This window comes from Zingiber officinale, chromosome 8B (assembly GCF_018446385.1).
Source record: "Zingiber officinale cultivar Zhangliang chromosome 8B, Zo_v1.1, whole genome shotgun sequence".
Taxonomy (NCBI): Eukaryota; Viridiplantae; Streptophyta; class Magnoliopsida; order Zingiberales; family Zingiberaceae; genus Zingiber; species Zingiber officinale.
The window spans coordinates 22,776,480-22,848,568 of NC_056001.1; the positions used below are offsets into that span (position 1 = coordinate 22,776,480).

General features: G+C 37.1%; 4 protein-coding genes and 1 long non-coding RNA gene across 9 annotated transcripts; 4 read left to right on the plus strand and 1 right to left on the minus strand.

Moving 5' to 3' along the window:
* Positions 1–24,961: 24,961 nt before the first annotated feature.
* On the plus strand, positions 24,962–25,947 carry LOC122017270 (major pollen allergen Ole e 10-like). The gene is made up of 4 exons (XM_042574835.1): positions 24,962–25,061; positions 25,149–25,487; positions 25,574–25,604; positions 25,694–25,947. The coding sequence occupies exons 1-4, from the start codon at positions 24,998–25,000 to the stop codon at positions 25,806–25,808; spliced, it is 549 nt and encodes a 182-aa protein (XP_042430769.1). The 5' UTR covers positions 24,962–24,997; the 3' UTR covers positions 25,809–25,947.
* An 11,761-nt stretch (positions 25,948–37,708) lies between these two features.
* On the plus strand, positions 37,709–40,218 carry LOC122015948 (tubulin alpha-2 chain). The gene is made up of 4 exons (XM_042573059.1): positions 37,709–37,931; positions 38,619–38,853; positions 38,955–39,325; positions 39,399–40,218. The coding sequence occupies exons 1-4, from the start codon at positions 37,839–37,841 to the stop codon at positions 40,050–40,052; spliced, it is 1,353 nt and encodes a 450-aa protein (XP_042428993.1). The 5' UTR covers positions 37,709–37,838; the 3' UTR covers positions 40,053–40,218.
* Positions 40,219–40,442: 224 nt separating this feature from the next.
* LOC122015949 lies at positions 40,443–41,152 on the minus strand. Its single transcript, XM_042573060.1, has 2 exons — positions 41,038–41,152; positions 40,443–40,965 (listed from the first exon to the last, which is right to left on the minus strand). The coding sequence occupies exon 2, from the start codon at positions 40,933–40,935 to the stop codon at positions 40,564–40,566; it is 372 nt and encodes a 123-aa protein (XP_042428994.1). The 5' UTR covers positions 40,936–40,965; positions 41,038–41,152; the 3' UTR covers positions 40,443–40,563.
* A 384-nt stretch (positions 41,153–41,536) lies between these two features.
* LOC122017728 lies at positions 41,537–46,378 on the plus strand. 3 transcript variants are annotated; one of them, XR_006121436.1, is made up of 5 exons: positions 41,537–41,802; positions 45,289–45,362; positions 45,601–45,770; positions 45,879–45,991; positions 46,166–46,378. It is a non-coding gene; the product is annotated as an uncharacterized LOC122017728 (long non-coding RNA). The 3 variants fall into 3 exon arrangements; XR_006121434.1 differs by having other exon boundaries at positions 45,601–46,378; XR_006121435.1 differs by lacking the exon at positions 41,537–41,802 and having other exon boundaries at positions 44,232–45,362; positions 45,601–45,991.
* A 19,531-nt stretch (positions 46,379–65,909) lies between these two features.
* LOC122016708 (target of rapamycin complex subunit LST8-like) lies at positions 65,910–71,361 on the plus strand. Of its 3 annotated transcripts, XM_042574094.1 has the most exons (12): positions 65,910–66,037; positions 66,135–66,295; positions 67,633–67,766; positions 67,983–68,084; positions 68,156–68,268; positions 68,605–68,674; positions 70,126–70,203; positions 70,343–70,459; positions 70,534–70,628; positions 70,785–70,864; positions 70,944–71,003; positions 71,092–71,361. In XM_042574094.1, the coding sequence occupies exons 3-12, from the start codon at positions 67,659–67,661 to the stop codon at positions 71,217–71,219; spliced, it is 951 nt and encodes a 316-aa protein (XP_042430028.1). In that variant the 5' UTR covers positions 65,910–66,037; positions 66,135–66,295; positions 67,633–67,658; the 3' UTR covers positions 71,220–71,361. The 3 variants fall into 3 exon arrangements, with proteins under 3 accessions (XP_042430028.1, XP_042430027.1, XP_042430029.1); XM_042574093.1 differs by having other exon boundaries at positions 65,952–66,295; XM_042574095.1 differs by having other exon boundaries at positions 65,962–66,295; positions 67,638–67,766.
* The last annotated feature ends 728 nt before the right edge of the window (positions 71,362–72,089 follow it).

The window sequence follows — 72,089 nt, forward strand, 5'->3', positions numbered from 1 at the left end:
TGTGGGCAACGATCTTCCAAGATGAGGGCCACCTAGCACCTTCTTCTTCTTCCTTCAAGTTTCGGCCAAGCACCAAAATCCAAGGATGAAGAACTTTTTCCACCAACTAAGCTCCAAGGGATACAAGCTTTCTCTCCTTCTTCTTCTTCTTCTCCAAGTAGTAACCGGCCACCACAAAAGCTCCAAGCAAGGAAGAGTTTTGGCCACCACAAAGAGGAAGAGAAGGAGAGAGGATGGCCGGCCACAACACCAAGGAAAAGAGGGAGAGAATAATAGAGGTTGTGTCTCATGAAGACACCCAAACCCCCTCTTTTATATTCCTTAGCTTTGGTAAATAAGGAAATTTAATTACAATAAAATTTCCGTAACTTTCCTTGATAACAATTAATTAAGAAAAATTAAATAAAATTTCCTAATCAATTTCATCATGGTCGGCCACCTCAATAGGAGCAAACAAGGCAATTTCAATCAACAATTAAAATTCCTTATTTGTCTTTGGAAATTTTAAAAAATAAAATTTCCCTTTAAAATCCCTTCATGACTGATAAAAAGAAATTTTTATAATTTTAATTTTTATACATGTGAATAATTTATAAAGAATAAAAATAAAATATCTTTCCAATCTACAAATAAGGAAAGAGATCTAATCTCTTTCTTTAATCTTTTGTAGATCCTTTTAAAAGAGATATTTTAATTTTTAATCTCTCCAATAAATTATATCTTTCACATAAGAAATATTTAAAATTAAAATTCCTTTTAATTTAATGGGGGCCGGCCACCTAAGCTTGGGTTCAAGCTAGGGCCGGCCACCCATGAACCAAGGCTTGGCCGGCCCTAGCTTGATCCACAAGCTAGCTTGGCCGACCCCTATATCATGGGTATAAAGGTGGGTATAGGTGGGTATAGTACTCTATAAATAAGAGGCTACGATAGGGACTGAGAGGAGGAATTGATTTTGGTCTCCCGATAAAATTAAGCACCCCGTGTTCGCCCCGAACACACAACTTAATTTTATCAATAATAATTCATTCCACTAGAGAACTATTATTGAACTACCGCACCAATCCCAAATTACATTTTTGGGCTCCTTCTTATTATGAGTGTGTTAGTCTTCCTGTGTTTAAGATGTCGAATGTTCACTAATTAAGTGAGTTACTGACAACTCATTTAATTAATATCTTAATCCAAGAATAGTACCACTCAACCTTATCGTCATGTCGGACTAAGTCCACCTGCAGGGTTTAACATGACAATCTTTATGAGCTCATCTTGGGGACATTATCAACCTAGATTACTAGGACACAGTTTCCTTCTATAATCAACAACACACACTATAAGTGATATCATTTCCCAACTTATCGGGCTTATTGATTTATCGAACTAAATTTCACCCATTGATAAATTAAAGAAATAAATATCAAATATATGTGCTTGTTATTATATTAGGATTAAGAGCACACACTTCCATAATAATTGAGGTCTTTGTTCCTTTATAAAGTCAGTATAAAAGAAAACGACCTCTAATGGTCCTACTCAATACACTCTAAGTGTACTAGTGTAATTATATAGTTAAGATGAACTAATTCCTAATTACACTACGACCTTACAATGGTTTGTTCCTTTCCATTTTGGTCATGAGCTGATGTTTATAATTTATAAGGTATTGATAACATCATCTTCTGTATGTGACACCACATACTATGTTATCTACAATATAAATTAATTGAACAACTACAAACAAATGTAGATAATTTGACTAAATGTGATTCTTTATTCAAAAAAATGTTTACAAAAGCTTAGGTTTTCAGTATACACTCTAACAAATAACGCTCATGACTTTTTTCAAGCTTTTTCAGAAAACATGATAGAATAAAACGTAGCGGAAGAGCAAGAATAAGCGGAAGAAAAAATAATGCTAACAATTTTGTTTTTACTTGGTTCGGAGCCTTTGACGACTCTTACTCTAAGGCCCATGGTCGTTGATCAGTGATCCTGTCCGAAATTTGAGTCAGACGGAGGTCGGCAAAGATGGCGTTGGTGTTGATGAAAAGGCAACTTTGACGCACCCGGTGTATGCACGTCCGAAAAGCAAACCCCCCACGTGGAACTCCTTGATCTCAGTATGAGGGCTGGTAGTACATGAACTCTACACATACTCAAACGAGCACTCAGAGTGTTAGAGACCAGAAACCAGGGAAAATTTCCGACACAGGCCCTCCGACGCTCAAGTCAGGTCCTTTTTCCCCAGAAGAATAGTGTATAATGAAAAAAAGAACTGTTGAAGATAAGTATGTATGTGCGCATATCTGGCTAAGGAAGAGGACCTCTCTTTTTATATGTCATTGCATTCCTTCAGAGCCTACCTGTTGTTAGAGAATATCAAGTGTTAGGGCCTGTCGGGTGAGAGAGGATATGCGGTGGCCTCTTATTGGTGGAAGGAATGCTCCATTCGCAGGTGATAGCAAATAATGGAAATATTCCCTAACGTATGACAGTTATTCTCTGATAGGGGGTTACTATTCCCTAACATTGTTATCGCTTAGCGCTTTCCGTCCCACCCGAGTTTAGCTACAGATAGCTCGGGATGACCATTCAGATGTACCATCTGGCTTGAGTCTTGATGAGGAGGATGAGCCGTGGCGACTCACTTGGGTTTTATCTGAGATTGTGGCGCAGGACCCATCTTTGACGCCTTGATCACTGAAGGGTTAGTCGAAAGTTGTCTTAGTAAAAGTACAAGGCATGGCTACACGGCTCGAGTTGGAGAAGTCCGATCAGTCGGGGCAGGCCAGGAACTAGTACAAGCTCCATCTTATGTCTCAAACCAGGGGGACTTGCCCTGGCTGTGACCATCCAGGAAATATGCGGCTGATGATGTGAGGCGGCCCAACTCCCTCTTTCTCCTGACTTTTGACTGTCACGTCCCCTTGACTTTTGACTATCACGTCCCCTTGATTTTTGATTGCCTGGCCTTATCAGGCCCCACCTTTATGAACCGTATCATAAGCCTCCCTTCCAAGTCTAGTTGAAGGAGGCTCAAGTCCGACTGACTAGACCTTAGCACGCTTGTGACTCCACCTACGTACAAGGGATTGGCATGTAATTTCTTATCTTTACAAAGACTAAAACCTGTATCCTTGTCACAGTGCTGCTATCGACCCTGTAAAGGTGGCGAGTCATAGTATTTCCCTTGGCTCGGCGATGTTGGAACAGATGAAGATGATCCAAACGCTTAGCTTGTTGACAAGTGTTCGCAAGAGTAGTGTTGGTTCATACCTTGCGTCGGGGTGGGAGTCAGTAGCCTGACCGAGAGGTCATTGACTGCGAGAGCATACTCACTTATAACTCATGCTGAGGCAAGAGTCTAGAAAGCCGACCGAGAGGTCGTTTGTCGTGAGAGCATGCTCACTTATAACTAGCATTGAGGTGAGAGTCTGGAATGCCGACCGAGAGGTCGTTGGTCGTGAGAGAATGCTCAATTATAACTCACGCTGAGGTGAAAGTCGGGAACACTGACCAAGAGGTCGTTGGTCGTGAGAGCATGCTCACTTATAACTTGCGCTGGGGCGAGAGTCTGGAACACTGATCGAGAGGTTATTGGTCGTGAAAGCATGCTCACTTATAACTCGCGCTAGGGTGAAAGTCTGGAATGCCGACTGAGAGGCCGTTGGTCGTGAGAGCATGCTCACTTATAACTCGAACTAAGGCGAGAGTTTAGAATGCCGACCGAGAGGTCATTAGTCGTGAGAGCATGCTCACTTATAACTCGAGCTGAGGTGAAAGTCGGGAACACCGACCGAGAGGTCGTTAGTCATGAGAGCATGCTCACTTATAACTCAAGCTGGGGCGAGAGTCTGGAATGCCGACCGAGAGGTCGTTGGTTGTGAGAGCATGCTCACTTATAACTCGTACTGGGATGAGAGTCTGGAAATCCAACCGAGAGTTCGTTGATCGTGAGAGCATACTCACTTATAACTCACGCTGGGGCGAGAGTCTGAAAAGCCGATCGAGAGGTCATTGGTCGTGAGAGTATGCTCACTTATAACTCACGCTAGGGCGAGAGTCTGGAACACTGACCGAGAGGTCGTTGGTCATAAGAGCATGCTCACTTATAACTCGCGCTGGGGGGAGAGTCTGGAGGTGTGAGAGCATGCTCACTTATAACTCGTGCTGGGGCGAGAGTTTGGAACACCGACCGAGAGGTCATTGGTCGTGAGAGCATACTCACTTATAACTCGCGCTAGGGCGAGAGTCTGGAACGCTGACCAAGAGGTTGTTGGTCGTGAGAGAATACTCACTTATAACTCACGTTGGGGCGAGAGTCTAGAAAGCCGACTGGTAGGTCGTTGGTCGTGAGAGTATGCTTACTTATAACTCGCGCTGGGGCGAGAGTTTGGAATGCCAACCGAGAGGTCGTTGGTCATGAGAGCATGTTCACTTATAACTCGTGCTCGGGTGAGAGTCTGGAAAGCCGATCGTGAGGTCATTGGTTGTGAGAGCATGCTCACTTATAACTCGCATTGAGGCGAGAGTCTGGAAATTCGACCCAGAGGTCGTTGGTCGTGCGAGTATGTTCACTTATAACTCACGCTGGGGCAAGAGTCTAGAACACCAGCCGAGAGACCATTGGTCGTGAGAGTATGCTCACTTACAACTTGCGCTGGGGCGAGAGTCTAGAAAGCCGATTGAGAGGTCGTTGGTCGTGAAAGCATGCTCACTTATAACTCGCGTTGGGGCGAGAGTCTGGAATGTCGACCGAGAGGCTGTTGGTCACCCGTGGACTTATCTTCTGTCACCCTTGGAGTGACCTATAGTCATAGCTCCCACTCGGTCATCAGGCTTGGCCAAATTTGAATTTTACTCTGATTTCGAGGTTGGGGCGAAACGCTAAATTCTTACAACGTTTCCCACCACCTTCTACTCCTATCCCAAGGTAACCGTATGGAATTCTTGGTCTTCGAGGCATGGCACCAGCTTCATGAAATTAACCTCATGATTTCCTTGTCTTTTCCATCATAAATGCCATTTTATTGGAAGATGACATGTGTCCAACTAATTTCCTTTGATACGATGGCTAACGCGCGCTTTCTGCACGGGACTCGATAGCGCCTCCCTTTTGGCGATCCAACGGCTATCCTTCATAGCGCTGTTTCGATTGTCCGGCTCGCATCCCTATGCCCCTTAGTGGTTTTAGTCTAAAAACCCTAAAGGCATCGAGCGGTTGTTCATCGATACTTCTTCTTCCCTGCTTGCTTGTCTTAATGTTCATGCATTTCTTTTGTAAGTGTTCCTTTTCCTTTTCTCTTACTTCTATGTTTTTCAGATTATAGCTAGAGAAATTTTAGTCCCCTGGTATGCCTTCTTCTACTCTGATTTTGATAGGAGTGATCTTAAGTCAGTGCAGTCTAACCTAAAACTTTCTGACGACTACACCTTCCATATTCCTGGGCATGATGATCATACATGTCATCCTCCTCCTGGTTGTATGATCTTCTTTAGGGATCAGCTTCTTGGTGGTCTACGTTTCCCTATCCCCTCTTTCTTTTCAAAGCTAAATTAGTATTTTGTATCCCCTTGTCCTAGTTTGCTCCCAATGCCTTCCGTGCCATGATCAAGATGGTAATTTTATGACGTCTATACGACATTCCTTTAACTCCTCAACTCTTTCATTATTTCTATTCTCTTAAACGATCGGAGCCGGATATTTTTATAGTGCAGTCTATGACTGGGTATAAATTCTTCCAGGGCATGTCTTCTTCCAATAAAGGCTAAAAATCATATTTCTTCTATATACAACTACCCGAGTCTGTGACTTGGCCCATTGAGTGGCGTTCAAGCCTTCCCCCTACTTCTGAGTTAAGTGACCACCAGCACGGGCCAGATTGTTTCATGGCTTCTGAGAAATTGGATGGGGTGCAACTCCAACTCCCTTCTCTGCTATGGGAAAGCATGCTATACACCTTCAGACTGAGCCCCATTTGGACGCCCCTGACCTCACCTTTCGGTAAGATCAAATGACGCTTCCTTCATATCTTCACTAACTAAGGTATTTTCTTTTACTTGCAGAAGTCATTATGTTCAGAGCTTTTGCACTCGATTCCTCCACGCTGCCTAGTTACATTTTGTGGAAGAGTGTCGTTATTCTGCCCACCAGCTTCTAGGCTTCTTTCAGATTTCGAGACGCTTGCATGTCTCAGAGTGCCTAAACCTTCTCCGGGTTGGCTTCAATCCCGCGCTCAATAATGAGGTATTCTAGGAATTTTCTTCCTCGATCTCCAAACAAGCGCTTCAAAGGATTTAACCTTAGCCGATACTGCCTCAGCGTGCCATAGGTCTCCTCTACATTGACAATCAAGTTTATTGCTATGGAAGACTTGATCAGTATGTCGTCTATATAGACTTCCACATTTCGCCTGATTTACTCTCGGAAGATCTTGTCCATCATTCTCTGATAAGTAGCTCATGCATTCTGTAGCTTGAACGACATGACTGTATAACAGAAAGTACCATTGACTGTGATGAAGCTAACTTTGTCTTGGTCTTCCCGGGCTAGAGGAATCAAGTGGTATCCTTGGTAAGTATCGAGCATGCAGATTCTTTCGTAGCCTGAGATTGAATCCATCATTTGATCGATCCTCGGTAGTGGGTAGCAGTCTTTGGGGCTAGCTCGGTTAAGGTCCCAAAAGTCGATCCCTCCACTTATTGTTGGGTTTAAACACTAGGACCACGTCAGAGAACCATGGTGGGAATTGTACTTCTCTAACATATCCTGCTTTCAAGAGTTCATCAAATTTAGCTCAGATGATTTTATTTTGCTCGACCGAGAAATTTCTCTTCTTCTGCTTGACCGATCGGGAATCAGGTAGGAGATGCAACTTATGCTCAGCTACTTCGGGCTTGACTCCTAGCAGCTCCTTAGGGGATCAGGTGAAGACGTCCCTATTGCGCACTAGACATTCAACCAGATACGTCTTAATTTCAATCGGCAGGTCACTTGATATGCGAGTGATGCTCTCTGAACGATCTAGATAAAGTTGGACCTCCTCTCAGGGAATGAGTTCCTCATCTATAGGTAAAGGCTCCTCTTGGATGATATGAATTCTTCCATCCTAAGTTCTTTGAGCTTTGCGGGCCTCGACCTTCACCATGTCGACATAACACCTGCGGGAGACCAGCTGCTCGCCTTTGACCTCCCCGACCTGGTCTCCCACATGAAATTTTATCTTCTGATGAAAGTGGAGACTGTCACTTGGAATTCGTGTAAGGTGGGTCTCCCTAAGATGACTTTGTAGGAGGATGGAGAATTCACTACGATAAAGGTACTTCTCCATGTCCTTACCAATGGTTCGTTACTCAGAGATATGGCTAGCTTAATTTAACCTATTGATCATTCTTCATTGCCTATGAACCCGTACAAGGAGATGGCTATGGGTTGGAGCTCACTGGTGTCGATCTGCATGCCCTCAAACGTATTTTTGAATAGCACGTTGACAGAGCTTCCAGTGTCAACGAAAACCCTGGCCACGTGGTTATTGGCGATGACAACTTTGATTATGAGGACATCATCATGAGGGAGCTCCATTCCCTCCAGATCTGGTGGTCCAAAGCTGATTATGGGCCCTACAGCTTGTTCCCGACTACACCCTACCGCATGTATCTCTAAACGACACTCATGGGATTTTTGGGCTTGGGTGGAGTCTCCATCAGTGAACCCTCCAGAGATCATGTTGATCTCTCGAATGACGATATTTCCACTATTCTCTTCCTCAAGGGATTCCATTGGCTCCTTGCCCCAGCTTGGCTGTTGAGTTCCTTGACCTCTACTATCGAGCAGGGATTTACTTGATTGCCCTTCTGCAGTAGACGGGCGGGTCAGCAACTTTTGAAGCTTGGGTGCGATCTTGGGCGGAACCAGGCCCAGTTCAGTTGTCCGCCAAGAATTTTGAATGAACTGGATGCAATCTCCTGTGAAATGGGTATGGGGCGTATGATAGGTGCAATAATGGGGCCCCCACTGATCGAATCTAGGGGCTTGGACAACTTCAACTCGCTACGCCACCCTGGATTCCTGACCGAGAGTAAATCCTGGTCGAGCATCCTTAGAGTGGGGAAAGGGTCAAGTGGGAGGTTGGGGCGGCCTTCTCTCCGACTTGTTGACAGGAGCAGGCGCTTTGTCTACTTTCCTCCAGGCCGCCTGGGCTTCTTCTACATTAATATATCTTGCTGCCTTCTCCAGCATCTCATCAAAATTCTTCATAGACTCTCGAATGAGAGCTCGGAAGAACTCCCCTTCCACTAGACCGTGGGAGAAGGTGCTCATCAAGATCTCTGAGGTAGTAGATGGGACATCCTGGGCTACCTGGTTGAAGCATTTTATGTAGGCCCTCAGGGGCTCTATAGACCCCTGCCTAAGAGCGAATAGGTAATGGTTAGTGTTATGATATTTCTTGCTACTAGTGAAATGGCGCAGGAAAGCGTTTTTGAAATCTTTAAAGTAGGTGATGGATCTGACAGACAATCCATCAAACCACTTTTGTGCCGAGCTAGACAGAGTGTTTAAAAACACCTGGCACTTAATAGCATCGCTGTACTAGTGCAACAGTGCAACGCTCTAAAATTTACGAAGGTGATCTTCTAGATCCTTTCTACCATCATATTCTACGATGGCTGGGGGCTTATACCCCTTTGGCAGTTTTTCCTCGAGCACTCTCTAAGAGAAGGGCACTTGCAACTTCTCAAGAAACTCTCTTGGCTCCTCCTTGACAACTATGGCCTTCCCCTTCTTCAAATCTCTAGGGAGGGAACTCTTGTCTGTGGATGCCTGGTACTGCTCTTTCTTGTTATAATAGTTCGGGCGGGGGTCGCAATAGAAGGCTCAAGGGATATCCTCGGGTTGTTTCCTCTTAGACCCCATGTCTGAAGCGTGGGTCTGGTCCTTTAAAATTGCAGACATCCTGTGTGGTTGTGAAGCGGTGGTGTACTTTTCGGAAGCTGCTCGCCTCTTGGTTTCCTTGAACAGTTCGTACTCTCTGACTGTCATGGTGACGTTGATCTTACGAGTGTCCTCCATCGTCACGTTCCAGAATAGGTGAAGGAGAAACCCACAGATAGTGTCAAATTGATCATGTTTGGAATTTGAGTCAGACGGAGGCCGGTGAAGATGGCGTTGGTGTTGACAAAGAGGCAACTTTAACTCACCCGGTGTATGCACATCCAAAAAGCAAACCCTCACGTAGAACTCCTTGATCTCAGTATAAGGGCTGGTAGTATCTAAACTCTGCACACACTCAAACGAGCACCTGGAGTGTTAAAGACCCGAAACTAGGGAAAAAGTCTCCGGCACAGGCCCTCCAATGCTTAAGTCAGGTCCTTTTTCCCCAGAAGAACAGTGTATAATGGAAAAAAGAACTGTTGAAGATGAGTGTGTATGTGTGTGTACCTGGCTAAGGAAGAGGACCTCCCTTTTTATATGTCGTTGCATTCCTTCAGAGCCTGCCTACTGTTAGAGAATGTCAAGTGTCAAGGTCTGTCGGGTGAGAGAGGATATACTACGACATCTTATTGGTGGAAGGAATGTTCCATTCGCAGGTGATAGCAGACCATGGAAATATTCCCTAACGTATGACAATTATTCTCTGATAGGAGATTATGATCCCCTAACATTATTATCGCTTAATGCTTTCTATCCCGCTCGGGTTTAGCTACAGAAAGCTCGGGATGACCGTTCAGATGTATCATCTAGCTTGAGTCTTGATGTGGAGGATGAGCCATGGTGACTCACCCAGGTTTTATCTGAGACTGTGGCGTGAGACCTATCTTTCACGCCTTGATCGCTGAAGGGCTAGTCGGGAGTTGTCTTAGTGAAAGTACCGGGCCTGGCTACACAGCCCGAGCTGGGGAAGTCCGATCAGTAGGGGGCAGGTCATGAACTAGTACGAGCTCCATCTTATGTCTCAAATCTGGGGGACCTGCCCTGGCTGTGACCGTCCAGGAAATATGCGGTTGATGACGTGAGGCGGCCCAACTTCCTCTTTCTCCTGACTTTTGACTATCACATCCGCTTGACTTTTGACTGTCACATTCCCTTGACTTTTAACGGCCACGTCCCCTTGATTTTTGACTGCTTGACCTTATCGGGCCACACCTTTATGCACCGTATCAATCGATTTCGTTGGACAATCCACTATCAATTCAAATATTACAAAAATATTGAAGTACAACTTGTTAGTGTAGGAAACATCCGACGATCGAACCTGTGTTTTGATTATGTCAAAAGGTCCAAAGTTAAGTTATCTTGTTATCTTACAAGATTTATTGAGCTTGCAGGAAAGTCTTAAGTTGTCTTATGCAAAAGTCCTAATGGATTCTAGGCAGGTGGAAAACCCTAGGGGGTGGTAACCCTAGGTCTTAGGAGGTGGTAACCCTAGGTGATGCAAAGTTCTAACTGAGGTTAGGCAGGTGGAAAAACCTAGGAGGTGGTAACCTTAGGTCTTAGGGGGCGGTAACCCTAGGCTGAGGAAAACCCTAGGGGGTGGTAACCCTAGGTCCTAACAGGTAGTAACCCTAGGCTAAGGAAAACCCTAGGGGGTGGTCACCCTAGGTCCTAGACCCTAGGGAGTGGTAACCCTAAGTCCTAGGGGGTGGTAACCCTAGGCAGAAAGTTCAGTCGGTCTGGAGGACTGAACTGGCAACAGGTAAACTTTCCTGCGAGAAGTAGGTGAGGACGCGTTCCCCGAAAAGGGAACAGTAGACGTCGATTCGACCTAGGATTTTCGGAGGTGAAATCCGAAGTTAGAACCGGACTGCCAGGAGATTATCAAAATAACTTTCTATTTATCTTATGTTATTGTACTAACCTTGTTTTGCAGGATATACTTTATTTGTAGACTAACATGCCTTGCAGGACGGAAATTGCACAAGAAAAGCTTCGGATGAACAGTCCCGAGGTGCCCTCCATGGAGCTTAGAGGCGCCTCGGGTAACTTGATCGACAACCTCGCAGCAAGGCGCGAGGGCGCCCTCCATAGAGCTTGGAGGCACCCTGGACGCTGTGTAACGACCCGCCTCCCACTGACTAGGCTGTGAGGCCGACCATCACATTATGTTGTGCTAACTATTCCATGACCATCATTAAATCTAAGTTGCGGAACTGTACTATTTAAAATTTTGCTAAACTATCATCATTTCTTGGTTCTACATGTGCTAAGGGGTGTAATCTAAACTATCCATGACATATATTACATCCCCCAATGGTCAAGGAACTTAACTAAGAGTTTCTTGCTGATGTCAGGCCTCCCAATCGATCCACGGATCGATTGGAATGGCCGGATCGATCCATTGATCGATCCAGATGGCTACTGTATGTGGGGCTTAGGTTGGATCGATCCATCACGCTACTGTGCTCGGGACGATATTCTGGATCGATCGGCTGATCGATCCAGACTGACCAATCGATCCAGTGATCGATCCCCGAACCTTCTGTTCGCGGAGCAATTTTCCCGATCGATCAGCTGATCGATTGGGACCCCCCCAATCGATCCACCGATCGATTGGGGTTTCTGATTTTGCAGTTAAGCTCTGATTTCAGCACTTGTTCGTGCCAAAATCTCACATTTCACTTATACAATCCATAGAATATATTCTAATGACATAAAGCTAGCATTCTAAACTGGATATAAAGCATGGTTTACTAGTTCGTAGCATTTAACAATTAAAAGTGCGTGAAAATAGAAATACTAAAAGTTTAATTGTTTAAGCTTGCTAGATCCCCTAAGGATCTTTTATTCCATGTTCCTGCCACACACACCATCTCGATCTGCATTGACCTCCAGCCTCCACTGCTAGTCCATTTTCCTTTTACCCGTATCTGCAGTATAAGGAAAATAGTATCTGTAAGCTAAAAAGCTTAGTAAGAAACCATCTACCTCACTAAAACATGCATACGATGCAAATATGATTTTAAATCATGCTGTTTGAAAGGATATGCTAAGTATACTGAATAAACTAAACATGGCATGGCATATAAGCATACAATCATGGCATATCTAAAGCTGAACATGATATCAATCACATGGTATCAATGAAGAACTAAGCTGATACTAAAAACTGAGCTACTGCTAGGACTGTACTGAATTCACGAACTAATTTGTGAAAAGTTGAAAACCATATACATATAGTAAGTGAAAATACTAAACATGCTGCTGATGGGCCCTGGCAACCGTACTTGCTGTGCGCGCATCCCTAACTAGACCCGGGATTGCAAGTTCCGAATCTAGTAGGGTTTACTAGGTTAGCTAAACCTAGGGACGACTATGGGAGCCCAACCCAATGGATATCTAATCCAGTACAGTGCCACTGAAAATTAAAATACTGAAATAGCTAATACTATTTTGCTGAATCTAGGTTATCTGAACCTAGAACTAGGTTGTCTGAACCTAGAGGCGACTATGGGAGCCCACCCATTTGGACATCTAGTCTTGTAAAAGCTGAAATAAAAACTGATCATGCTAACTAACATGTTCTATGGCATTTAACTAAATGCCCACTGTATCATAAGGCTGTGCTAGGCATTTTGTCGAGCATTTGGCGCTCTCTAACTCTCCTCTCGATCAGGGAGACCACCTCTAGGCACCCAGCAGCGTCTAAACCCCTATCTACAGAGGATACACGTGCTCGGCCCATCTAGAGATGCTCACTAATCCCTAAATCTGTGAGAAGAGTTAAAATACACCCTATATGCTGACAAAATTCAATAAACTAATCTAATGCATAAAAGAAAACACGCGAGAGCTACTTATACTGCAGGTGAGGGGTTTCTTACCTTGTGTGCTAGATTTCTTACAAATCTAATCGCTAGAAATTCCGGTGGAGACGACTTCTCGACGATTCGCTCACGTCCATGTGCTCTACTCGCGGAGGGGAACGTCCTCGTGCCGGAGTTATCGCCGGAAGATGTCCTTGGGGCCCTAGGGAGAGAACCCTAGGTCTCCTTGTGGTTTGTTTGGGCGCCGAGAGGAAGAGGGAGGAGAGAGGCGGCGTGAGGTCTCGGTGGAGAGGGTTTTTGCCGAACCAAAAATAAACCCAAACCAACTTATGTTTTCCTATTTATATTAAGTGGGTATTTTGGCCCAACTCAATTATAAATATGTTTGATTCTCCTTTCTCTCAGCACGGCCCTGCTGGGTTCACTGGTTACTAAGGCTAACTAAAGGTTTAGCGGACCCGAGAGGTCCCGGGTTCGATTCCCGCTTAAGCTATTTTACTTTTCTAATAATTTTTGCTACTTCCGCTACTCGGAAAATTCCGGAAAAATATTTAATAATTCTAGAAAAATTATAGAATATTCCTAAAATAGTTTTGAGAATTTTCGGGCGTTACACGCTGGATGGAGGGTGCCCTCCATGGAGCTTGGAGGCGCCCTCATGCGGATAAGCAGCGAGCGTTGCGGAGATTATCAACGCAGCTGACTCGGTGGGTTGGAGGCACCCTCCATGGAGGTTGGAGCACCCTCAGCAGGCTATTTAAGCCTGGTTCAAGCAGCAGCTTAGATAACACTTAAAATCGTGATCCTTGTTCCGTGTGCTGCTCAAAGAACGATCCAACAAAGTTGTTACTCGACTTCGACGACCAGAAGCTTCAAGTTTACTGATTTTAGTCATTGGTATATTTTACTGCATTTAATTAACTATACTTAAAGTTGTAATATTTTCGAATTGATAGTGATTGCCCAAAGTAAACACTCAACGAGTGTGGGCCTTGGAGTATGAGTCGCCACAGGCTCCGAACCAAGTAAAACTCTTGGTGTTCGAGTATTATTTTTATTTTTCCACTGTGTGTTTTACTCTAACGAACGAATTAGCCACGAGCACTATTCCTCCCCCTTCTAATGCTTTCGATCATACACAACTTTGCAACAAGTAAAGTATACCGACAACTTTTGGATCTGGAGAGTTGCACTTTTGGTTGTCAGAGTTGTGTCGCTCGATCGCCAGAGTTACGTTGCTCGGTCGTCGGATCCACATCTTGGAGTAGCAGGATTATTCTTGGAGCATCCCGTAGGAGAAAGATTACAAAAATCAAGTGTTACTAACCATCTGCTCGAGACCCTCTTTTATGGGTTGTTGAAGGAGCCTTCAACCCCATTGAAGGAGCCTCCAACTCGGATTTCTATCCCCAAATCTGTGGTGTCAATAAGCTTTGCTTTCTACGAACTTCATCCAATTCGAAGACGCCTTTAGGCTCCTGGAAGGCGCCTTCCATCCCTAGTCCAAGGCGCCTTCAAACGCTTGGAAGGTGCCTTTAGCTCCCTTCCGCGCGAAGCTTGGGCTAAGGCACCCGAGACACCTCCAATAGCCCCAGAGGCACCTCAGACACTGTTCATTCGAGTATTTCCTTAGCATCTCCCTTTTTGCAAAGCATATTAGTCCACACAAAAAATATACCCTGCAAAATAAAGTTAACACAATAAAATATGAATAATAAATTATTTCACAGCCTTTGTACTGTCAGGTTCTAACTTTCAGATTTCTCAGAAATCCTAGGTCGAACTGACACCTACTATTCCCTCAACGAGAAACATGTCCTCACCTATTCCTTTCAAGAGAAATTACCTTTTGTAAGGTCCTCACCTACTCCTTTTAGGAGAAATTATCTTTTGTCAGACCAGTCCTCCAGACCGACTGAACTTTTGCTCAGCGTCCGAGACTTCAGGTCTTCATGCTGAACGTCCACTCCACGATTCGTCCATACTTTCACCTGGTCCGCGACCACCAAGATTTTCACCTAGAGTCCCTGACTCTAGGATTTTGCCCAAAGTGCTCGATCCACCAAGACTTCGCCCAATCCCCCGGATCAGAACTTCGTGTCTAACCGCAGCTAGGAATTTCCACCTGCCTAGAGTCCACTAGAACTTTTACCTAAGACAACTTAGGACTTTTCTGCAAGCTCATTCACACTTGTTAAACAACAAGTAACTTTAACTTTGAACCCTTTGTCATAATCAAAACACAGGTTCGATCGTCTGGTGCTCCCTGCACCAACACTATCCAGGGTACTTCCAATCGACCAGGAGGCACCTTGAGCACTGTTCACCAAGGCTGAATTTGCTTTCTAACTCCTGCAAAAACATGTTAGTCCAAAAGTAAAGTGTAACCTATAAAACAGAGTTAACACAATAATAAAATAGTAGTATTAATTAGTTCTTGTCTTTCTAAGACCAAGAACTAGTCATGGTCTCAATTTAGATTTTTAAAATGGGTCTAAATTGAACCTACTCCTAAAGTCTCTAATTGGAACTCATTCTCACTGGGCACTCTTCTCCAGTGACTCACCTTATTTACCACACAGAATCACTTAACTTTACTTCAGTCTACCAGGTCTTCCGGTCAGTTGTCAAGTCCGCAGACTCAACTGGACTTTGGCCAGTTGTCAGGTCCTGCAGAAATAGCCAGACTTTCCACCAGATATTCTATCACTCCTTGACCTATCTGAACTTCTACACTAGCTATCAGGTCCTCCAGATCTAGTTGGATTTCAGTCTGGTGCCAGACCAGTCAAGTTATGCATACTTGGTAGAAAGGTTAGATCACAACACACCTAACTTTAATTCATTTGTCATTCACCAAAACTCAGTAGGGATGTAAACAAATCGAACCGAGCCGAACAGTATTAGGCTTGAGCTTGACTCGTTTAAGTTATATTCGGGCTAGAGCTCGGCTCAAGCTCGAATCGATCTTTTATCACAAGGCTCGAGCTCGGCTCGTTTTAGAATTATCAAGCTCGCGAACAGTTCGAGCTCGGCTCGTTATTAGCTCGATTATCAAAGTTAATGAGCCCAACTCATTAAGAGAGCTCGGGCTCGTTTTCGGGCTCGTTTAGAGTTCATTTTTGGCTCATTTTAGAGCTCATTTTTTTTGGCTTATTTTAAAGCTTATTTTAAGGCTCATTTTTTTTGCTCATTTTAGAGCTCATTTTTTGGCTCGGTTTAAGGCTCATTTTAAGGCTCATTTTTTTGGCTCGCGAGCCTATAAACGAACATGTTTGCGAGCTCATGAGCCGAATATCCTTAAGCTCGAGCTCGGCTCGATAAAACTGGCGAGTTCGAAATCGAGCTCAAGCTCGGCTCGATAAAATAAACGAACGAACTCGAACGAGCTTTTTACTGAATCGAGCTCCGAATAGCTCGCGAACCGTTTGGTTCATTTACATCCCTAAAATTCAGATTTGACCATTGGTACCAACTACACCAACAGATGTACTGTCACTGTCCGAGGAATCTTCTGTTACCCATATATACACCTCTTTTGTAACTTATGCCATTAATGAGACAGTTGAAGGAATATGCTGTAATAATATGTCGGTTGATGAAAAGTGTAAAGTCACTTTCGAAGAAGATTCTAGTGAATGCTCATATTACAATAGATGAATATTCTCTGACAAACAGTTGTTACTCTTACAGGTTGTTGTGATTCTCTGATCATATTATCTGTTGAGATATCTTGACTATATCTTTAAATCGGTTGACTGTATGGTTGTCCTTCCCTTAAGCTACTAGGTTATACACTAGGTGATACTGGAGATCTACTCTTGAAGTAGTATGAAGTTAAGTCCCCTAAGTCCGGTAGGTTCTATGATCGACTAGCCATATACTGGGATACTTACCTCTGATAAATGGAGAACTGAGTCCTGAGAGATCCGATCAGTACTTTAAGTTGATCGTCCATATGATCAAATACTTGCCTTTGAAGTCAAAACTTGAGATTTGGAAGTCCCACCGAGTTTATAGGGAGCATCGCTTTACACTTTTATCTTCTATATGTATAAGCGATGGGCATGCTGAGCTGTACAAATCTAACTGGAGTTATTATCGACCTACTATATGAAGGAGAACTAGCATGTGAGAAAACCCATAGGGTCTATCGGCAGTGGAATTGACCGCTCAAATGCTGAAAGACTTGTACTGAGAGTGGAAAACTGGATCCCCTTACTTTGGTCGGACGTATGATCGACTAGCTCTGGTATGTCAGACATCCCTTAAAATCGGCTGGCTATCAAATGATCGGATATATAATAGATATTTTAATACAAGAATGGAGCACTAGATCCCTTTTGTCAGACCGGCTCATGGGCCGGTCGTCTTCATACTGAAGACCTTAGTACTGGACAAAGAGCAAAGTTCTATGGATAGTGACATGCTGGCTGTCATCACTACAACAAAATCGCTCATAGACATCAGTGGAACAACAACGGTTTTAGGCTAAAACCGATGTCTTTGAGTATTTTACACCGGTTTTTCTAAAAATCGGTGTCTATGAGCGCAGATTTTAGCTCATAGACATCGGTTTTTTAGGCGATGTCTATGAGCGCCCTTTTTTTGGTTAATAGACACCGATTTTAACATCGGTTTTTAAAATCCGATGTTAATGAACCAAAATAAAATATTTTAATATTCCCACAGCCAAAATTTGCAACACTGTGAAGTTCCCTCCAAACCTAAATCTATATCGCGCCCCTTCCTCACGCGACCATCTCTCTCGTCTAAACCTAAACCTAAACCTAAACCTCCGACCATCTCTATCAACCTCATCTGCCTCTTCTCCTTCCTAGATCGACGCCCTTCTTCTCCGTCCGCGTTGTGAAACCTCGGCCACGTTGCTCGCAGTCTCGCTTGTTTTTTTTGTTGGTCCAGTCCGCGGAAGAAGAAAAAAAAAGCCGCGTCGCATCAAAAAAAAAGCACCGCCTGCGAGCGAGCTCCTCTCCGCGAGCCCTAGCCACCTTCCTCTCCGCGAGCCACCGCCCTCTCCACGAGCGAGCTCCTCTTCGCGACCAGCCACCTTCCTCGCCGCGAGCCACCGCACCTTCATCGCCGCGAGCATCCGCGAGCTGGAGCTCTCCGCGAACCCTATTCCTCTCCGCGAGCCACCTTCCTCTCCGCGAGTAGTCTCCTCACCACAAGCCCAAGCAGCAGCGGCCAGACACCTTCCTCGCCGCGAGCCACGACCCTCTCCGCGAGCCCTAGCAGAAGCGCCGTGGTCCAAATCCTGGTTGGGAAAAAATAGTACCACCATTACCATCCAGCAGCAAGCCATCCTGGTCTTGCGTTGAATCTTCATCGTCGCTCTGGTAATTTCCCCTCTTTTCTTTATTGGATTCTTGCCTAATTGTCTTCTGTTTCCTTAGGGAATCACTAATGGTTAGGTTTTGTTTGGATTCATGTGCTGGAACAAAGTTATTTGGTTGATTATTTTATTTTTATTTTTTTGGCAAGAAACAAAATGGCCAAATTAATCTGGGTAGATTTCTGGTTTGGCTGGTTCTTCGTGTTTGTGCCTCATATGGAATCAAAAAATTTGTTTCTTTTTAAACCCATGGATTAATTCTCTTTCATTCGTGGATAATTCTAAAAGGCGTGAACTTTCTTGCTGAATTGGTCTTGTAATCCTTCAGTTGAAGCTCATTTAATCTATTAGCATTATGGCTTCCTATACTTAGTCACACTTCCTTTTTTTAAATTTTTAATCCAAAGATTAGGGGTTTTTTATTGTTGTTTTTAGTACCTTCCTAGAAATGTGTTATGGACGACTATAAAGAAGTAATTAGTTCTAATTCATAAAGAGATAATGCTGATTTCTTGCTTGTAATCTGTATTTTACTTATTTGCCTGTGCATTCAATCTAGTTATAGCATCTTTGAAATGAAGAGTATTGAAACCTGTTTGATCCCACTTCTATCCAGTTTTTCTTGAAGGAACTCTCATTAAGTCTTCTTCGTAAGTTGTATAGTAAACCATGAAGAGTGTTTGTTACTCAGTTATGTGATTACACAAACCATGGAAGTGTTCAAGAGATTTGTTATATTAATTTAGTTTGATTTATTTGCATATTGTGCAACTACTAACTCGCCATTGAAAGAAGCTAACTTTATCCAGAGGATTGGAAGTGCAAGTATATCCATGGTTAACAAAAATATATTAGTGTATGCATAGATGTTATGTGACTGATAACTGGATTGAACCTTACTGATATGAGGTTAATCTATGATGTGAACCTTACTGATACATGGTAAAAAGTCAAACTCTTTGACTACCTCCTTAATGTCTCCTATTACTGATCTTTCAAGCCCCGTTGTGTCCATTACTATTACTATGAAGAAATTGAAAGGAAAGAACTACGCTTTGCGTGCTGCAATAGTTTGAGTTTGGTTTGTGGTTCATGATGTAATCGGCGATCTCTTCCAATTAAGATAAGACATTGGGATAGTTACTCACATTGGTTGACTTTAGATTTTTGAGTTGACTGTAGTATTTTATAAATCACTTCAATTGTCAAGGTCATTTAGAATAGTTCTGACAAGGTCTTCACTATTATGTGCCTTCATATTGTTTGCTCTGAGTTAAAGATAGTTCTGACAAGGTCAGATGTGTAGATGCGGAGGATGTTGGCATTTACCATAGTGGCACAAGTTGGTGTTGTCCTAGATCAAATAATTCGGGGGAACTATTGACTAACACCATCAAACATATTTAAATTGATTATAATTGAATTATAATATGCTTCATTTCTGTGTTACTAGTATGTTCCAATTTACCTCTAGAAGTTTGTGAACTTCATAGAAAAATTGATTTTACATATGACTAGATTCAGAATTTAGAAATTCTGTAGATTTTTTTTTAAAAAAAAATGGTTAGGTGTCACTTTTTTTTTTCCCTGAAACTGACTTATGTATTTCTCCATGTTGGATAATATAAACCTTAAGAGTTGCATATTATGTATATCTTTTAGTAGGCCTCAAGTGAGATGGAATGAAGACAACTTGTATGAAATTGAAGCCAATAAACCAGTGAGGCAGAAAATAACTGAACCTAAAACACCTTATCATCCTATGGTTGAGGATGATGGTAAGTCCGCAAATGTTGATTTATTCAAACAACTTGCACTTTGATCTAATATCTATTTAACAAGTTAAAGAGGGAATAAATAACTTTCAGATGCTTAAAACTCATTCATTGGTAATGCAGGTTGTTTATCGCCAAGAAGAACTTCGCAGGTCCAAATCATCCTCATCTTCTACTGCTTGCTGATTTTTTCCCCCTTTGATGAAGTGTCTTCTTTCTAATTACATGGCTCCAAAAGTTTTAAAACGGAATTATGGACCAGAAATTGATATATGGAGTGCTGGAGTTATACTCTATATCTTACTGTGTGGAGTTCCACCATTTTGGGCTGGTAAGCTTTCTATCAATAAATCCATTTTGCACACTTCATTATTTGTTCTACCACTTTCTACAAATAAGTTACTTATTATCTACTTGTGATAATGGAACCTATTATCTACTTTCTTGATAATGGAGTTCCACTTTCTTGATAATTTCCTATTTTAATCCATCTTACCTGTTTGTAAATGACATGTTAGTAACCCTGCAAAATATTAGTCTTCAAGATGCATTGCCTCTTCTCATTACATTTTAGTTCAAAATGCATGGTTTTTTTTTTTGCTTGATTTAAAGTTCAAGATGCACGGAACTTTTCTCCCCGAGAAAGCATAGTGAAATTTTCATTATATTGCTATGCTGAATTATTAGTTACCTGTGGTACATGTTTGATGGAAAAGGAGATGTAATGGAGACTTAAGTCACTAATCAACTGTAAGATTCTGGAGATCAGTATAGTAATGGCAACTTCTCAGTTGGCATGCTTTGGAAGTTAAAGAGCGGATCTGCCTTGGCACAGTGCTCTTGTGGAGCTCTTTTGCGCTAGTTAAAGTTAAAACTCTAGTATGGTTAATACTTAGAGATAAGCTGAACATAATGTCAAACTTGAGGAAGCATGGACTTTTTGGATTTTTCGTGTCCCTTATGTGCTGGAGGAGTGGAGGAAATAAGCAGATATTTTTTTGATTGTGTATTATCTGTGTGATTGGATGATAGCATCTATGCTTGGGTTCTTTATTGATTGGGATGGTAAATTTAAAAAGGAAAAATGGATGGATGCCTGCAGGACTCTCACAGGTAAAAAGCTTTGAATCTTCAATACAATCACTAAAAGCCTGGCTGTATCGAATCTGGCTTGTTTTCTACCTAGTTATTTTCTAAGATGTGCAGCCAAATCTTGAGTATTTGGTGTGCTCTTGGGAGACCTATTATGCATATGGAGGACTAGAGCACCAAGGTCTGCTTTACCTGCATTCATATTACTCTCAAGATAATGGAACCTATTATCTACTTGTTTATTTCTTCACTTTGATTATCATTTGTCATTGGACTGTTAATCTCTTTTTGATTTTGTGGATAACTTTGCTGCAAACTATGCTCTGAAGAGAGTTTATTATGTCAACTATGCATTGGGGATATCTGGACGCAGGAAACCTTGTTGGCATCTATTATGAACAAAGTCAACTTGACATGGCAATTCTGCATTACAAGCAAGCTATCAACTGTGATTCTACCTTTATTGAAGCTTACAATAATCTGGTAAGTTGATAATGGTCTAATATGTCAAAATGTGGTATCCTTCTTGATGGTGAGCCAGGTTAGTTAATGATCGACTTTCTTGCACATTAAAAGGGGAATGCTCTCAAAGACGCTGGACATTATAGGGTGACTTTTTAATTTGGATATTTTTATTCTCTTAAGTTTTTTTTCCTTGTTGAATAACTTCATTTTAATAATTTTTCCCAAGTCATCCTTTGCTTTACAACCTAACCATCCACAAGCATTGTCAAGCCTTGGCAACATATACATGGATTGGTAAGCTTTAGAAATGTTTGATGACAACTGTGCGGATACTTTATTTTTGTTTCTTAATGAAACTTCTCTTCATGCATGAAGTACATAGAATATCATTGATAAAGCTGCAGGTTGTCAAAAAAGACTATCGGTAATTAGGAAGCTAATTTCAAAATTTTCACATTTGCATACTTCACTGGTGAGCTGATCATATCAATATTTCCTAGTTGTCAAAGCAATATTCACAAATTACAATTACAATTGAAATTGCTAGGGTTGTAAATGAGCTACACCGATGTTCAAGCTTGTTTATTAGAAAACAAACTAGTGTATTGTCGAACCAACCCCAAGATGTTACTGAGAGCAACTAGAGAAAACATTTTACTTGATCCAATAACTGAGACTTGTATCAATTACTCAATTTTCACATTTTCTAGATAATTTAAACTTTAAAATAACAACATACACAAATACTATCAGAAATATATAAATGTATTATATTCTACATACATTTAAATAGCAAAACTAAAGAAAAGGGATCATAAACAAACCTTAGAGAAAGCCAGACTACTAGCTTTAAAGCATGCCCATTTATGTTATTGAACTTACAACAAATGTTCAAGCATTTAAGCTTGTTTATTTTATATATGTTTTTTTTTCATGCTGAATGAACACAAATGAACACTTGTCAGGCTGAGTATCTAGCTTGTTCACAAACATTCTGTTCATTTACAGCCTTGAAAATTGCTTTAACATGTGAATATATTTCCTTGAAGATATTAGCTAAGTTACTTGTTAGTGGACTGTGGACACTGTCAGTTAGCATTTCTTAGCAATATGGACATGTGATTACAGCCATGCTACATTCTGCTAAAAATACATATCACGTTACATGTTTTTTACACTACCACGGGGCCGAATTTCATTATAAAGTTGACTTAGTATAGATGATTCATTTAAGATGTAATCTAATGATTGATTTTATAGTAGATGAAAAGATAATCCACTATAAAGTTTATCTGTAAATATATTCTATGTAAACATAAAACAAAAGATATCCAATGATCTTCTTCTCTGCATCTCGAGAAGTTCTAACAATAGCAACTAGGGGGCTTAGAAATCACAATGAAGTTCTTCTGGTTGGTAGCAGAAATCACAGAAAATAAGGGGCTTAGTGCAAGATATTCAGGATACCAAGATGACATCAGAGGTAGTACAATAAATAGTAGATCTCTTCATCAGAGGTAGCTTTGTTCTTCTATGCTTCCTTCACTGGATTTGTTGTGTAGTCATATTTCTTTGTTCAACCATTATTATGTCTAGTAATTTGTTGTATGATGCTGTCGGTATTCTATTTTAAAAACTCAGTATTCTATTTTATTTGATACATGTACACATTTGTTTTAGTTATTTGACATATGGTGGATTTATGTGTTTTTACAGTTTACAAATCTCAAGTACTCCAGAGTTGAAATTGACGAAGTGCGGTTCGAGTGGGCTGAATGCATGCTAGATTACATTTGAAGTGCGGTTCTACCTTGATGTGTTAAAAGAATGTTCTACCTTGATTTTGATATATATTAGCTAGCTTTTGATGTAAAAAGAATGTTTGGGTATTTTATGGATATTGTTGTAAGAAGATTATTTATATAATTTGTGAATATTTGTGTATTTTATGGATATTATTGAATGAAGAATATTTGTACAATTTGTGAATATTTGTGTATTTTTTTTTTGTTATTGTCGGTTTTAAAATCAAATCTGTGCTGTTAAAAAATATACATATTACATCGGTTTTCCACCGATGTAAAACCGGTGTTATAAAGTAATATTACATCGGTCATTTACCGCTGCCAAAACTGGTGTTATTAACATACAATATTACATCGGTTTTACATCGTTGATGAAACGGTGTCGTTAAGTGATACTACACCGGTTAATAACCGATTCGAAAACCAGTGTCGTTAAGTGATACTACACCGGTTTTAACCCGATGTCTAAAATGGCAGACTTTTAATATCGGCTTCATAGACATCGGTCGAAAATCAAATAGACACCGGTGGAAAACCGATGTCTATGAAGATTTTTATTGTTGTGCATCTTAATTCCCTTGACTTTAATTATCATATCATCTTAACTTTAACTGCTATTTTATATCCAGGTCCATCCATAATATCTTGTATTAGGGGACTTCCTAACACGTATCAATGGATCAAATACCACATTTTAATTGACTAGACATATAATTAAGTTAGTTCATTGGATGTGCTCTAGTTAGTTCATTGGATGTAGCTCTCAGTCAACTACCTAGGAAACAAAAGTTTTTGTTCGAGCTCAATCAACTGAATTGTTTGGTCAATTGACTTAAATCGAATTTCTGTTTAGTCAAATCTAGTATAGTTTAAGGGCATTTTCTTATTACTATATTTAAAATTTAGGATAAATATCTTACTTTATTAAATTTAGATAATTATTTTTTACTACACGCTATATCAATTATCTTAAAAATTTTATTATCTTCTATTTTTTATTATTTTATTCTATTTCTTATTTTTTTTATTATTATATTTATGGAATGAGAGAGATTAAAAAAAATGAAGGGAAGAAGAGAGATTAAAAAGAAATATTATTTTACTTTTAAGATAGAAATTTTATTTTCTAAATTTAGAAAATTACTATTCATCAATTCTAAATTTAGGGAATAGACAAGTAACTGATGTAAAAAAATTTTAGCTATTCTATCTAAATTTTTTTTTTATTATTCTATTTAAAATTTAGGATAAAATATTTTGATAGGATAGCTAACTTAGATGTCGAAAAAATACACCAAATGAAGACCATGAATGAGCTCACAAGAGAACTGAGTGAAGATGGGAAAAAATGTATACTCTTCTTCAGTGATTGAGTGAGGAAGAAACAATGTATATTCTCCATTCACATCTACCGATCAGAACACGCCAGTTAATGCATTCATGCAGTAAACTTTATACTGAAAACTTACTGTGAAAGCGAAGTGTTCCTTTATAATTTCCAAAGAAATCGGCTACACAACGCAGAAACCAATGCTCTGATTAAGTGCTTCACCAGAACATCGAAACTAAAGAGATTATTCTACGATCCACTGCTTTCCAATAATTAAGATTTCTTCGTGTTCCTTCTTCTCCTTGACTCAACCTTTGTTCTTACCTTAATGCACAAGAAAAGATCTCTGTTTCCATCTCTTCAAAAGAGAGACAGAGAGAGCAGAGACTACTGCGGCTTTCTTCATCATGCGATCATGAAGAAGAACAGAAAGGAGTGGGCGATGATTTGTGGGCTTCTGATGGCGGAACTATTCATGGGTGATCGATTAATAATCGCTCTTCTTCGATCGCCGTGATTTTAAGCGTACGTGGAATTACTAACGTGGTAGTTAGTTATTGGTGCAGTGATGGGGGCGGCGGCCGGAGTGCAGGAGAAGGCAGAGGCGGTTGAGCCGATCCCGACCATGTCGCCGCCGGAGGGGAACACGACTTTCATAGAGGGGCGGACATGGTGCGTGGCTCGGCCGGGGGCGTCGCAGTTCGACCTGGAGAACGCCATCGCTTGGGCCTGCGGCCTTGGCGGCGCCGACTGCTCGGGTGTGCAACCCGGCGCCGCCTGCTACCGGCCCGACACGCTCCTCGCGCACGCATCCTTCGCCTTCAACAGCTACTACCAGCAGAACGGCAACTCCGACGTCGCCTGCTACTTCGGCGGCACCGCCGCCATCACCACCAGAGACCCAAGTAATTGATTCAACTGCTCGAATTCAAGTCTTTCTTCTACCTACTAATATCAACTTCATTGATTTGGTCTGGATTCCTCATGATAGGTTATGGATCTTGCAAGTATCTCGCTTCAGAGTGAGTGTTTTATTTAATCACCAATTAGCTTGCTGTGATTAAGCTGAATTATGCCAGTGGTTAAGCAAGTTCTTCGCTAATCCACGCAGGACATCTGCTGCCTCACGGCTGTTTGAGAGAGATTACCTCGTGAAGAAGCTGTTAGAAATTTTGGTTATTTTATGTTTGAATGTGAGATTAGGGAAATGCACGCGATTTGATTAGGGTGGCATACGTTCTTGCAATGCATTTCTCATTATCTAGTCGAATATACCATAGTCATTATCACAGTAGTTGATGCAGGCTTGCAGACAGATGTATTTGTATAAAATGTTTTGAGAAGGTAAAGTATAATTTTGTGTAAGCTATAACTTTTTATGATATTTTTTTAAATTTTTAATTATCCAAAATTCATGATCACCATTCATTTAAAAAATTCAACTGGTTGGATCTGTTTGTTCGAAACTTGCATGTCTCTTCTTATTCCTCCTTTACATTTGCTTTACTAATAACAAAAGTCTTTTTAAACAAAGTTTCTTTCATCTTACTCTCCAGACTCTCCTTAATGCTCACTTCAGTAGCTATGTTAAATGTCAGAGATAGTCATAAGGAACGCGATGATAAATGATAATTAACTAAATTTGAGAGAGGTTTATTGAGAAGAGATTAACATATGCTATTTTCAAAAATATACATAGAAATAAAATATTTTGAAATTTGTATTTCAAGGAATAGTTTATTTTGAGTTCAAAAGTCTTTATTTGACATGCTATAATATTTTGTCATTTTTTTCCCAAAATAATAAGTGTATTTGACATGATTATTTCTGATTAATCGCTTTTTTTATTTGTAGATATGAGATAATAAACTTGTTAGTTATTATTTAAAAATGACTATGTAAATTTTTTTTACTCAAGTTGTTGTGATATATATATAAATTAAATGTAAGTAGAGTCTATATATTATTATTATTATTATTATTATTATACTTTACACATCCATGCACTCTTGACATGATCATAAAATCTAAATTTTTTAATCTCTTTCTTACATCGCGCTGGCTTGTTTTTATTCTTCTCTTTCTTTGCTCGCCTCTCTTCCCTAAAACGAAAGTTCTAAATCCTCTTTGTCGCTCATCCGCTCCTCTCTTCCTCCACTTCCAACCATAGATACATGTCATCTTGTTCAACTCTTAGCTCACGACAAGTGAGTTAGGGTTTTCGTCTAAACTATACTGGTCATCTCTCTCTTCTCATTTTTCTACTCGTGTTTTAGAATAATGCAAGAAGGTAATGCAAAGGTATGTCAAGCGTTTGTCTTTTACCAATTGTAGTTTCTAAGAACCCACTATTTAAAAATCACTGTGAGGATACTTTGGTGCTTAATTTCGAAGTACATGATGATATTGATCAACATTAGTGTTGGTTTTCAAAAACTAGCACTAACGTTGGTGCTGGTGAAAATCATCACTAATGTTGTAATTTTTAAAAACCAACACCATCATGTTCTTCGAAGTTAAGCATCAAAGCATTGGTTTTGGTTTTTACAAACCAACACCAATGTTTGTGCTGGTTTTCAAAAACCAACACCAAAGTTTGTTCTGGTTTTTAAAAATCCGTTGATTATTACATGTTGGTGATGGTTTTTGCAAACTCATTGATTACTATATTGGTGCTGGTTTTTAAAAAAATACACATTGGTACTAGTTTTAGAAAACCACCACTAATGTGGTGCTAGTTTCTCAAAACCAGCATTATCCCATTTTAAAAAATAGAGAAGTCACATCAACATATTTTAGTATATGTCTGAAAAACCAACATCATAATATAAAAACTAGCGCCACTCCAACATATTTATAAAGACATAGAAGTTAGAAGGTATATTGTTATATCAATGTCAAAATCTTAGAACCATAATTTGTGCATAAATATATTTGTTTATTTATGTTAATAATATATATTTTGAATAATTTCAGTCATCAGTTGATGTTGGTCATAAATTCCAATGAACTAGTGTTTTAGGTCTTTAATGGGTTTTTTGGCTGTCCAACAATGAAAGGATAAGATTGTGGATCAGTTCATTTACATAATCGACATAAAGCGATTATTAAACAATCCCCTTTTACTGTATTTTTAGATATACAAGATATTTCGTAAATTCGTGTTTTACTGGTAAATATATTTCAAAGTTGGGATTTAACATCTCATACATTTATATTTTCAGGTACATTTTCTAGTTTTGAAAGATAGAAGCACATAATAAAAAATTAATCATTGTAAATTTGCAGGTGCCCTAGTTACTTTCATAGAAGAGATGTATCTCTATTACTTAGTATTTCATATAGAGGTGATTTTATTCCTATGAACTCAACTAATACATCAGGTGACCTCTTTCTTGCTCACTTATCTAATAAAAAAGAACCTACTAGATTAAAAATTGAGGAGTTGTTTAAACTCTATCCTCATAGAGTTGAAGTAGATGATGCTGCTTTAGTATTTTGTAAATTATACATTTTATATATATTTGTTTGTGTGTTATTTTCTTTTAGTACATACTGTAGGTCCCTTGCGGCCTGCAAGAGAAGGGTGAATTGCCCTGCATAAAATAAAACAACAAACACCTTTCTTAAACAATCGAACTTCATCAATTACACACTTAATCAAAATATAATGGAACTAAAAGAGTATGACACAAATTTGTACTTGGTTTGCAATCAGAGGATTGCTACTCCAAGGAAAGTCGACTCAGTAAGAAGATCTCCTTCTAGAATAAAACATCGGAGGCGGAGAAACCTCGTACATGAAAAAGACGCTCGAAAATGAAAGACATAAAGAAACTCGAAATACAAAGTGTGTTATTCGAAAAAGAAAAGAACATGACTCTATTTATAGCCCACTGGTCAAAACTGACCATTTATTGACATAACATGGTCCGAGCACCCCCAGTATGGCAAATCTCATCTTCTCACAAACGGATAACGTGGGATAAAATTTTATCTCACTTTGAGTGCCCGGGCCCTTGTTGATGCCGACCCATAGCACCGAGGAGTCGAGGCACCCCAGCTAGACCAAATAGTATATCAGTTACTAGACAACTATAAGTCGAGCAACAGTTTTATTTCTTGATCCTTAAAGCTCACTATAATCAGAATCTCATCCAAAATATAGTATAATATTAAATTTCTTTGGTCGGGCAAGACAGGGAAGAATTCTACAAAGGTTCATGTAAATTACAAAATGATGGTAATAATAATGATATAAAATATAGAAAAAAATATTACTTTGTAATAAAATGTATGTTGGTACTGGTTTATAAAAAGCAACACGTATTGGTGTTGCTTTTTATAAACCAGCATCAACATGCTACTATTTTTTAAAAATCACCACCCAATGTGGAGTTGATTGTCTTTTAAAAATAGCCCAATACATTTAAAGCAACAAAACCATTAGAAACTTCCAAATAAAACTTACAATTATAGCTTCTATGTCCTACTATCAATCAATTACAAAATGAATCAACTATAAAATTGATCATGAAACATGGTGAAAAATCAACTACAATGTTGGTGTTGGTTTTGAAAGATTAGCACCAACATGGTTCCAATTTTGAAAGACCAGCACCACGTTGGTGTTGTTTTGAAAGACGAGGACCACCATTAGGCCCAACACTAATGTGGTGCTGGTTTAAAAAAACCAGCACCATGTTGGTGTTGGTTTTAAAAGAAAATCAACACTAATGTGGTGCTAATTTTTGAAAGACCAGGGCCAACGTTGGGTCTACCACCAACGTGGTACTGGTTTTAAAAGACTAGCATTATGTTGGTACTGGTTTTGAAAAAAAATTATCTCAACGTTGGTGTTGGTCCTTCAAAACCAATAATTGGAGTTCACAAGGTTGATGTGGAATGTGGATTCTGAAACACGAGTAGAAAAAGGAGAGTAGGGATATAACCAGTATAGTTTCAAGAAAAATCCTAAGGTTGATGTGGAATGTGGATTTTGAAATACGAGTAGAAAAAAGAGAGTAGGGATATGACCAGTAAGTTTTGAGAAAAATCCTAAGGTTGATGTGGAATGTAGATTTTGAAACACACGTACAAAAAGGACAGGAAAAAGATGACAGTATAGTTTAGACAAAAATCGTAACTCGCTTGTCGCTAGCTAAGAGTTGAACAAGATGACCTATGATATAATGTATAAAGGTGGGACCCGTTAAGACCAGGAAGTCAAAAGTCAAGGGGACATGACAGTTAATAGTCAGGAGAAGGAGGGAGTTAGATCATCTCACATCATCAGCTGCATAATTCCTAATTGGGCACAGGCAAGGCAGGTCCCTAGATCTGAGATATAAGACGTGGCCTGGACTAGTTCTTGACCTGCCCCCGACTGATCAGACTTCCCCAGCTCGGGTTGTGTAGACGAACTTGGTACTTTCACTAAGATAACTTCGGCCAGCTCTTCAGTGATTAAGACGTGAAAGATGGGTCCCTCACCAGGCGATCAAGACTGTGGTGAGGGACCCATCTTGACCACTCATAGGTACCATCAGGCTTGAGCCTTGATGAGGAGGATGAGCTATGATGAACCGACTAGGTTTTATCACGTAGTGCTAAATATACAAAAGATGGGTCCCTCACCACAGTCTTGATCGCTTGGTGAACCTAGTACTTTCACTAAGACAACTTCGGCCAACTCTTCAGTGATCAAGACGTGAAAGATGGGGAGGGACCCAATCGCTACATCTTCAAAACTCGAGTGTAGTGCTAAATATACAAAAGTTCACGTTATAGGGTCCTACTGTAACATATCGGTAGAGATCGCTACATCTCCACGAGAACTTGGATCATTAGATGTAGTGTTAAATAGGCAAGAGTTCTCGTACTATAGGTCGGATAAGAATAAATATGATAGGAAAATCAATAATCTAATATTTGAAATATATAACATAAGAACCCTCACAGATAAATTAATGGAGATAGTATATACGATGATTAGGAAAAAAAATTAGTATTTTATGTGTACAAGAGACAAAATGGGTAAATGAGAAAGCAAAGATGATAGAGAACTCTAGTTTTAAGTTATAGTACACAGGAAAGAATAAAGTAAGAAATGGAATGAGTATTGTTAGGGTTGTAAACAAGCTGAGCCGAGCTTTAGGGTGTTCAAACTTGTTTGATAAGGTAACCAAGCCAAGACAAGCCAGACTTAAAATGAACCAAGCTTTTAAAATGATTATTCAAGTTTGATTTGATTTATTTTTTATCAGTTTGAATTTGTTTGAAGCTTGGCTTGAACTTAGTTCATTTAGATGTTATTGAGCTTTCAATTCAAGCTTATTTGATTGTTTGAAACTTTTAGTTATTTGTTTAGTTATTGAGCTTGATAATTTAATTTTTATTTTATTATTTATTTAGCATATTGATAAGAGTTTTATTAATGTATATGGTTCGCAAATATTGTTCACTAACGTTGTTCATGAACGTTAACGAGCTGAACATATATATATATATATATATATTGAAGCTCGTTTGTTTAGTTTAACGAGCTATTCAAGCTTATTTGTTTAATTAATCTTATATATATTAAACTAACATAAACAAGTTCTTACCAAGCCGAACACCAAGTTTATTCATGAATGCTTGGTTCATTTACAACCCTAGGTATTGTTGTAGATAATTCATTAAAGGATAAAGTTGTTGGAGTAGTTAGAAAGGGGATAGAATTATAGCCTTTAAAATAATAGTGATGAAAAAAACTATGAACATAATTAGTGTATATACACCACAAGTAGAATTAGATAAAGCTATTCAATCAAGATTTTGGAACGACTTAGATGAAATATTATAAAATATTCCACTAAATGAAATGATTTTAATAGGAGGTGATCTAAATGGATATATCAGAGTGAAAAATGAGTAATATAAGAGGGTACATGGGGGTTGTGAATGAAATAAAAATGAAACTTTTGAACGATTATATCAAAAATTGGATACAAGAAAAAGGGGAATGAGACATTTATAAAATGGCTAAAGTGAGAGAAATGAAGATAAGAGATCTTATCCGAATAAAATGTATTAAAGATAAATGTAATAGGGTACTAGCAAATAATGAAGAAATAAAAGAACGGTGGAAGAAGTATTTTCATCAACTCTTAATGAAGGTTTAGGTAACCAATTTAACTTAGGTAATTTAAGTAGGTCAAATAAGTATACAAATTTAAATTTTTATTGTAAAATTCAAACTTCAAAAGTAGAACAAGGTTTAAATGAGATGCATAATGGAAAAGTCATTGGACCAAATGATATTCCGATAGAAGTATGAAAGTACCTAGGAAAATAAGGTATTGAATAATTTACAAAATAATTTAAAATGATATTAAAAATGGTAAAAATGTCTGATTAATAGAGGATAAGTACTCTAATTCTCTTATATAAAAATAAGGGAGACGTATAAAATTGTTCAAACTATATGAGTATTAAACTAATAAGTCATACTATGAAGCTTTGGGAAAAAGTAATATAAAAGGATTAAGGAAGGAGACCTCGGTGACCGAAAATTAATTTAGGTTTATGCTTGGAAGGTCGACAATAGAAGCTATACATCTTCTTAAATAATTAATTGAAAAATATCGGGAGCAAAAACAAGATCTATACATAGTACATTCATTGACTTAGAAAAAGCTTATAATAGAGTGTCAAGAGAAATTATATTAAAAATTATAGAAAAGGGAGAGATATTAGTGTAACATATATTGAACTAATTAAGAATATGTACGGGGATGTAACAACTAGAGTAAAGATTTCAGGTGGAGTAACCGAAATATTTCCAATAAAGATAGTGTTACATCAAGGATCAACTCTAAGTCCTTATTTTTTTACACTAATTATGGACAAACTTACTGCATACATTTAAGACACAGTATCGTGGTGTATGTTATTTACAGATGATGCTATTCTGGTAGATAAGACACATGAAGGAGTAAATGCTAAACTAGAATTTTGGCGAGAAACATTAGAAGGCAAATATTTTAGGCTTAGTAGAATAAAAATAGAATATATGGAATTTAAGTTTAGCAATACTAGATGTAATGAGACAATTGTTAAGATAGGAGATGATGAATTGCTCGGAACCAAGAGTTTAAATATTTAAGATCATTTTTACAAAATGATGGAGGGATTGAGAGAGATGTCTTATATAGAATACAAGTAGGATGGTTGAATTGAGGAGAGCATTAGGTATTTTATATAACCGTAAAGTATCTCTAAAATTTAAAGAAAAGTTCTACAAAACCGCAGTTAGACTTGCTATATTATATGGAGTTGAATGTTGGGTTATGACTCGAGCACATGAGCAGAAGATGAGAGTTGCAGAGATAATATAGATGTGTGGACATACGAGGATGACCAGAATAAGAAATGAGGGCATTAGAGAGAAAGTCGGAGTTGCATCTATTGAGGAAAAACTCTGAGAGACACTTTTAAGATGATATGAGCATGTACTTAGAGGACTAATAAATGCTCAAGTTAGGCGATGTAAAATTATAATAAATATGCATATCAAACGAGAAAGAGGAAGACAAAAAAAGACTTGTTTAATAATAATAAAATAAGATAAAATTTATTTAAGTATGATGATGATATAGTAGGAGATAGAGTTTACTGCATAAAAGGATCCAAATAACCGACCCCACCTAGTGAGATAAAGTTTGGTTATTGTTATATATATATATATATATATAACAGTCTTGTTCCAATTTGCGAGTAAATCCAAAATACAATTTATTTATGTATATTGAGAAAGTCTATCTCTGAGATATGACAGTTTTTTGCAACTCCCACGTGATCTGTGTAGTTAAACGTTATGTTTATTTGTCAGTCAAAATCAAGACGAGTGAAATATGACCTGAAGGGAATGAGACTCTGCTCAGATGAGAATCAAGTTTAGTTGAACTGGTTCAATAGGCTTATTCCATAGATTGATTAAGTAAAAGTTTCAGCTCCTGACCTCGACTCACCTCTTGGCTCAGTCTCAGCAACTGACTCCAACTCTATCTTAGTCTTAGCGACTAACTCCGATTCTGACTCCATCTCAGTCTATGAATTGACTTCGACTTTGCCTCTATCTTAGTCTCGATTAAGTACAAGTCTCAGTTCTTGACCCCGACTCACCTCTTAGCTCAGTCTCAGCGACCAACTTCGACTTTATCTCAATCTCAACGATTGACTCTGATTCCAACTCCATCTCAATCTCATGATTGACTTCGACTTAGATCGTTTCTATCTTAGTTTCAACCACTTACATCCTTCAGGTCTCAACTCTTGACCTTAACATAGCTCCTACCTTAGTCTCAATGGCTGACTCTGATTATGACCCCATCTTAGTTTTAGCGACTAACACCAACTTAGTCTCGGATCCTAACACCATCCACCTGGCTCAACCTCAGTTGCCAACATTGCCTCTGACTTAGCTCTAGTTCCTAGCACCATCTACCTAGCTTGGCCTCAATTGCCGGCATCCCCCTGGTTCAGCTCCAGTTCCCATCACCATTTACCTGATTCACCTCATCAGTTGCCGATATTGCCTCTGGCTTAGCTCCATATCTCAACACCATTTATCTAGCTCCCCTCAGTTGCCAACATGACCCTTGGCTCAACTCCAGATCCCAATACCATTTATGTGACTCACCTTCGGTTGCTGACATGACCTCTGGCTCAACTTCATATCCCAACACCATTTACCTAGCTTGGCCTCAATTGCTGATATGTCCCCGACTCAGCTTCAGATCCCAACACCATCTATATAACTAGGTTTTAGTCGCCGACATCTCTCCGCTCAATCTCGGGTTCCAACTTCATCTACTCTCAAGACTACTCTAAAATAATTTCATTTCCTCATCCTCAGTACGTGAAGGGCAATGTAACATTCTCATTATTAAGATCATTCATCCACATTATTTCAGGTCACGTGGCACTAGATGAATGAAGAGGTAGTTCCTAGGTTATCAGAATTAATCTCTTAGATACTCTCCTTCAAATATATGACATTTTGTTGATAGAAAGATAGCTAATGGCTATCAGATCTAGTCTTCTTGCTAGCTCATATAAGGATGGTGGGGAAGAATATGCAGCGTCTACGTGGAGATACTCTCCAAACAACTATACAAATCCTAGAGAAGGATAGTACAAAGGATCCCTAATTTTCTAAACCCTTCATCATGTTTTCTCCTTCTTTTTTCATATCATCTTAAATAAATCTTAACTTGAACGTTGGAGTAGCCTAATCTTACTCTTTTTTTGAAGTGCATTTCAAGACTTTCCATCTCAGTCACCAACCATCTCTAGAGAAAGAGCGCATCAGTACGTTTTAATGATGAATGACTTGATCATTCATGGTATTTAGATGAAACACTCTAAAATATTTCTCTATTCAGATTTAAAGGTATTTTTTTTTTTTTTAGATAAACAGATCCCATGGGGCACATTGAAAATATTTATTAATTATTGTCAAAATGATCTTAAAATAGTTGATGTTTTAAAAATCTCTATTAATCTATATATATAGATTTAGTAAATAGGAGGCGGTTGTATGATTTTTTTTTAATATCATGTATTTAAATTTTACAATTCGATTAATGTTTCACTTTTCGCCCATTAAATAATCAAAGAAGTACTCGTGATTATCCTTATCCGTCTAAATCGGCCACGTCCTTAATTGGAATAAGAATACCCTGCCGGCTCCGTTTGATTTGTGAGATAGGATTAATAATGTAAGTGGAATAGGAATTAATGGTATGATAAATAATCTCTTGAAAGAACCAATGATTATTTATAATATCATTAATCCTTATACTATAAATCATATCCCACCTAATAAATATTTTCTCACACCAATAATCTCTAACACCATTAATCCTATTCCACAAATCAAGCGAATAATCTCTAACACCATTAATCCTATCCCACAAATCCAACGGAGCTTGCGTACATTATAATTGGGATTAGAATCTTGAGTAATTGGTTAACCGCAGGGCCAATCCTGATTTTTAGGGGCCCTTGAGTGAAAAGAAAAGTGACCTCTATAAAAAAAATTTTTATTAACATACAATTTGAATATAGTTTAATAGAAAAAATTAAAAATAAATATATTTCATTTAAAATATGGTAAACTCCATGCAAAATTTATTTCTCAAGATTCTTCAAAAAGTACGAACACCAGACAAAATATGTTTCCTAAATTTCTCTAAAAAGTGTAATACTTACAAATAAAAAAAATAAGTATGAAATAATCATTGAAAAAATCTATATCTTCTAGCATTTTGAGAATCAAAATCATCAATAAGATCTTCAAAATCAAAATTTTCTAACACCTAATTTTCGATACATAAAATTGTCAAACCATTTACATTCAAATTATTATCATCATTTTCTCTCAATGCTTCATGCTCATTCGTTGCATGATTATGATCAATCATTATATTTTCTCTCAATTTTTCTCGCTCATTGATTGTATGATTATTTAATTCTCCTTGATTACTCGATTGTTGCTCATTTGTTACATGATTATTTAATTTTTCTTGACTTTCTTCTTGTAATTCATCAACTGGATTTTCAATTGAAGAGCTAGCTTTAAAAAAATTACGAATAACACCTTTGTAGGTTTTAATAATCTGTTTTACTCTTTTTCTTTTATTTCTTTTCTAATTCCAAGATTGATATTTTTTTAGAAACATGTTTGTATTACAAATTTTAAATGTAAAAATAAAACACACAAAACCAACAACAAAGCTAACAATGAAGCAAACACAAGTAGTGAAAATAATAGTCAAAGAATAATAAAGTCTGATTTGTGCTTGAAGCAATCGATATAACTTATTCTATGATGATTAAAATTGAGATGATTTATTTAAATTCTTTTAAATCGGTAAGAAAAATCATAAAATATTGACTTTAATACAATATTAAAAATCAATATTGAATATTGACAATAAGAAAAAATATAGATAAACAGGTAACTTACGTTGTAAGTTTATATATTGATGAATGATGATGTTGATGAAATTAAAATTAATAAACTTTTTTAATTTAATTAGAAGAGATTCAAACGAGAAGAAAGGAGAAAATTAACATTCAAGATTCATACTTTACTAATCTTATGACTTCTGTAAATAAATTAATGAAGAAAGAATTGTATAAAAATAAAATCTTAGAAAGAGAAAAAAAAGGATGATTTACCTTTTCTCTCTTTTCTTTTTTTTTAAAATTTTTTCTTAAATTTTAATTGAAAAAATATATTTTTTGGATTTTATTAAAAATTTCAATAATATATATATATATATGAATGTTTATTAAAATAATTTAATCAAATATATTTTTTAAGATTTTATTAAAACAATCGAAGTATATATAATATATATTATATATGTATATCAAATTTAGAGAACCCTAAAAATCGAGAGTCCTTGGCTCTCGCCCCCGGTGGCATGTCTCAGAGTCGGCCCTGGTTAACCGGACGACTCCACCAAAGCCTGATAGAAGATCCTTTGGTCCGTAATTTGCGGATCAGAAGATGATCCCTTGTATAGAATTAGATAGTTTAAAAGGACCCTATCTATTTATATGTGAGATCCATTCAAATGATCTAAACCTATGTAAGGGATCATTCTTAATCCGTAAATTATGAATCAGAGGATCTCTGCCAAAGTCCTGGTGCCAACTAAAAGCATGATTTGAACGGAGAGCATGACGCAATGATACTGCTATTTCAATAGGATCTAAGTCTATTAAGCATATACATCGGCAGAAGAGAAATTCCTAGCTAATATTTATTTTCAATTATCATAATTTATGGCCTTTTGCTAAAGTAACCGTTATTATTTGAAATTCGAATTTAGGCGGCCAATGGCTTCTATCCGTTGAAAGTTGGACCGATGTATATGGCTAACTAACCACGGTTAGTTTAAAATAGTAGGTGGGGGTGGTCCGTGGTTAACCCGTCTCCACGGCACCACGAGTACCCCATGGCCCAACCGCTATTTGGGGTAAACTAACCGCGGTTAGCAAGCCCCGGTTAACAGGAACCCTAACTATGCTCTCCACCACCACCCGCCTCTATTTAAATGGATTGAGCGATCAACGCAAGGTATTCCGCTGTCCTTGGTCGATCGGTATTCGACGGCGTCTTAGCACACGCCTAAGTTTACTCTCCGTTCATCCCTTCTTTCCTCCCTTCGCGCTTGCTTGTTTTCTGATCTGCGAAGATGAGAGAGTGCATCTCGATCCACATTGGCCAGGCCGGTATTCAGGTCGGAAACGCGTGCTGGGAGCTTTACTGTCTCGAGCATGGCATCCAGGTTTGTTTACCCTCTCCGATCTTAGTTTCGCCTGGGGATTATTTTACCATTATTCGTCACCTTGTACCTTCTTGTCTTAGAAGGGTTAGATGTACTTATATTTATGGAGATACGCTGTTGGATCTCATTTTTTTGTTGACCGATTTGTACTGCTTGTGTGTTGATCTCCTTAACCTAGAATATATGTTCGCGTCTCGATTTTTTCTAGTTATGGCCTTGGCGCTTTGTTATTGTCTATTGACATTCTTATAGCAGATCGCTTAGATCTTTTCCTGTTGTGGTCTAGTGATCCTCATTAGCTGATGTCAAAGCAACTTAGTTCTGTTTTCACTTTCGATTACTTGATTAACTTGTACGATCTGAATCCTTGGTGAGTTGTTCTTGAGTCTTTCAGTTATTAAATAAATATTGGCCTGCATCCGCTGATGGCTCAACAATTTTATAGTTACAAGTGGAATAGGATATTTCTTACAGGGTACTTGAGGTCCTATGCTAATATGAACGGATTATAGTTCCAGATTTTGCTTTTATCAATATGATATCTGTTGTTCCAGGGAATAATCAGCTTGCTCTACATTTTCGCTAATGTTATAGGCACAAATAAAATTATACTGTATGATGACTGTTATCACATTTATGCGAGATCCGCTTTCTATTGCTTACCAACATTAATCCTATTATCTGTAGCCTGATGGTCAAATGTCTAGTGACAAAACCGTTGGGGGTGGTGATGACGCTTTCAACACCTTCTTCAGCGAGACTGGTGCGGGCAAGCACGTCCCTCGTGCCATCTTTCTTGATCTGGAACCTACTGTAATTGACGAAGTAAGAACTGGCACTTACCGTCAGCTCTTCCACCCTGAACAGCTTATCAGCGGAAAGGAAGATGCTGCTAATAACTTTGCAAGAGGCCACTACACCAGTAATTGCCAAACATTTCACTGCCTTCTTTATCATTAAGCAATTTCTTGTTCATTGGAAATTCAATTTATAACATTGTTTTTTTATTTCCTTTTATCTCAGTTGGAAAAGAAATAGTCGATCTCTGCCTTGATCGCATCAGGAAGCTAGCGGATAATTGCACTGGCCTCCAAGGCTTCCTTGTTTTCAATGCTGTCGGTGGAGGCACTGGATCCGGGCTTGGTTCTCTTCTCCTCGAGCGTTTGTCTGTGGACTACGGCAAGAAATCGAAGCTGGGCTTCACAGTCTATCCATCTCCTCAAGTCTCTACCTCAGTGGTGGAGCCTTACAACAGTGTTCTGTCCACCCACTCTCTTCTCGAGCACACTGATGTGGCTGTTCTCCTAGACAATGAGGCAATCTATGATATCTGCAGGCGATCTCTTGACATCGAACGCCCCACATACACCAATCTCAATCGTCTCGTTTCTCAGGTGATATTTCCTGCTTCGGGTGTAAAAGGGAATCTTTTTTGTTTGAAGTTGTGATTAATTTGATGTTGTTCAGGTCATTTCTTCTTTGACTGCCTCTCTGAGGTTTGATGGTGCTTTGAACGTTGATGTCACCGAGTTCCAAACTAATCTGGTCCCGTATCCAAGGATCCACTTCATGCTCTCATCCTACGCCCCCGTCATCTCTGCAGAGAAGGCTTACCATGAGCAACTCTCCGTTGCCGAGATCACCAACAGTGCCTTCGAACCTTCTTCCATGATGGCAAAATGCGACCCTCGCCATGGAAAGTACATGGCTTGCTGCCTCATGTACCGTGGAGACGTGGTGCCCAAGGATGTTAATGCTGCTGTTGCGACTATTAAGACCAAGCGCACCATTCAGTTCGTTGACTGGTGCCCGACCGGATTCAAGTGCGGCATCAATTATCAGCCGCCCACTGTTGTTCCCGGTGGTGATCTGGCCAAGGTGCAAAGAGCTGTGTGCATGATATCTAACTCCACCAGCGTTGCTGAAGTCTTCTCCCGGATTGATCACAAATTTGATCTTATGTATGCTAAGAGAGCATTCGTGCACTGGTATGTTGGTGAGGGCATGGAGGAAGGTGAGTTCTCTGAGGCTCGTGAGGACCTTGCTGCACTCGAGAAGGATTACGAGGAGGTTGGTGCTGAGTGTGCTGAGGGCGAGGAAGGGGAAGATGATGAGTACTGATGGAGTTCACTAGTCTCCTTGTGTTCTTGAAGCACGCCCATCTCTGATGTGTCGAGCTATCTTTCTTATCGTATGTTTTAGTATCCAATATCCTTGCCACTGTCGTTTCTACTATAAGATATTCTATCGTTCTCTGAATATATGGACTCAGTACTTGTTGTGTTCAGCTTACTCGACTTGTTTGTGTTCAGCTTACTCGATTGGTTTCACGGTTACATTGCCATAGAACAATCAATAAAACATCCAAAACTTTAAAATGTGAATAATTTATGTTATTACTGGTTTTATTTTTAAATCTTTCATGACTCAAAGTAATACAGTCGATAACGGAAACACAGAAATACTTTGGAAGAACCTACCTTGAATATCCCATCCTTTTAATGCCTCCGGTTCAAGAAATTTCTTACATTCATTAAAAATCGATTTTAGTAGTTATTCAACAGATTACATGGTTACCACTTTCCACCATTTTAACATACGGGGAAGAAAAGCTGCAGCACGTCCGTACTCTCTACTCTTGTTCCTCCACCCATGCCTCCACCCGCAGAAGCAAGAACCCGACCGCGACCCCGACCAGCACCAGTCCGTTCATGATCACCGCGATCTGGAAAATCTCCCCCGCGGCGTTGCAGGTCGCCGATAGCGCCCCGCCGCCGCTCCGCCCGCCCCTGGACGGCGCCTGCAGAGCGGTCGCGAGCTCCGCGAAGCATCGGGCGGCGCACGCCGGCCGGCCGAGCGACGACACCTCGTTGTCGGCCTTGAGCCCCGAGAACGAGTTCAGGCCTTCCAGGAACCGCACTCGGGGCTGCCTCCTCGCGCCGGAGCACGAAACGGCGGCGGCGCACGCGGAGAGAGTTGCTGCGGAACACGAGACGGCGGCCATTGGTGGGATGTGGATCTAGGAATCCGCAATCTGCAGAACAAGACGATGAGATCAATGGTTTGGAAAAACTAAATGGGGAAGAAGGATTAGGGATTGCATTACCTGTGATCTGTGGCTGAAGTGAGGAAAGGGGAAGAGCTTTGTATGAGAACAGGAAGATAAGATGAGGAAGCGGATTAGTGGCTGCCGGTGAGAACTTTATCCCTTCAATTGAGGTCATGATTAAAGAAAATCTTATAAGAATAATTTATTTTATTTTTTATTTTTTATTTTTTCAATTGCCCCATATTGTTCAAAGTATTATAATTTTAGTACTATATTTTTCTCAATAGTTTATAAAATTAAAAAAAAAACAAATATTGTTAAGATTAAGTAGTTTATTATATTTCCAAATAATGGAGGTATAATTGGATTCTAAAAGCAAATAAAAAAGGTTTTACGAGCAAAATGAAATATTCTCATTTTTAATTAAATTATGTGTCTGGTTAATGGGCTTGGATCTTGAGCTAGATCCATACTTGTTAACGGATCGGATTCATTGTTATACTAACATCGGATCCTCGCGTCGGCTTTAACAAGACGCGACAGACAGCGTCTTCGAAACACTCGCCTCCTTGAGATGGCTTTCAGTGGCTCGTTCTCTAGGTCTGCGAGCCTCTTGCTTTCGCACTCCGCTGAATGGGCTTTTCCGCCCGTACCTTGTTACTCCGGTGGCCGCTGCCCGTCTTCCAAGCCGTAGTGGTCCCACTCTAGGTTGGTGATTTGGGGCGCGTGCAGGTTATCCGTAGAGTTGGGTGCTGGGTGTGGCTCCACGCCTCACGTCCCATCTGTCGCTTAGCATGAGAGCGTGCTGCGAGTTCTCCAGGGGTAACTCTATCATGCCTTTTGAGATCACTTCTTAGTTTTCTTCTTTGGATAATCTGTTGTGTTGAAGTCAAAGTGAGAATCCCACAGCATATTGTCATGAATGTGTGTTTCTTTGCGTCTACTTTTGCTTTTAAAGATTTCTTATATGCTTCGTGTAGGTTGTCGAATAATAATCAAGAAATCTAATTCTTTAGAGATTTGCAATTTCGTTATCAGATTTCGCAATTGGTTGACATTTTATGGTCCTTTAGGCTTCATTAGAAGGGGGTGTTAGACGTGAGGATGGAGACATTCCAACTATCGAATTAATTTCAATTTTTATCAATAGATAATTGATGAAATATTATTCTGCAATTATTTAAGGGTAGCACAATCATCATGTAAACAAAGGAATTTAATTGAATAAAATATGAAATCAATTAAACAAGTTATGGTATAAATGAAACGAATTTAACCAGAATAACCATGAAAAATGTTAAGCAACTTTAATTAGCTTAGATAGAATCAGATCAATTCGAGTATAATTAATTAAAATAAAGATTTAAGATGAATGTAATTAAATAAATAAATGTAGGTTTAAACAAATCAGATAGATTACAATTAATTAAAATAAAGATTTAGGATGAATGTAATTAAATAAACAAATGTAGGTTTAAACAAATCAGAAGATTAAATTATGCACATCAGGATATAATAATATTGTAATCTAATACGTATTAAACAGAAACATGTGTTATAAGAATAGAAAAACTATTCTCATCTTAGATTATTAGATATGTTGCTACAAATAAAACTATTATTTTGTTTTGAATAACTGTAATAGATATCATACAATAATTTAAAATTAATGGAAAAGGAGAAAATTGGAAGATAAAATTTTTTTGCTGAGTAGCCTTTGTCCAAAAGTGAGAATTGGGTTTATGCTATAGTCTGATTCTACGCCTTACAATACAACTGGGGATACCTCCATTCTAGTATAAGTGTAAGATAGAAGCAAAGATAAGTGTTTTTAGTGCTCTTAAAGGGTGGTTGAGCACTCTCTAAAGAGAAGTATCCCAACCCTAATTGAATAAATTGTTTGTGAAGAAGGAAACCCAATTTCGTCTTCCAAACCTTTGGCCCCACATGGTGGGTTTAAGGTTTCTACGTCAAGGGTTTTCCAAGGGTATGCGATGTATGTTCTTGGGTGGACTTATTAATACGATCACATGATTATACTTAATTTTAATAAATTTGACAGGGACATTTAGGCTCTTAGTTTTATTTCTGAGATTTTTATTTTATTATTTTATAAACTTATGTTAATGGGTAAATATTGATCGAGTCTTTGTCCTTTTCAAATTAATCCAATAATGGATTATTATTCATAAGTAGTTGATCTACAATTGAGATTTTTTTACTCTTAACGGGGCGTTTGGTTCTTTCCTAGGAATAGGAATCGGAATGTGAATCATTGTATTGTGGAATGGGAATGGGTATGAGCATAGATATCACTCTTAAAAGTAATGTTTGGTTAGTTGTATATCTTCTATCGGAATAAATCAAAGTTTCATTTTTTACCCTTAAAGGAAAATACGAGAAAAAATTAGATGTGAGAGAAAGATGAATGTGAGAGAAAATATGATGAAAGAAAATAATGAGAGAGAAGGTATTATGAGAGAGAAAGTGTGATAAGAAAGAATGAAGAGAGAGAAAGTGTGATAAGAAAGAATGAAGAGAGAGAAGTGATTGGAGAGAGCATGATGAGAGAAAATATGATGTGAGAGAAAGTATGATAGGAGAGGATGAAGAGAGAGAAAATATAGTGAGAAAAAAATGAGGAGAGAATGTGTCATGAGAGAGATTGAGGAGAGAATGTGTCATGAGAGAGATTGAGGAGAGAGAAAGTATGGTGAGAGAAAAAGAGAACAGTGAATATGATGGGAGAGATTGAGGAGAGAGAAAGTATGATAAGAGAGACAGTGTGTTGAGGAAAAAAGGAGTAAGTGTGATAAGAGAGATTGAGGAGAGAGAAAGTATGATGAGAAAAAAAAGAGTGTGATGGGAGAGATTGAGGAGAGAGAAAGCATGATGAGAGAGAAAGTGTGATGAGGAAAAAAAGAAGGAAGAGAATGCGATGGAAGAGATTGAGAAGAGAGAAAGTATGATGAGAGAGAAAGTGTAATGAGAAAAAAAGAGGAAGAGAGTGTGATAGGAGAGATTAAGGAGAGAGAAAGTGTGTGATAAAATGATGAGAGAGAAACTATGATGAGAGAGAAAATATAATGAGAGAGAATAAGGAGAGATAAGTGATATGAAAGAAAAAATAAATAAATATATTTTGATATTTGATATTAATGGAGAAAATTTTAGTTTTAAGTCAAGGGTATTTTTGGAATAAGGGAATATTTTGATTGATGAAAATAGGGTAATGACTCATTGAAGGGGGGTATATGGGAATGAGTTATTACCCAATTTCAAGGATTCATTCCCTTATTTGTATTCCTATTCCTATAATCCAAACATTAACAATGGGAATCAATGATTCCCATTCCCATTCCCCACTCCTATTACCCTAATAAACCAAACGCCCCCAAGAATAAGCTAGGGATTGAGGGGACTTAGCATGCTTATTGTATTGGTTAAGCTCAGTTGATCGTTATTTTGATTCTATTTTACTTAGTAGCCTTTGGATTTGAGTCAAGTTGGGATATTTCTTAATTTACATGAGAGTTGACCTCGCTCTTGGAGCAGCACAAAAAAGTGTCTGTCTAGTTATCTCTCACAGAATCAGAATTGCTGCTTTGGGTTCTTACCTATGTCAGAGCTTTCCACTTCATGCTTTCAATAGAGGCTAGCTCCAGTTGTATCTTGAGGCATAGAATTTGATTAACCTAGATGAAAGACTAAGATTTTTTTCCCTAGGAGAAAATCACTTGTTTTATTTTGTTTTTCCTCTGCCAACTTGTTGTTTTTTTTTCTTTAGTTTTTAATTGCTGTATGATATATCTTTTGAACAGAATTGTATTTTTCTTTGTTGTATCTATCTAACATTAAGCACATGACTTTTGCTTTTCTTCTTTGCCTCTCTAAGTGAAACCGTGTTTAGAGATTGAGCAGGTGGGAAAGAACAGTTAGCTTGTTTTCTACTTGATACTTGAAAAATAAAATAGATAGTGAAAATGTGTTCTCAACTGGGATCGACAGGCACATGTGATATTTATTTTTTAGTTTCCTTTTATTTTCTTGCTTCCCTTAGGAAATTTCTTACTTTATTTATTGAAATATATCATAGTTTGGTAACGGTTCACCATTAGGCAGACACTATTGTAAACTTTTATTATTAAGTTTATGTCTGTAGGAATTGATGGATATCACAACGAAGTAATCATGGTAATCTTATGTTGCACCGGACATTTTTTTCTTCTCCCTTTCTATTGAAACTGTTGCTCTTTCAGAGATTTATATGAACTGATTTTTTATATGATTTGATTTGGGGTGTAAAAGGTGGCAAAAATGGGTGATTCAGTGGATTGATGTCGCACTGGATTCAGGAGAATATGCCCTCGTTTCGAGTCATTGTAAGTTTTCTCTCTATGTTCTCTTACCTGCTAAAAGCATTAATTAAAAGATCTTTGCATCTAAAATACAACAGATTGACCTGAGCAAACATCCATTTGCTGAAGGTCAGAAGAAATTTACCATTGCTCTAGTAAGAGAGCTATTTATTTCCTTCTTGCCTTTTGTATCCATTTGAAACTTCAAATTGATATTTTTCTGTAAATCCTAGTCACTCTGATTTTTTTTTTTTTTTTTCAGAAATAGGGGTTCTCCTCATGACGGTCACAAATCCCTACTGAAAGAAACAACTGTGATCTAGTTCTCGACTTAGTATTTGCTTGCAGTGAGCAAAAAATACCTAACGGCTAAATTGGTGGTTTAATATCCGCTGATGGAAACAGTTTGGATCTCTCAAAATTGTAGCTTTTGTAAGTTACTGAAAGTGTTTACCATGCCATCAAACAGTGATTGAAAATGATTTAGAGGTCCATGATATGAAATCAATGGTCTGATCTATAGCTATTTTTCCCTACTAGTTGGGTTAGCTACATGGAACGGATTTCACCATTGAGCTAAAGTATATAGCTATTTGCAAGACTTATCTAGAGGCTCTGGAACATGGATCTCAAGATCACTTTAGGATCTAACGGTACCTTATCTCTGACTATGTTAATGTGATATTTTTACGGAATTTAAAGATTTGAATATCACGAGTGATGTGGTCTTGAAATCAATCGTTAGAGTAAACTTTTGCTCGCATTATTTCTTATGTAATCCAAGTGTTTGTACCGTTGCCTGACTGGATGCTGTTTATTTCCTACAGAGGCAGGTACGCAACAGTTTTCTGAAATGAACTAACAGAATTGCTATAAACGTTGGAGAGTTGAACTGTTGAACGCCTTTCAGTCACCTGAGTTTCGTTGTTCTTCATCCTATTTAATTGATTTTTGGTTAATTTTAAATTTTATATTTGTAATAAATAACAAACGCCGTTGGCTGTTAATTGACAATATAATCACGCTTTATTCAAGTGATATTAGAGCTGGCTGGTTGTGTCTGTTATGCGCATATTGAGAGAATTGATGCTCTAATCTTATTCCAATGTTTTTATTCAAAATTTATATATAATTTAGTTATATATCTTTTTTTTTTCTCACCGCCATTGTAAGATCAAGTTTTTTTTGATTTTTTTGGTAAGCGACGTGATAGTAAATGATGGATGTTTCCCTTTAATTTTTGAGCTGGTTCTACTATTAAAATGCTAAGGAAATAAAAATTATAAAAAGATTTTTATGTTGGAGAATTTTTTCTCTATTTATAAATATATTTGCGGATTATTGTTTTTCATTTTTTTTAACTCCCAAGTCAACAATCAAATTTCTCCCAACCCAACTCACAATCATGTCTTCCAGTTAATGTTCGGTATTTAGTTTTATATAACATCGTAGGTCTAATTATAATTTTGAATAATTTTTTTTTGAAATTTTAAAATTATTTTACGGTCATATAAAATACTTGACGCTTTTCTCCATTTCAATTATTCTGTTTGTATTATATGTAAGATATCTCTCTCAATCCCTCAATCGTTTTATAAAAATGATCTTAAATATTTAAAACTTTCGGTTCTAGACAACTCATTATCTTTTATCTTAATAATTATCATATTACATCCAATTTTGCTAACTTAAATTATATATATTCTATTTTTATTCTGCTAAGTCTAAAATATTTTTCTTCTAGTGTTTCCTGTCAAGATTCTAGTTTAGCATTTATTCCTTCACGTGTTTCATCTACCAAAATAATATCCAAACAACATGCACAATAGTACTGTATCTTGAATGCGTGTAGTGAGTTCGTCTATAATTAGTGTAAAAAGATAAAGACTTAGAGTTGATCATTAATGTAACATTATCTTAATTGGAAATGTTTTAATTACTCCGTCTGAAATCTTTACTCTTGTCGTTACATCCTCGTACATATCCTTAATTAGTTTAATATATATTACACTAACATCTTTTTTTTTTAGAATTCTTCATATAATTTCTCTTAAGACTCTATCTAGGTTTTTTTTTCAAGTCAATGAATATCATGTGTAGATCTTGTTTTTGCTCCTGATATTTTTCAAATAGTTGTCTAAGAAGATGTATAACTTCTATTGTCGACCTTCCAAGCATGAAACCTAATTGATTTTTAGTTACCATAGTCTTCTTCCTTAATCTCTTTTCTATTATTTTTTTCCCAAAGATTCATGGTATGATTCATTAGTTTAATACCCCTATAGTTTGCATAATTTTGTACGTTTTCCTTATTCTTATATAACAGAACTAGAGTACTTATCCTCTATTAATCAAATATTTTTTTCATTTTACATATCATGTTAAATAATTTTGTAAGTAATTTAATACCTTGTTTCTATAGACACTTTCATACCTCTTTCGGAATATCATCTGGTTTAACGACTTTTTCATTGTGCATCTCATTTAAAACTTGTTTTATTTCTGAAATTTGAATTCTAAGATAAAAATTTAAATTTCTATACTCATTTGACCTATTTAAATTACATAAGTTAAATTGGTCATATAAACGTTCATTAAAAAGTTGATGAAAATACCTCTTCCACCACTATTTATTTTTCCGTCGTTTACTAGTACCCTATAACATTCATTTTTAATACATTTTATTTGGATAAGATCTCTTATCTTACTTTAGCTATTTTATAAATGTCTCTTTCCCCTTCTTTTGTATTCAATTTTTGATATAATTGTTCAAAAGTTTTATTCATTAATTCATTCAATATTTTCTTAAACTCTTTCTTGGCTATTATATATATATTTTTAAAATTTTTCTCATTCTTACAAATATATAATTCCTTATAAATTATTTATTTTTCTTTCACTTTCTCTTGTACTTTCTCATTTCACCACCAAAATTCTTTATTTAGTAATGCATGTTCCTTTGACTCACCGGGTACTCTCATAACTATTATTTTAACTTTTATACCATTTTATCTAATGTTGTATTAGAGTCACCGTATATTTCACCTAATACTTGTACTATTATCTTCTTCTTAAATATATTTTATTTTTCATCCTTTAACTTCCATCACTTAATTCTTGGAGTTATATATATTTTCTTTTTATTGATATTATGCTTGAGGCATATATCCAACACTACTAACATATGTTGGATGGTTAAACTTTCTCTAGAGATGATCTTACAATCTTTCTATCTTTCTTTATAGCCATAACAAAATCAATTTATGATTTATTATTCTCACTTTTGAAAGTGACTAAGCGTTCTTTTTTTTTTTTTGAAAAATATATTAGCTAGTATAAGGTCATATGCTATCGCAAAATCTAATATAGTTTTCCCTTCTTTATTTCTCTTCCCAAACCCATAACCCTCATGTACCCCTCTCATATTCCTCATTTTTCACTCTGACATGCCCATTTAGATCACCTCTTATTAAAATCATTTCATTTGACACAATATTTTGTAATACTATATCTAAGTCATCCCAAAATCTTGATTTGGTAACTTCATCTAATCCTGCTTGCAGTACATATACGCTAATTATATTCATAGTTTCTTTCGTGACTATTATCTTAAAGGTTATAATTCGATCCCATTTTCTAACTATTCCTACAACTTCATCCTTTAACAAACTATCTACAACAATACTCACTCCATTTCTTGCTTTACTCTTTATTGTGTACTATAACTTAAAACCTGAGTTCTCTTTTATCTTTTCCTTCTTGCCTACCCATTTTGTTTCTTGTACACACAAAATACTAATTCTTCTCCTAATCATCATATATACTACCTCCATTGATTTACCAGTGAGGGTTTCTATGCTCCATGATTCAAATCTTAGACTATTGGTTTTCCTATCATATTTGTTCATATCCAACCTATGCAGTGAAAACGTTTGCCTATTTAACAATATATCCAAGTTTTCATGGAGATGTAGCGGTTCTTGCTGATATATTACAGTTGAACCTTGTAACATGAACTCTTGCATATTTAGCACTACATCTGAATTCTGGAAATGTACCGGTCCTTCCCGAAACGTTACAATCGGACCCTACAACACATTCCTTCTAGGGAATAACCTAACATTAGCATAATAGTTTAATGGATCCATTACATGAGAGACTGTGAGCGACATCTGACGTGGATGATCTAACATAGCCAAAACTTATTTTTTTTATTTTCCCTTCTCATCTGCATGCAACAACTCTTTTCTCTCTTCTTTAATTACATGCAATGTGGTGATGATTTGTAAAAACCAACATTAAGATGATACTAGTGGTGCTTGCACACCCAAACCAACACCATCCACCTTGGTATTGGTTTAGTGGTGCCAACACCACTATCATCGCCTTAGTGCTGAATTTTACAAACCAACACTAAGGTGGTGCCAACACCAAGGTGCAGGGTTGGCCCTGAAGCATGTCACTAAGGGCGATGATATTTCCTTTCCAAGGCAACATAGTGATATTGAACGTTTCATAACTTTTGTCCTTTGGGCTTTGAACCTTTGAAATAGTGATAAGGCGTAATGAAAAAAAAAACAAGGGGAAGCTCCGCCTGGCACTGCCTCTTAATTCCATTATGCTTTTCGCACTATTGTTTTGCGAGATTCTTCTTTTCGTCTTCTCGATCATGGTCTCGTGGTTCTGTCCTCACAACTATAGGTCCGCACTCTGTGGGAGATCTTGTAAATCAAGAAAGATGTCTGTTTTAGAGGAAGAGAGTTGCCAAACACAATTCCATCTGGGGAAATATAGTTTTGATTTATGCTTGAAGAGTAAAAATTGTCAGCTTCTGAATCTGATCACTATTAACAAGCTTTAGAGACCATCTTTGAGAATTTTCAGCCACAGTGGAGGTGATTTATTGATTTCCTTTCTTCCTTTCATAGCTTTGGTTTCTGGATGATTTGATCTGGCTGTGATGTCTTCTTCTTTTCTTTTTATTTTTGGAAAATATTTTTGATCAAGTCAGCGAGACAGTGACTCATGTTTGAGTTCCTCTAAGGAAAAAGAGTTTGGATTTGTGCTCGAAGGGTAAAAATTGCCTCGAGTTCCACCTCTCAGTGATCCTTGCCTTAGATCTATGGTTCGACTGGAAATTATTGCAAAGGCAGCATTTATCGATTGCTTCAAACACAAACAAGGTTTTATTGCTCTTTTACTATTGTTTTCACTACTTGTCTTTGACTCTTTGTTTCATTGCTACTTGCTAGCTTTGTTACTGGTTTTGCGTGTTTTATTTTTACACTTGCAATTTGTATTACAACCATGTTTTCAAAGAAATATCAATCTGGGAGTTAGAAAATAAACAAAAGAAAAAAAAGTGGAATAGATTATTAAAACTCAGAAAGGTGTTCTTTATAAATTTTTTAAAGCTAGCTCTTCAATTGAAAATCCAGTTGATGAATTACAAAAAGAAAGTCAAGAAGAACTAAATAATTATGAGCAACAACTGAGTAATCAAGAAGAACTTAATGATCATGCAATCAATGAGCAGAAAGAATTGATAGATAATGATGATAATAATCATGCAACGAATGAGTAAGAAAAATTAAGAAAAAATGATGATAATGATTTGAATGTAGAAGTTGATATTATAATTGAGAATGAAAATGAGTTAGATAAAGCTGGTCATGTTTTGGATATGTATGATCTAAGATCTTGGGATAACATTGATAATAAAATAAGAGATCTTTTGGTAGAAAAAGGTCCTATAAGAGAGTAATCTTAAGTTTACTGTAAATGAGCTTTCAAGACATTTTTCATATTCTTATTACATAAGAGAAATTACCAAATGGAGAGAATCAATATAGAAAATAACTTGTATACTCAAAAGATGCAAACAAAGTATATTGTTTTTGTTGCAAATTGTTTAAATCAGTGAAAAATAAAAGTTTGCCAGCAAATGAAGGTCTTAATGATTGGAAAAGTTTAAGTGATAGAGTTAGACAACATGAGAATGATATTGAGCATATTACTAACATGAGAACTTGGATTGATTTGGAAATTAGATTGAAAAAGAATAAAACAATTGATAAAGAGATCCAAGTGCAAATTAAGAAAGAGAAAGAATATTGGAAACTTGTTTTAGCAAGAATTATTTTTGTTGTGAAATGTTTTGCTAAGCGTAATTTAGCTTTTTCTGAGGATAATGAAAAAAAAATTTACCAAGATAGTAACGGTAACTTTTTTGGGACTACTTGAATTAATTGCAAAATTTGATTTGGTAATACAAAAGTATTTTAGACGCATTTAAAATAATGAGATTCATTATCATTACCTTAGTCATAAGATTCAAAATGAGTTGATTTTTATATTAGGTTCTAAAGTAAGAAGTACTATAATTGGAAAAAAGAGGTAAAATATTTTTCAATGATATTTAATTGTACTTCAAATACAAGTCACCATGAGCAAATGACTTTGATAATTCAATATGTCAATGTGTTAGCTTGTCCTATAAAGGTAAATGAGTATTTTATAGAGTTTTTGAAAGTGGATGATACATCTGGGTTAGAACTTTTTAATGAATTACAATATGTTTTAAAAACCCTTGGACTTGATATTCATAATGTGAGGGGGCAAGGTTATGATAATAGTTCTAATATGAAAGGTAAAAATCAAGGTGTACAAAAGAGATTTCTTGAAATAAATCCAAAAGCATTTTATATGTCATGTGATTGTAATTCTCTTAATTTAATAATTTGTGATATGGCAAATTCTTGTGTTAAGGTTGTGTCATTTTTTGGAGTTATGCAATGCATATATACGTTATTTGCTAGTTCTAAAAAGGTAGAAGATTTTACAAGATTATGTTTATTAATTAACTCTAAAGTCATTGTCAACAACAAGATGGAAAAGTCATGTTAATAGTATCACAGCCATAATAACTCAGCCAAATAAGATAAGAGAAGCTTTATATGAATTATCAAAAGTTAGTCAAGATGCTAAGACTAGGAGTGAGGCTGAATCTATAGTAACATATGAACTTGAAAGTTTTGAATTTTTGTTGGGCATGACTATATGACATAATATTTTAAAAAAATTGAATTGATTAGTAAAATGTTGCAATCTAAAGATATGCAAACTGACATTGCAATAAAGATTTTGAGTGGATTGATTTCTTATTTTAAAAGATATAGGGAGGAAGATTTCCAATCTGTTATGACATTAGAGAAAGAGATTGCATCTAAAATAGAAATTGATCCTATTTTTCCTCAAAACGTACAACTCATAGAAAGAAATAATTTAATGAAAATTGTCATGAAGAAATTTCACAATCTACTGAGAAATCTTTTAGGATTAATTATTATTTTTTGTTGTCGTTGATATTGCTATTTCCTCTTTAAAAAGTAGATTTGAACGATTGGAAATCTTTGAAAATATTTTTGATTTTTTATTCAATCCTAAAAAGTTACTTTCAATGGATGATAATAGATTGCATGAGTGTTGTGATAATCTTCAAGTTGCTCCAAAATATAATGACAAGTCTAATATTGATGCTGATGATTTATTTTCTCAATTGCAAGTGCTACAAATGTGTTTACCAATAGAAACAAAATCAGCTTTTGAAGTTCTTGAGTTTGTAAAAGTCTTATATTGTTTTCCTAATATCTCCATTGCTTATAGAGTTTTGTTAACTATACCAGTTACTGTAGCATAAGCAGAAAGAAGTTTTTCTAAACTAAAATTGATAAAATTGTACTTGCGTTCAACTATGTTTCAAGAAAGATTAAATGACTTGACAATTTTATGTATTGAAAATGAGGTGTTAGAAAAACTTGATTTGGAAGACCTTATTAATGATTTTGCTTCATTAAATGCTAGAAGATCTAGATTTTTTCAACGATTATTTGATACTTGTTTTGTTTTTGTATTTGTAGGTATTACACTTTTTTGAAGAAGCTTGGGAAATATATTTTATACGGTATTACATTTTTTGGAGAATCTTGAGAAATACATTTTGTATGGAGTTTATCATATTTTAAATAAAATATATTATTTTTCAAGTTTTTCTATTAAACTCTATTCAAATTTTACGTTAGTAAAAAAATTCTTATAAGGTCTCTTTTTCTCTTTTCACCAAAGGCCCCCAAAAGTCAAGGCTGGCCTTGCCAAGATGGTGCCAACACCACTAGCACCAAGGTAGATGATGCTGGTTTGGTGGTACCAGTACTATATCACCGAGCGAAAATTTCCAATTTCTAAATTTCCCTCGCCACTCCCTCTCTCGCGCCTTCCTTCTTCGTCGCCCGTCAGACCTCGCGCTCCTGTCGGGAAAGAAAAGTAAAGGCGCTGCAAGCTACTTGGCTCACTGCTCTCTATCTCACCGCTCTCTATCTCGCCACTCTCTCTCTCTCTCTCGTCTCTTCCTTCATCGACAATGCCACGTCTGACAGCTACTGTTGTGCTTACCACCTCTCTCCGTTCTCGATCATAAGGACAACGTCTTTAATTTCTTCCATTTCATACCTAATGGTAATTCGTTTCATTTTAATTTGTTATTCCCCACCGTGATCCAAACATATATTAGAAGGATTAATGCTATAACGTGCAAGGACGATACCTGCTACAAACCCCTATAGGCTGCAGCCACTTGGAAAGGTAGCTGCTTCACATTGTAGCAGCTACTTCGACAGTTAACTACTACACCTTGTAGCAGCTAACTGTCCATGTAGCTGCTACACTATGTAGTAGCCACTTGGTAAGTTGTTTTTGTAGCAGCTACATTTTCTAACAGATATTATCCCTAAAAATATTTAAGTTGATGTATATTAACTTGGTAAAAAATTATTTGAAATTATTTTTGCTGATGGAACGCCTTTACTTTACTACTAAACGTTATAGCAGCTACTTCGCAGCTAATTGTCCATGTAGCTGTTATAACTTGTAGCAGCTAACTTGGAATGATGGTCGTAGAAGGAAGGAAGGATTTATGCTATGACGTGCAAGGCCGACGCCTGCTACAAACGCTTGCAGCCACTTGGACATCGAATGTCGCTACAAGTTGTAGTAGCTATTTCGACAGTTAACTGCTACGCCTTGTAGCAACTAACTGTCCATGTAGCTGCTACAACGTGTAGCAGCCACTTGGTAAGTTATTTTTTTAGTAGCTACATTTTCTAGCAGATATTACTCCTAAACATATTTTTGTATCTATATATCAACTTGGTAAAAAATTATTTAAAATTATTTTTTGCTGCTACAGCGCTTTTGCTTTGCTGCTACACATTGTAGCATCTACTTTGACAAATAACTGCTACACCTTATAGCAGCTAATTGTCCATGTAGCTGCTACAACTTGTAGCATCTAAGTTGGAATGTTAGCTGCTACAACGTTGTACTAGATCTTTCTTTGTTTACGCTCAACAAGATGTTACTCTGCATTTTCAACCATTAATAGATCATAGCAATCTTAGTTTTTTATTTAGATCAATTAAATGAGGTTCTACACGTAGTATCAGTTAATGAATAAATAGTTAGAAGCTGCTACACGTTGTAGTAGCTACTGCAGCACATTGAAGCAGCTAGTCGTCAGAAGCTGCTACAATGTGTAGCAGCTTCTCAAGAGTAGCTGTTACACTGTGTAGCAGTTGCTACAGGGCTCATGGAGTGGTTTAAGTTCGCCCAATATTCCGTGTTGTTGATGAAGAGCCTCAGCAATGCCCTGAGGAATACTCCTGGATTAGGGAGAGGATAATCTCCTTGATGAACTTTTCCCAGCCACAACTAAAGGATGTGAGGGACATGGAAAATAATAGAAGCTGTTTGGTGTTCACAACATCCTGTACATTGATTAAGGGTGATCGCTCATGGAGAAGACTGTGGACGCAGCTTGGCCAATATGAAAATGATGTTGTACAACTTATGAGAACAATGTGAGTGTTCATGGGGGTTCTGAACACTGTGTTTAATATTAAACTTACGATGTAATTGAAATGTAAATTTATTGACAACATTTTGTTAAAAAAAAGTATAAATGTATTTTATAGCTGCTACACCTTGTTTTCTTACTCCTGAGTAGCTGCTACATGATGTAGCAGCTACTGCCAACTAGCTATTGCGATTATTCTGTGGGTAGATGTTAAACACCGTGCTTGAATTTGTTCTCTAATATTTTTAATCACCCAATAAAATTATTTTGTATATATTATTCATAATTTATTTCTTAAGTATGTTGTCATATCATGATATGGTAAATTAAAGAGGACTCATGAGTCTTGATCAAGCTCGCGAACAAAGAACATGAGGTCCACGTTGTAGCAGCTAGTGTGTGGTAGTCATAAACACTATTGTAACAACTGAAAAAATCATTTCCAGATAACACATTAAATGCAACGGAAGGAGTCGGTGAAATTCAATTTTAATTAAGTTGATGTTGTAGCAGTTGTTGGTCTATAACTGCTACTACATGGACATCATGTTGTAGCAGCTACCTATCAAGATCTAGTATAACAAAGACAATTATAAGCCGAACTTTATCAAGATCCAGTATTAAAGTAAGTTGCTACAACGTGTAGCAACTTCTCATAAGTAGCTGCTACACTATGTAGCAGTTACTGCGGATTAACTGCTACACATTGTAGCAGCAACTCTAGAGAAGTGAGGTGCTACAATCATACAACGTGTATCTGTGCTATTGCCGATGCAGCTAACAAGCTCCAATCCCTATTAATAATTCAATGGTCACTTATATAATTTGAAATTAATAGATTTTTGGAGACCCATCAATTCATTAATGGTAGAATTAGGGATCGGGGATGAAAGCAAGATCAATGGATTAATGAATTTGTTACTACACACAGGGAGACTTTATGTAATAGTTTTCAGATGATTAATGGACTAATAGTATAAGAATCAGAGTAGAAAGAAAATTATCGCTAGCTGAGAGTTTGGTAAACCTAGCTTCATTATTCAAAGGGCATGTTGTAAGAACCTACAAAAATAAAGATAATTATAGCAGCTATATTTATCAAGATCTAGTATTAAAGTGAAATAAAACTTTAAAAGTACCAACTACATATGCCAAATCTTCTGTTGGATATGTGCGAATGGAGAAAAGGTGAAGAGGAAAGAGGCTCTTCGGTTCGCTCAACGCACTCACCCGGTCAATTTCTAGGCTTCGTCCGCCCGGATGCTTAGCTCGCCTGGTCACTTCGATCGTCCGACAAAAGCTCGTTCAGCCTCTCTGCTCGCCAGACCGGTTGAAAGTCTGCTCGCCCTCTTAGCTCACTCAGCCACTGTGCAGTCTGTATACAACACATAGCAGAAACTAAATAGCTGCTACAACATTATAACAATTAACATTCCAAGTAGCTGCTACAGCGTTGTAGCAGCTATCTTTCCAAGTAGCTGCTACAACGTTATAGCAGCTAACATTACAAGTAATTACTACAACACTGTAGCAGCCACCTTGATGGTTTGCTGCTACAACGTTGTAGTAGCTAACCGTCGAGTTAGCTGCTATAGCGTTGTAGCAGCTATCGTTTCAAGTAGCTGCTGCAATGTTGTAACAGCTAATCGTAGATTTAGCTGCTACAGAGTTGTAGCAGCTATCATTCTGAGTAGCTGCTACACCATTATTGTTATATCGTAGACCTACTAGAGGGGGGTGAATAGCGATTTCAAATTCGTTTAAGAGTACGTAGTGGAAAAAGCACAAAACAATGCTAACATGAACCAGTTTTACTTGGTTCAGAGCCTTGGTCGACTCCTACTCTAAGGCTCGCACTCGTTGAGTGCTTTTGTTGGGCAATCACTAATAGTTTGAAAATTGATTACAATAGTAAGTACAAGAACTATTATAAGGAAAATACCGACAACAATAAGAAAACAAAGCTTGAGCCACAGGTTGTCGGAGAGGCTTTGTAGCGTCGCAGCGTCGCAGGAGCACAACGCAGTAGAGCAGTCGTTGGAAGACGTTGGTGTATTTTGCTCCAGGGTGAGACCTCCATATATAGGATGCTCCGGGCGCCCGGACCGTGACATAGGTCCGGCCAATTAGCGCGCTCCTCGTTGCGACAGGATAGAGTTTTGCCTTCCTGGAGCCCAGACCGATTCCGGGCACCCAGACCACCATCTTCCAAAAATTCCTTCTGCATGAAAATGTTAGTCCGAGGTAAAATAAAAGTTATACTATCCTGCAAAATAGAAGTTAGCACAATTATAGTAAAAGAGTAGTAATTAGATTTCGTCTCATCGAGTTCGGAATCTAGTCACGATCTCAACTTAGATTCCCGAAATGATTCTAAGTTGGATTGACGCCTACTATACCCTCGAATGGGGAATGCGTCCTCACCAAGTCACTCCCTTCCAGTGACTTACCTTAACTTACCTATAGATGTCCGGTCAGCCTGTCAAACCGTCGACCCGTCTAAACTTCGTGCCATCAGGTCAGTCTTTCGACCTAGCTGGACTTCGTGCCAGACATCCGGTCAGCCCGTCGACCAATCTGGACTTCATGCCAGCTATCAGGTCAGCCCGTCGACCTAGCTGAGTTTCGTGCCAGCTATCCGGTCAGTTCGTTGACCTAGCTGGGCCTCGTGCCAGACATCCGGTCAGCCCGTCGACCAGTCTGGACTTCATGCCAGCTATCAGGTTAGCCCGTCGACCTAGCTGAGTTTCGTGCCAGCTATCCGGTCGGTTCGTCGACCTAGCTGGGCTTCGTGCCAGCTATCCGATCGGTCCGTCAATCTAGCTGGGCTTCTCCTGCACACTTCGTCAAAGTGTTAGATCACTATGAAATTAACTTAACCTACTTTGTCATTCATCAAAACCTAAGTTAGACCGTCAGTGCTAACCGCACCAACAATCTCCCCCTTTTTGATGCAATGACAACCTGGGTTAAGTTAGTGAAAATTATGCAAAACATAAGCAAGTATAAGACATGGTTTTTAAGTTAGCCTTGTTTTATGCTTGGTATTTTGTTGTTCACTAACTTAAACCAACCTAACCCTCCCCATTTGGCATCCATCAAAAGAAATGCAAGCATAGATAATTTTCAAATTGACAATAGAAAAAAGGTAACTTTGAAATAAAATTTAACACTAGAGAATTATGATAATACAAAATATTCAGGTTGAACTGGAGTAGTTAACTTAGAAAAAATAAGTTAAAGGAAAATTTTGAAAAAGTTGTTAAAAATATGATCTTTGAGATCAGAAATAGTTTTCAATATCCTTTAATTTTTTTAAAAAATAGCTAAGTTTTTGAAAAATAGATAAATTTTTATCAGAAATTTTAAAAACAAGTTTTGTAAAATTATACGAATTTTCAAACATAATCTTGTGAAATTAAGGCAAATTTTTAAACTAATTTTTAAACATAAGTTTATAAAAGGCAACTTTCAAAAATGAGTTTATGAAAGTTATTATAAAAAGGTTTTTGAAAGCCACTTTTCAAAAATTAAAATTTCAAAATTAAGTTTCAAAACAATTTTCAAAAATGAATTTGCAAAAGTAGAGCAATTTTAAAATAGTATTTTCAAGGAAATAAAAGATACTTTTCAAAAGTAATTTTGCAAAAATGTTATAAAAAAATGAAAACAATTAATCCTCCCCCTGAATCTGACATTAAAAGAACTTCAACTGTCTAATCATAAGTTACTTACTGATTATCAGAAGATAGCAGTTTTTACTTGGTTAGTCAAGTTAAGCTGATTGTATGCAGTTAGTGTTTGACTAAGCTGAAATACTTAACTTGATTAATATTTGTTTGGTTGTTAATGCCCAGACTTACGTCGATGCACTGATATAAGTATCTTTAAGTCCAGACAATCTACCTATACATCTCACCCCTTTCTAAGTTCAGCAATTCACAAACAAGGTAGTCCTAGTTGAGATGCTCAAGTTCTAGACATATAGGAACATGCTTTCTGAGGAAGTGATCTAATTTAAGGCTAAAACTGATTTTTGAAATTCTAAAAATAGGAAATTTTGAAAACATAAAAGTTTTATCCAAGAATTTAAGAAAAACATTTTTGAAAATGATTTCTGCAATTTAAGAATCCTAGTCTATTAATCAGAACAAGACAAGTCAATATCTGAGATGAAATATAGATAAGTCAATATATAAATACAATAGTCAAGATAAAATACACGTAGACAGTAGCGATCTAATCTATCGGGATGATGAGGAGGGTGATAGGATTTGGGGGCGCCTCTGTTGTCCTATATAAAGGGTGCTTCGGGAGCCTAGAGCAGAGTGCTCGGGCGTGGCGCCCAGAGCACCTTCCGGGCGCCGGGAAGGTAATACCAGGGGCGGGCACCCCTAGTTCCTGGGCGGTATATGTATTAATAATATTTTAAATTAAATTTTAAGTTAAAATGGCTTTTAATTAAGATAATTTTGTAAGTCATTTTGAAATAATTTTTAAGTTAAATTAATTTTAAAGTTAAATTAATTTTTAAAATAATTTTTTTAAGTTAAAATAATTTTAAGTTAAATTAATTTTTAAAATAATTTTAAAGTAAATTAATTTTTGAAATAATTTTTAAGTTAAATTTTTTTAAAGTTAAATTAATTTTTAAAGTAATTTTTGAGTTAAATTTATAACATAATTTTTAAGTTAGATTAATTTTTAAAATAATTTTCCAGTTAGATTAATTTTTAAAATAATTTTTAAGTTAGATAAAAATAATTTTAAATTAATTTTTAAGTTAGATAAAAATAATTTTAAATTAATTTTTAAAATAATTTTTTTATAATAATTTGAACTTGAATTTTTAATTTAATTTTAAATTAAATTTGATTTAATTTTAATTTTAATTTAATTTGATTTAATTTTAATTTAATTTAATTTAATTTTAAATTAAATTTGATTTAATTTTAATTTATTTTAATTTTAAATTAAATTTGATTTAATTTTAATTTGATTTTAATTTAATTTAATTCAATGTAATTTGATTTAATTTTACTTTATTTTAATTTACTTGAATTTATTTACTTTACTTTAATTTGATTTGATTTGATTCGATTCGATTCGACTTGATTCGATTCGATTCGATTTGATTCGATTTGGTTCGATTCGATTCAATTTGATTTGATTCGATTCGATTCTATTCGATTCGATTAGATTTGGTTCAATTTGATTAGATTAGATTTGATTTAAAGTCCTTAGTCATCTCACCCGATTCATGTTTTCAATCAGGGAAACCTATAATTTTTGTGTGATGAAGTTAAGTTTAATTTTTAAGGTTTGGTTTAACTTTTTGTTAGATTCAGGTTTTACTTTGGGCTCAACAAATAGACATTCTTTGGATAAACTTCTGGACTATAGTGAGTCACTTGGACATCATTAGAGTAACCATGCCTTCGAGGTTTTCTAAATAGTCATATCCACTGAACTTAGTACAAAACCTTGGTCTAACTAGTTAGGATCCGTAAAGGATAGATTCAGTTAGTTCCACTTAGCCAAATGCACCAGGTCGAAGCCATATCTTCCTAGACATGCATAGACTGAGCTTTCCTAACCTACTATCATCCAAAACTTCACCAGTACCATATGTCAAGTTAAACTGAGTCCCTTTTTAAACTAATCCTAATTACCCTGCCGGGTAAGTTGATTTTGGAGGTGCCAAATAGTTTGGAGTCTCCCCCTAAATTATTGATCTGGGTTAAATTTTAGTTTTGAGTTTATGTCTATTACTTTTATAATTGTAATCAACTTGATGATAATCTTGGTTTAAGTTGGTTTTATAGTTCTTTTTATGGTTTGGTTTGGGTTTAGTTGATTTAGGTTTTTTGCTTTGGTTTAATTGATTTTACATAATATATTTTATCTTGGGTATATAATATTGGTTAATTCCTACTTGCATGATTAAGCACACTTTCGGAACCCAAGTTTTAATTTATTGTTTGTGTTGAGTTACTAGAGATATAAACGACTTATTTGAATTCGACTTGTATTCAAGTGTAGATTTATTGTAAACAACTTTTTGGTTATTTAATATAAGATCTAAATTTTTAGATCTAGTTATAAATTTCTCTAAAAGCCCTTTTAATTTATTAATTTCAGTTTTTAGTGTTGAATTTTCCTCCTCAAGTGTTAAAGCTTGAGTTGGATTAAAATTTGTGATTTGTTCCTTGAGGTTTTGGTTTTCCTTAAGGAGCATTTTATTTTCATTTTCAACTACAGTTAATTTTCTATCTAAACATGCAATGATTTTAAAAAATTTCTTATTTAAACTAAGGTATAACTCTTCAGGACCTTCGGAAACGAGTACGAATTCGTGGCTCGATTCGGGTTCGAACCCGTTTTTCGATTCATCCTCTGATTCGCGGGCCATTAGCGCGAGGTGGCTTTGGTGCTTTTGATCTTCGGCCTCTGATTCTTCTGAAGACGAGTCGTCCCACATCACTTTGAGTGTCTTCTTCTTAGTCGTCTTTGACTTCTCATTCTTCAATTTTAGGCACTCGTGCTTGTAGTTGCCCTTCTTATTGTACCCGAAGTAAGTCACGTTTCTTGGTTCAGTTGTGGAGTTGACCTTCTGCAGGTCTTTTCTACTAAAGTTCTTCTTCCTCCTGGTGAACATCTTCCTTATCGAGTTCACCAGGTACTCTTCATCTTCTGAATCTTGGTCAGACTCATCTTCTGGTTCAGGCTTGGTCTTTGTCTTTTCCTTAGAGGAACCTGCAAACAAAGCAATACTTTTCTCGGTTCTAGCATTAGTTTGCTCGTGTAGCTCAAGTTCGCAAAATAGCTCGTCTAATTTTAACTTAGAAAGATTCTTCGAAATCTTGCAGGCATCCACGATGGATGCCCACAATGCATTTCGAGGAAATGCGTTTAGAGCGTACTTGATCAAATCGCGATTCTCCATTTGGTGGTCTATCACGTGAAGTCCGTTGAGGATGTCTTTGATCCTCGCGTGGAGCTGACTTGCTATTTCTCCTTCCTGCATTTTAATATTAAATAATCTATTTAGAAAAAGATCACGTTTAGTTACCTTGGCGTCGCTCATTCCTTCGTGTAGTTTGACGAGCTTGTCCCATAATTCCTTTACATTTTGGTGTGGGTCCACCCGGTTCAGCTCTTCCTTCGTCAACACGCATTACAGAGTGTTGAGTGCTTTGAAATCCGTCTGGGCTTTCTTCTTCATGTCCGGATTCCACTATTCCGGGTCTAGTGGATTTCCGGAGTTGTCGATTGGCGCTTTGTATTCTCTGGTGACACTAAACCACTGGTCGAAGTTGGTCTTCAGATAGACCTCCATTCGTTTCTTCTAGTAGGGGAAATCATCACTATTGAATAGAGGGGGACAAACTATGCTAAAACCTTCGATTTGAGACATTTTACCTTGTACACAAAATAAAACAAGGAAAAAGAAATCCCAAGACTTGGTCTTGGATTAGCATTGTGGGAGAAAAAAAAAGAAATTTAAGACTGAATTGGTATTGCACCAATTCAGTTTAATTTGCTACGAAAAAAGATCCAAAAAGGCAACGATACCAATTTGGATTGTTTCAAAAAATTTAAAGCCGAAAAAAATGTTAAAAAGAAATTCACCCCTTCTGTCTGATTGGTGGTTGCACCAAATTAAAGTGGTACCTGCTTTGATACCACTTGTTAGATCGTAGAGCTCGCTAGAGGGGGTGAATAGTAATTTCAAATTTGTTTAAGAGTATGCAGCGGAAAAAGCACAAAACAATGATAACATGAACTAGTTTTACTTGGTTTGGAGCCTTGGTCAACTCCTACTCCAAGGCACGCACTTGTCGAGTGCTTTCATTGGGCAATTACTAATAGTTCGAAAATTGATTACAATAGTAAGTACAAGAACTATTATAAGGAAAATACCGACAACAATAATAAAACAAAGCTTGAGCCGCAGGTTGTCGGAGAGGCTTTGTAGCGTCGCAGCGTCGCAGGAGCACAACGCAGTAGAGCAGTCGTTGGTGTATTTTGCTCCAGGGTGAGACCTCCTTATATAGGATGCTCCGGACACTCGGACCGTGACGTAGGTCCGGCCAATCAGTGCACTCCTCGTTGCGACAGGATAGAGTTTTGCCTTCCGGGCGCCCGAGCCAACCTCGGGCACCCGGACCACCATCTTCCAGAAAGTCCTTCTCCTGCATAAAAATGTTAGTCCGAGGTAAAATAAAAGTTATACTACCTTGCAAAACAGAAGTGAGCACAATTATAGTAAAAGAGTAGTAATTAGATTTCGTCTCACCGAGACCGGAATCTAGTCACGATCTCAACTTAGATTCCCGAAATGGTTCTAAGTTGAATTGACGTCTACTGTTCCCTCGAATGGGGAATGCGTCCTCACTAAGTCACTCCCCTCTAGTGACTTACCTTAACTTACCTGCCAGACGTCCGGTCAGCCCGTCGACCCATCTAGACTTCGTGCCAGCTATCAGGTCAGCCCGTCGACCTAGCTAGACTTCATGCCAGACATCCGGTCAGCTCGTCGACCAGTCTGGACTTTGCGCTAGCTATCAGGTCAGCCCATCAACCTAAATGGGCTTCGTGCCAGCTATCCGGTCGGCCCGCCGACCTAGCTAGGCTTTGTGACAGCTATCCGGTTGACCCGTCGACCTAGCTAGGTTTCTCCTGCACACTTCGTCAAAGTGTTATATCACTATGAAACTAACTTAACCTACTTTGTCATTCATCAAAACCTGAGTTAGAACTTCAGTGCTAACCGCCCCAACAGTTATAGCAGCTATCATTCCGAGTAGCTGCTACAGCGTTGTAGCAACTATCATTCCGAGTAGCTGCTACAGCGTTGTAACAGCTAGCTGTGGAATTAATTAACAGTTAACCACCCGAGACGTCCTATAAAGATATTTATAGATAAACAATATATAATATGAATAGAGGAGAGGAAATTACAATTTAAAATGAAACGACTTACGTAAGGGCTGCTACAACGTTGTAGTAGCTACTTTGATAGTTAGTTGCTACACGTTGTAGTAGCTACATGGATAGTTAGTTGCTACAAGGTGTAACAGTTAATTGTCAAAGTAGCTGTTACAACGTGTAGCTAATCATCGAGTTAGCTGGTACAGCATTGTAGCAGCTATCATTTCAAGTAGTTGCTACAACGTTGTAGTAGCTAACATTCCAAGTAATTGCTACAATGTTGTAGTAGCTACCTCGACACGTTGTAGTAGTTATCATTCCAAGTAGGTGCTACAATGTTTTGAAAAATGAAACGGCTTACCAAGTAGCTGCTACAAAGTGAAATATTTTATTCTGATAATACAAAAAACTATATAAACAAGTTACCTACCAAGTTAGCTATAAATTATATATGCAAAAAACTGGTAGGATAGCAGCTAGGGCTTGTGCTTGGTAGAATATATATATGGTGCAAAAAAAAAAAAAATTGTACAGATCTAAAAAATAGACAGTGGAGGGGAAAGATTTACCAAGTAGCTGCTATAATGTTGTAGCAGCTAACCGTCGAGTTAACTGCTACAGAGTTGCAGAAGCTATCATTCCGAGTAGCTGTTACAGCGTTGTAGTAGCTAGCTGTGGAATTAATTAATAGTTTAGGACTCGAGATGTCGAATAAAGATATTCACAGATAAATAGTATATAATAGGAACAGAGGAGCGAAAATTACAACTTAAAATGAAACGACTTAGCTGCTACAACATTGTAGCTACTGCAAGGTGTAGCAATTAATTGTCGAACTAGCTGGTACAACGTGTAGCTAACCATCGAGTTAGCTACTACAACATTATAGCATCTATCATTCCAAGTAGCTCCTACAATGTTGTAGCAGCTAACATTCCAAGTAATTGCTATAATGTTGTAGCAGCTATCATTCCAAGTAATTGCTATAATGTTGTAGCAGCTATCATTCCAAATAGCTGCTACAATATTTTGAAAAATCAAATGACTTACCAAATAACTGCTACAAAGTGAAATATTTTCTTCTGATAATACAAAAAACTATATAAGTAAGTTACCTACAAATTATATAAGCAAAAAACTTATTACATAGCAGCTAGGGCTTGTGTTTGGTAGAATATATATATATATATATATATATATATATATGGTGCAAAAAGAAAATTGTACAAAGTTTATAGAATAGAGAAAGGGGGGCTTTTACACCAGGGTCGTCTTTGTATTTGACGCGCAATTTGGGGAGCTTCAGTCAGCTGCGACGGAAGACGACAGTGATGGAGAAGGAAGGCGAGAGAGAGAGAGCGGTGAGGGAAATTTTGCTTGGTGATGTTTTGAAAAGAAGGCCGAAGTGGAGAGAGAATAAATGAAATATTTTTTTACAAAGAAATCAAGTTGGCAATGCCACGTCTGCGTGTCGCTCACGGTCGTGCACAAACCGTCGCTTAGCGCATATATATATATATATATATGGGGTTTTAGAAAATGATTAAAACTTCCTAAAATTCATTTATTTTCCGTATTTTTTTTAGAAGGTAAGAAAGATTTATTGTGTTTTTTGATATAATTAATTTGACATAAATTTAAAAGACATAAATAGTATGCAATTATAAAAAAAAAAAAATTTGACTATGGCCTGCCTTCGAGCGATGGTAACGAACGAAACTCACCAATTTAATTTGAATAAACCGATCTGGTCACTTGTGTTTGTGTTTGGTTGGATCGGACGGTGCTTCTCTTTCCCTTTTGATCCGCTGTTCCTCTTCCGCTGATCCTACATCGTCCTCGGCTCTCCCTCGCGGTTCTTCCCTTGACTTCAGCAGATCAGCTCTAGGGCGGTGCCTCTCAGCGTGTTTTTCTTTTACTGATTGGGCATCTCGTTTCGCTCCGATTTGCAGCACCTGCTAGGAGACCTAGTCGCGAGTAGAGGACTTAAAATTCTCATGCGAGTGGGCCGAGCGGTAGCAGCGAGCATCATTGCTCCTTTTCTACTCTTGTTTGCAAGCAGCCTTGGAACGCGCGAGCGTTGTGCGACGGCGTTCCCTATTCTTTGAGATAGGTATACGGGGTTTTCCTCATTATTGTCGTTTAATGTAAGTTCCTCTTGATTAGATCCAGATGTGAATGACAGCGGGCATTTTACAGTGATATTCCGTTGTCCTTCTTGCGATTTGATTGTGTGCTGAGCATCTTATGGCTGTGGTATTGTTGCAGACTACCTGGAATTGTGTTTAGGCCTTAGTGTTTGTACCTATGTTTGTAGATCTAGATTCAGTTGTTTGGGGTGTCGTGTGGGAATTCTAGAACATCTGCGTGCTATTAAACTACACAAAACAACTTAATCATTGTTTACAAGATGTCCTTTTGTTTCTTAAAAAGGATTATAATATCAAATGAACCTAGATCAATAAAGAGCTAAAACATTGGCTGAACAATATGGAAATTCTTCTATTTATCATGATGTGTAAATGTTATAATGTCAAATGAATATATTGGATGTAAACTTTGGAATGGTTTTATTTCAGAAGTAGCTTAAATCTTTCTCTTTTAATGTCTCATTCCTTGATTCTTGTTGATGCTCTATTCTATTTTATTGCTTCATCTTTTGTACTGAATCATGATTGGATTTTTTTTTTCCCGCATAGTCGGGCTTTTTCTGATTGATTTGTCACAAAAGACTGATGTGTGACCTATTGGATAATAAATCGCTTAACACCATTGTAACTGAAGTGACAACATAAGTTACTTCCCAATATTGTGATGAACCCTGGAAGAATGACAACTGGAACCTGACACGATAAACAAAATGGTGAAAATATAACAGATGGTGCACATGATCTATAATAAAGAATGAAAAGTGGAAACGGTGAGAACTTTTAGTCAAGCCATGCAATCTAGGCCTTCAACGCATTCATACTTGTGGCACTGTTTCAGTCCATAAGCACATAATAAAACAGTGACTTCATGCACATAAGAGGATTGCTACATAGTATACCTCCTTGGCGTGTCAAATATTCAAGCTTTGTGGCTGAAAAATAATTTTGTAATAATGGACAATAGGACAATAATTAGCTAAACCACATTCGGCAACATTGATAGACTTCCCTCAAGGATTGTTTTATAGTTTTTGTTCAATTCGTCGATCTAAACTGCATATTATATTCCTATTCTTAATCGCATCTAAGCCTTTTCAACCTGTTGCTGATGCCTAATGGGATATTGAGGATTTGGCCATTCTCATCTCAGGGGCATAATCCAGTCTAGGGGTGATATGTTGGGTATTTACTCTTGATTTTCTTTTCTTTTTTACTAAACTTCTTTTTGCTTAATTTTAGTTTTATTGCTATCTAGCTTCTGTGTTAGTCTAGTTCTAATGCATGTTTTACCTTGTCCAAGGCTAGGCGAGCAATAGGTTTTTGAGAATGAGTCAACCTTCTGTCATTCTTGCCACGGCAAGCTATGATCATACTATCAGATTCTGGGAGGCCAAAAGTGGGCGCTGTTATCGCACCATTCAATACCCAGATTCTGTGAGTGCATCAATTCCTGGATGGATCTATTGCATTTTTTCCCCAAGAAGATAGTGGTCTGACCTTAATTCTTTCCATGTGCAAAAATTGGTAAATGGCGTGCGATATCAAGATGAATCATCCTCTTCAAATTCTCATGCTCCTGTAGACTTTCCTAAGTATTCCTCTAGTGATATTTGATCTTCTGAACAATGATTATTAATTTATTATCTGCAGCAAGTAAATAGGCTGGAGATTACACCTGACAAAAGATACTTAGCTGCTGCTGGCAATCCCCACATCCGTCTTTTCGATGTTAACACTAATAGTCCACATCCAGTATGCCTGCAATATTTTTTCTATGCTTTTATTTATTTAACATAAATCTCTCATGCTATTTGATTTTTTAGGTTAGAAGCTATGAATCACATACTAATAACGTCATGTCAGTGGGTTTTCAATGTGATGGAAATTGGATGTATTCAGGGTCTGAAGATGGGACAGTGAAGATATGGGATTTGAGGTATCTAAAGTCCGCTTTTGTAGATTTTTTTACTTGCCCATTTTTCTAGATGATTTCTGCTGCCTCATTGGCAAATGCAATTTATTCTTAATCAGCTAATGGAACTCAGTTTTGTATAAGAGGGGACTAGACTAATTCCTGTTGTACTTTTGGGGCTCACATAGATAGGCAATACAAGTGTAAGATTAAAAATACGCAGGTGTAGGCTATGGGAGGTCACTTTCCAATGGATTTTTGCAAGTTCTTTGGATGAGTGTTATATTATTATTAGTGGATATACTTCTTATAACTATGCTTTATTTCTCATTTATTTTTCTCTTTTTGTTGATGCTTCAGAACTGCAACTTGTCAACGAGAATATGAAAGCCGTGCAGCTGTAAATACAGTCGTTCTACACCCAAACCAAGTAATTTTTTTTTTAATATTATTCACATATTCATGATGGATACAACAGAAAAGCATTTTTTGTGAAAATGATTTTTTTTTCTCTGGAGCTACTGTGAAAAGATTGCTATGCACTCATTGTTGTACATTTATTGTAATTTTATTTTTCTTATCCATAATTACATGTGTTCCATTGCTAATGATCAGAACAGAAGCCTGGTTAGCAAAGTCAGGTTTAATCAACATTCTTATCATATATTTAACATGAAATTGTATGAGGGATCCTGGTGTTATGAGGCTCACGAAGGATTTTGTATCAATGGCTAAGAACTTATTTGCTTGAACTCAAAACCTCGACCTAGGTTGTGGTGATGCAACCTTACCATTGCATCAAGATTTGCTCTCATGATAACCACAGTTAATCAAATTGATATTGATAAAGAGTTTCTGGTGTTTCTTACCAATGCAAGTGCAACAGATATAAATATATTATTACCTTTCTATGACAAATATTGAATGGACATTTTCCCTTCAAATTCTTGTAGTTTTTTTTCCTCATAAGATTAGATTATCAAAATTTCTTTTTGTTGGCGAGGAATCTGTATGTTACAGAGTTGTCATACTCTAAAATCACTATCCATCTCAGAGAATCTTTTAAGAAAATTTCTGGATATCAAGTACTTAAAATTGTTGATGCCTTTCTTTCGATTTAAGCTTGTATTACTTTGCCAATGCCCTGATCTTTTACCGATGTCAGAGCTTGCTATCTGACAGAAGGAACTAATGTTTGATGGATAAAAATGGAAATATAAATGCAACAGATATTAATATTTAGTTACCTTTGTTGAGAATGATGGGAAAAATATATTACGCAATTTTTAAGAGAACTATTATATTATAGTTAGAGGACTCATCATAATACCCTATCATTACAATACCAGTGTGGGATTAAATCCACAACATATACAACCAATGAGCCTAACAACGAAGACTTTTCTCAAGCTAAAACATAGATATTAACTACATCCAATTTGTTTTAGAGAAGCTTGATGATGTGATGCTCTAGATTGATCTTAATGTTTGGACTGAAATTGATGGCATCTTTGTTTAGAGATCTTCAAAAGATTAAGTTGGTGAGATCTTGATAAAGTATTCTCTCTTTCCCTTGAATGTAGGGTTCCTTTTGTTTTGTAACAATTTTAACCCTTACGATTTGTCATTCCCAAAACGCATAGGGTTAACTCAGTTTTTTCAATATTTTTCCTTTCTTTCCCCCCTCTTCTGCCCACCTTTTTAAGGAACCAAAATTGGAATCTTACTTTTTATTCCGAAATAACTGAAATACAAGGGAAATGCTTATTTAGTTTCTTTTGCCTAGATTCTCAAATGTGGATTACTCTTTTAAATATCAAGAAACCAGTACGTGGAATTGTATATTATTTTTATGAACTACTAAGTTATGCAATATTGCAGAAAGAACTAATATCTGGTGATCAAAATGGTAACATAAGAGTGTGGGATCTGGCTGCAAATTCGTGCAGCTGCGAGTTAGTAAGTACTTTCGTTTTGCTATGAGATCTGATAAAAATTAAAAAACCAATGTGCAGGAATAATACTTGCAATTCTGTTATTTGGCAATAAATCAAAAGGTAGATGACTTTAATTAATTCAACCATATTACATTCTTCAGGTTCCAGAGGTTGATACAGCTGTAAGGTCTTTGACCGTGATGTGGGATGGAAGCATGGTTGTCGCTGCAAATAATCATGGAACATGTTATGTCTGGCGCTTACTAAAAGGAACTCAGGTTTTTAGTTTTAATTATTTAAATAGTTGATAGAATTTGTCATTTAATTTATCTAGCTGGGATTTCTATTGTAGACAATGACCTACTTTGAACCACTCCATAAATTACAAGCACACAATGGATATATCTTGAAGTGTCTGCTTTCTCCAGAATTTTGTGATCCCAATCGGTAACTACTAATTTTTCCTCTCCTATTAATAACTGAATAAATCCATGGTGGTTGTTTATTACTCTGTTTGGAAGCTATAATATTTTCCTCATCGACACCTTTTCTAAGCGATCCACAATTTTAAATCTGACGTGTAATTTGCTGATTTACTTTTAGGTATCTTGCTACTGCTGCATCTGATCACACTGTGAAAATATGGAACGTAGATGGTTTTACCTTGGAGAAGACTTTAACAGGCAAGAAAAACCTTTATCACTATTGCTCGGCGGTATTACTTTGATGAATGTCTGATTGGTACTCTGATAACATGATCAGGACATCAGCGCTGGGTTTGGGATTGCGTTTTCTCTGTCGATGGTGCTTATCTGATAACAGGTGAAGGATATGTATGATCTACAATTTCTTTTCCCTTTTATAAATGCTAGTTATGTGAATAGATGCGACAATGTGTTGTTATGTGCAGCTTCATCTGATACGACTGCAAGACTTTGGTCGATGTCCACTGGAGAAATCATCAGGGTTTACCAAGGTCATCACAAAGGCACAATCTGCTGTGCTCTCCATGATGGCGCTGAATCACCGCCGACCTGACCAGTGTTTGTTGCCCTTCATGATGGTGTTTCTCGATGCTATTTGTCTTTCAGAATTTATTCGACTTCTTTGAGGTAAACTATTCGCGACACTGATGGTGATGTGTCCATGTCTATAATTTATAAAGTAGCATTATAACGAATGTGTCTATTAGTCGTTAGAATTACTCCAGTTCTCATGAAAAACAGAGTTACATTTAAAGGACGAACAGAACTCAAATCATAAACTATTAACAAAATAAGAATGAAGGGAGATATCCAACAATGAACACAGATATTTATGAGAAAAGAAGCATATAACGTGAGTAGGAAAATGCACACAAGCTACTTATGAGAATAAAATCCCTACTGGCCAAACTCAAGGACGATATACTGGTTTGCTTCAAGTCTCTGTTACTTCATTAACTATATCCAATTGCTGCATATTGCCTCTTTTTCTGGTGAAAAGTTACATCACGACATCTGTGAGCAGGAGTGGATAAAATTTCAGTTAAATTAATCAACTGAACTAATTTATTTCAGAAATTCAATTTTATTAATTCAAAATTTTATTTTCATTTTTAAGAAAATCTTGATTATATTAGTTTGTTGTTGATCACTATTATAAAATTTAAAATTTGATTAAATTGATTAAATGAAACGGTCAATAAATTCATTAAATCGTACTGTCAACAATCAACTTATAATGTATTATTTATAGTTATATGTGGTGATCTATTTGATTTTTCGATTTATTTCTTTATAGATACTGTTCAATTGATAAGATATTCAATTCATAGATAAATCGTACTCATGTCATTGGGGTTTTCATTGAATAAATCGAGTATATAGTGATCCAACTCCAACTTTTGGGTTAATACGGGGATTTCTA

Coding starts and splice junctions, on each gene's coding strand:
- LOC122017270 (XM_042574835.1), top strand. CDS start 24,998: ATGAAGAAGAACAGAAAGGAGTGGGCGATGATTTGTGGGCTTCTGATG. Junction 25,062..25,148: donor GATGGCGGAACTATTCATGG/GTGATCGATTAA, acceptor TTATTGGTGCAG/TGATGGGGGCGGCGGCCGGA. Junction 25,488..25,573: donor CATCACCACCAGAGACCCAA/GTAATTGATTCA, acceptor TCCTCATGATAG/GTTATGGATCTTGCAAGTAT.
- LOC122015948 (XM_042573059.1), top strand. CDS start 37,839: ATGAGAGAGTGCATCTCGATCCACATTGGCCAGGCCGGTATTCAGGTC. Junction 37,932..38,618: donor GTCTCGAGCATGGCATCCAG/GTTTGTTTACCC, acceptor TATTATCTGTAG/CCTGATGGTCAAATGTCTAG. Junction 39,326..39,398: donor TCAATCGTCTCGTTTCTCAG/GTGATATTTCCT, acceptor GATGTTGTTCAG/GTCATTTCTTCTTTGACTGC.
- LOC122015949 (XM_042573060.1), bottom strand. CDS start 40,935: ATGGCCGCCGTCTCGTGTTCCGCAGCAACTCTCTCCGCGTGCGCCGCC.
- LOC122016708 (XM_042574094.1), top strand. CDS start 67,659: ATGAGTCAACCTTCTGTCATTCTTGCCACGGCAAGCTATGATCATACT. Junction 68,269..68,604: donor GTGAAGATATGGGATTTGAG/GTATCTAAAGTC, acceptor TTGATGCTTCAG/AACTGCAACTTGTCAACGAG. Junction 70,629..70,784: donor GAATTTTGTGATCCCAATCG/GTAACTACTAAT, acceptor ATTTACTTTTAG/GTATCTTGCTACTGCTGCAT.